At 42.6% G+C, this 71,360-nt stretch overlaps 4 protein-coding genes across 5 annotated transcripts in view; 3 read left to right on the top strand and 1 right to left on the bottom strand.

Annotated features, from left to right (window-relative positions):
• The window catches only part of LOC139402707 (OX-2 membrane glycoprotein-like), a gene marked incomplete at its 5' end in the record, with an annotated part of 25,363 nt that extends 13,209 nt beyond the window's left edge, over positions 1–12,154 (top strand). The window contains 2 exons of the mRNA XM_071146606.1: positions 2,097–2,198; positions 10,848–12,154. Coding sequence (XP_071002707.1) covers positions 2,097–2,198; positions 10,848–10,852 — 107 coding nt within the window. The remainder of the gene's footprint in view (positions 1–2,096; positions 2,199–10,847) is intronic.
• A 10,000-nt stretch (positions 12,155–22,154) lies between these two features.
• Positions 22,155–31,193, bottom strand: LOC139402706 (uncharacterized). The gene is made up of 6 exons (XM_071146605.1): positions 30,865–31,193; positions 27,884–28,204; positions 27,715–27,759; positions 27,200–27,328; positions 26,808–26,857; positions 22,155–24,911 (listed from the first exon to the last, which is right to left on the bottom strand). Exons 1-6 carry the CDS (start codon positions 30,944–30,946, stop codon positions 24,510–24,512), a joined length of 1,029 nt encoding a protein of 342 aa, XP_071002706.1. The 5' UTR covers positions 30,947–31,193; the 3' UTR covers positions 22,155–24,509.
• Positions 31,194–33,745: 2,552 nt separating this feature from the next.
• On the top strand, positions 33,746–44,703 carry LOC139402700 (splicing factor U2AF 35 kDa subunit-like). The gene is made up of 8 exons (XM_071146599.1): positions 33,746–33,799; positions 34,415–34,502; positions 38,718–38,784; positions 40,563–40,612; positions 41,945–42,043; positions 42,239–42,372; positions 43,018–43,110; positions 44,350–44,703. The coding sequence occupies exons 1-8, from the start codon at positions 33,756–33,758 to the stop codon at positions 44,510–44,512; spliced, it is 738 nt and encodes a 245-aa protein (XP_071002700.1). The 5' UTR covers positions 33,746–33,755; the 3' UTR covers positions 44,513–44,703.
• Positions 44,704–46,351: 1,648 nt separating this feature from the next.
• On the top strand, positions 46,352–69,352 carry LOC139402704 (cystathionine beta-synthase-like). Of its 2 annotated transcripts, XM_071146602.1 has the most exons (15): positions 46,352–46,492; positions 58,072–58,374; positions 59,097–59,203; positions 59,934–60,068; positions 60,313–60,392; positions 60,518–60,722; positions 61,218–61,309; positions 61,941–62,066; positions 62,184–62,268; positions 62,539–62,644; positions 63,897–63,974; positions 65,499–65,633; positions 66,015–66,179; positions 66,759–66,787; positions 68,993–69,352. In XM_071146602.1, exons 2-15 carry the CDS (start codon positions 58,079–58,081, stop codon positions 69,118–69,120), a joined length of 1,767 nt encoding a protein of 588 aa, XP_071002703.1. In that variant the 5' UTR covers positions 46,352–46,492; positions 58,072–58,078; the 3' UTR covers positions 69,121–69,352. The 2 variants fall into 2 exon arrangements, with proteins under 2 accessions (XP_071002703.1, XP_071002702.1); XM_071146601.1 differs by lacking the exons at positions 66,759–66,787; positions 68,993–69,352 and having other exon boundaries at positions 66,015–66,198.
• The last annotated feature ends 2,008 nt before the right edge of the window (positions 69,353–71,360 follow it).

The following is a 71,360-nucleotide window of genomic DNA, read 5'->3' as shown; positions in this document are numbered from 1 at the left end:
CTGTTGTGTCATCAGCAAACGTAATGATGGTGTTGGAGTTGTGCCTGGCTATGCAGTCATGAGTGAACATGGAGTACAGGAGGGGACTGAGCATGCACCCCTGAGGGGCCCCCGTGTTGAGGATCAGCGTGGCGGATGTGTTGTTACTTGCTCTTACCACCTGCGGGTGGCCCGTCAGGAAGTCCGGGATCCAGTTGCAGAGGGAGGTTTTTAGTCCCAGAGTCCTTAGCTTAGTGATGAGCTTTGAGGGCACTATGGTGTTGAATGCTGAGCTGTAGTTAATGAATAGCATTCTCACATAGGTGTTCCTTTTGTCCAGGTATGAAAGGGCAGTGTGGAGTGCAATTGAGATTGCATCATCTGTGGATCTGTTGGTGCGGTATGCAAATTGGTGTGGGTCTAGGGGTTCTGGGATAATGGTGTTGATGTGAGCCATGACCAGCCTTTCAAAGAATTTCATGGCTACAGATGTGAGTGCTATGGTTCGGTAGTCATTTAGGCAGGTTACCTTGGTGTTCTTGGCCAATGGGACTATGGTGGCCTGCTTGAAACATGTTGGTATTACAGACTCGGACAGGGAGAGGTTGAAAATGTCAGTGAAGACACCTGCCAGTTGGTCAGCGCATGCTCGCAGTACACATCCTGGTAGTCCGTCTGGGCCTGCGGCCTTGTGAATGTTGACCTGTTTAAAGGTCTTACTCACATCGGCTGCGGAGAGCGTGATCACACAGTCGTCCGGAACAGCTGATGCTCTCATGCATGTTTCAGTGTTACTTGCCTCGAAGCGAGCATAGAAGTTGTTTAGTTCGTCTGGTAGGCTCGTGTCACTGGGAAGCTCTGTGCTTCCCTTTGTTGTCTGTAATGGTTTGCAAGCCCTGCCACATCCGAAGAGCGCCGAAGCCGGTGTAGTACGATTCGTTCCAAGTTTGTATTGACGCTTTGCCTGTTTAATAGTTTGTCGGAGGGCATAGCGGGATTTCATAGAAGCTTCCGGGTTAGAGTCCCGCTCCTTGAAAGCGGCAGCTCTACCCTTTAGCCCAGTGCGAATGTTGCCTGTAATCCATGGCTTCTGGTTGGGCTATGTACGTACAATCACTGTGGGGACGACGTCCTCGATGCACTTATTGATAAAGCCAGTGACTGTGGTGTACTCCTCAATGCCATCGGAAGAATCGCGGAACATATTTCAGTCTGTGCTAACAAAACAGTCCTGTAGTTTAGCATCTGCTTCATCTGACCACTTCTTTTATAGACGAGTCACTGGTGCTATCTGCTTACATTTTTGCTTGTAAGCAGGAATCAGGAGGATAGAAATATGGTCAGATTTGCCAAATTGAGGGCAAGGGAGAGCTTTGTACGCGTCTCTGTGTGTGGAGTAAAGGTGGTCTAGAATCTCTAGGTAGACAGTGTGGGCTACAGCTTATCATGAGATACCTCAGGTGAGCAAAACCTTGAGACTTCCTTAGATTTCGTGCACCAGCTGTTGTTTGCAAATAAGCATAGGCCCACACCAAGTGTCTTACCAGAGGCTGCTGTTCTATCCCAACGATAGTGTATAACCCGCCAGCTGTATGTTCTTAATGTCGTCGTTCAGCCATGACTCTGTGAAACATAAGATATTACAGTTTTTAATGTCCCGTTGGTAGGATATACGTGCTTTCAGTTCGTCTCATTTATTTTCCAGCGACTGAACGTTAGCTAGCAGGCAAAGGCAGAAGGCGAAGGCAGATTAGCCACTCGTCGCCTGATCCTTTTCCGTGAAATATCAGTTTTCTTCTCCAGCCAATGACGGGGGTCTGGGCCTGTTCGCGTGTCTGTATTATATCCCTCCCGTCCGACTCATTGAAGAAAAACTCTTCTTTTAAACTGAGGTGAGTAATCGCAGTTCTGATGTCCAGAAGCTCTTTTAGGTCATAAGAGACGGTAGCAGCAACATTATGTACAAAACAAGTTACGAACAAACACCAAAAAAGAAAAGAAAAATTGCATGATTGGTTGAGAGCCGATAAGACGGCAGCCATCCCTCCAGCGCCAATCACATCTCATGGGTTGTCATATGTCTGTTGGTAAACATGGTGTGTGTGTGTGTGTTGCAGTTGGTCCGGCCCTCACTACTATCATCTCAGTATCCTGTGTGGCAGCCTTGCTCCTGTGCTGTCTGTGTGTGTGCCTCTGCAAGTGCTTCCTGTGTCGAGACGGTGAGTAGCCAATCAGCTTCTGATCCTCCTTGAGTCCTTTTTCCTGGTCGAAGAGGTGACACTCCATGGGCTCATTTAGTGGGAAGCAACATTGTCATGTAACCTGAACATATAGAGTGGACACGATTCTCTCATTCAGAATAGAGGACCCTGTCCATTCAATATACGTTGTAATTATATCTGCAATGTTTCGAAGGTTGTGTCCTACTCAATACACTCCCTAGGTGTTTTGTAAACAGTCACAGGAAGGACATTACTGCTATTTTTGTGTCGTCTCCAACACCATGGATGTGTTGTTGCCATGGTGAGGCTAATGATACCAGTGTCCTTCTGAATCCTGGGAACAAGCCTCTTCAGAGCTGACACAGCAGACACAGTTTGACCGGGTTATGCTTGCCAAGTTATGAGTGCTTCTCATAACCCGGGTCATCTGTCTCCTACTGTGGTTGTTTCATGTGTTCAAGATATAGAGGAGACTTTTCGTTGGCATCGGAATGTGACGTCACTTTCCCTGAGATCTACGATCTCTAAAAGCCAATTGGTCAATCTCAGAGTGAAAAGTTAACATCTTGCTCCATGAGTTTGCACGGTTGGACCATGGCATATAAACACAATGTAGAAGGCAGCTCAAATGTTTCATTGATTGCGACTCCATCTTGATTGCAACTCCCACTGGTTAGCATGGGAGGGGCGGTTTTGGGTCAATCAAAAAACTAAACCTTAATTTAACAAATTTCCCCTCTGAGATGAATCAAGTATTTATGATATGGGGTCAAGGCCTCGTCATCATATCTCTGTGACTTCAGTGGACTCTCAGGATCTCCAGAGAGCCCTAGAGAGTAGTAATAACAGATGATAAAACAAATTGTTTTATCTCTTTGGTAATAAGTATCTCAAACTTCTGCAACTACCAGTGTTGTTAAAGAACACTCAGTAACAGCTGGCACAAAGCTTGATACAAAAACACAACAGTATAACCTTCAAAATGTTCACTGATGGAAAGTTACCATTCCCCTAAATCACAAAACCAACATCACCAAGGTAAGGAAACATGACTCAAAAGGATAACTCTTTGAGACCGATGACATATTTTAACATGGAGGTGGGAGGTCCACAGGAAAGTGAAAGGGGGATACGCCAGTCCTCTGTCATCGTCGCTCCCTTGACCCTTGACCTCTGACACCTTTTCCCATGACCTCTTCAGGGTAGGGTGAAATGGCGATAATAATAGGACTTCCCAGTTCCCAGGTAGATGCAGGAAACAGAACAGATCACGCTACCGACAACAGTTGCCGTCAAAGTGAGCTTTTTGGTCAGCCAAAGGAGAGAGATTTCAGGAAAGGTCCCTTTTTTTTGGTTCCATTTCCGATTGTGAAATCCTGTGGGCACAGTTTCTGGCAGCACTAGTTTACATTGGTATTTACCTGGCATTAAAAATGAAATTGTATGAGTACTTTCAGGTAGTTCCTTCAAGGAATTCAACACAACAGTATTACTCAGTTTCCTACTGAGAAATCCTCCTGCCGCTTCAACATGTTTACGCCTCAACATGTTCAAACTGAAGAGGCTTATCACGCTAACCATATCATTAGTGATAATGATATGATTTAGCCAATGAGAGGGAAGTGGCTCTGGGGTTAGTGTGGTCTATGATAAGCAGTGGTGGGAGGGGTGAGCGTCAACTTATTCTGAAAGAGGTGTAGTCTGCAGAACACTGCTGCTGAGTCTGGCACTGAGGTGTCAATATAAGCCAGGCAGGGTTGTGGAGGAATTATAATCACTGTTGACTCATGGCTGGCTATATTATATAAGTGGTCTAGCATTTAGCAATAGGGACAATTTGATTTCTCAATTCTTACAGATAGTACTCTTGTAAAGTTTAAGGGTCATTGAACGGACCGTCCATGGTTTGCGTACCTCGTAGGTTTAGTAATTATTTTAGTTTCCATAGCTGATGAAAGTGTCCGACTTGACTCACTGGCCCACTGGTCGGTCAGAGCTTTCATCACGATGTTGCTCTTCCTCATTGCTGTGTTCTTACGTGATAAGAAAGGCTGGAACTGATGAGGAAGACCTCTGCCATGTGGGTAGATGTGTTGAGGAGACAGATTCACTGGTACTCATCTACTCCAAAATACTCCAAACTCTTTCCTGTTGAGTTACTTTTCTCAGACTTTCAGCAAAGGCTCCAAAATCAACATCCTGGAGGGCAGACATAGACATGTCCTTGTTGGTTCACCTCCTGAATCATGATGTGGATTCAAGACCACAGATGCGTCCCAAATGGCACCCAATTCCCTATGGGTCCTGGTCTAAAGTAGTGCCCTATGGGTCCTGGTCTAAAGTAGTGCACTATGGGTCCTGGTCTAAAGTAGTGCCCTATGGGTCCTGGTCTAAAGTAGTGCACTATGGGCCCTGGTCTAAAGTAGTGCCCTATGGGTCCTGGTCTAAAGTAGTGCCCTATTCCCTATGGGTCCTGGTCTAAAGTAGTGCCCTATGGGTCCTGGTCTGAAGTAGTGCCCTATGGGTCCTGGTCTAAAGTAGTGCCCTATGGGTCCTGGTCTAAAGTAGTGCCCTATGGGTCCTGGTCTAAAGTAGTGCCCTATGGGTCCTGGTCTAAAGTAGTGCCCTATGGGTCCTGGTCTAAAGTAGTGCCCTATGGGTCCTGGTCTGAAGTAGTGCCCTATTCCCTATGGGTCCTGGTCTAAAGTAGTGCCCTATGGGTCCTGGTCTAAAGTAGTGCCCTATGGGTCCTGGTCTAAAGTAGTGCCCTATGGGTCCTGGTCTAAAGTAGTGCCCTATGGGTCCTGGTCTAAAGTAGTGCACTATGTCCTATGGGTCCTGGTTTAGTGCACTATGGGTACTGGTTTAAAGTAGTGCACTATGGGTCCTGGTCTAATGTAGTGTCCTATGGGTCCTGGTCTAAAGTAGTGCCCTATGGGTCCTGGTCTAAAGTAGTGCCCTATGGGTCCTGGTCTAAAGTAGTGTCCTATGGGTCCTGGTCTAAAGTAGTGTCCTATGGGTCCTGGTCTAAAGTAGTGTCCTATGGGTCCTGGTCTAAAGTAGTGCACTACCTTCCATTACCTGTGGAGGTAATAATTGACTTTGCATAGCTGTTTCTCATAAAATCATTATGAGAAATATTCCGATTGGTAAATAGAATGTGTGTGAGTAAATGTAACTCACTATGATTTAATGTGTGTATAGAACTTAGAGGTGACACACTGTCACCCCTGCCAAAAAACACCACAGAGGTCATTTAGATATGTTTACTAATTCAGTTTGTTCTAAGTGTTGTCTATGGTTCGTGCTCCTCTCCTCTCCCCCCAGAATAACAAGTGCTGGCTGTCCAGTGCTAGTTTCTCAGTAGAAAGGACTTTCTCTAATCCGCTACTTGGAGCCAGATTCACACAAGGGGCCAGGAGGAGGGAAGAGGGGGCAGAAAGAACCCAAAAATCTGACAAACTGCCCAGTGGCTAACAACGCCTCTCTTTTTCTCAAACTGTTCCTGCCGCATGCTAGCCCGGCCCTCACTCATTGCTGTGCCCTCAATGACATTGTGCAGAGTGCCGTGATTAATCACGTGATGGGGTCAGAAGATGGTTTTGATTATGACGTTGCTGTGAGGTTGTTGTATCAAGAGAGGCACCTGCATCTCTGATTTCAGATTTATCTCCCACTGTGTTGTATTATAGGTCAAACAACTGCATGTCAGCAGCTGAAATTACACCAACACTTGCGATGGAATGAGAGATGGCTTCTCTAATTGATCTAATATAATCTCATGATTGACAATTATCTTTGTCCATTTTGAAAATATGATATTTGTGTGTCTAACTTTCTCACTCCTCATTATTCACGATTCGTTCAGGATGATCTGTATCCATGGTAACATCCACATGAATGTAGAAGTGTTAAGAAACATTCTATTCTTCTTTACAATAAAAGTGACTCAATCCATTATTTACCATTAATTTCTATTGGGCACAACATAATCAGAAACACAACCAAAACAAACAGCAAGTGCATCCAAACAAGTTTGACTACTTTAATACAAATACAAGTGAATTTGTCCCAATACTTTTGGTCCTCTAAAATAGGTGGACTATGTACAACAAAGTGCTGTAATTTCTAACGGTTCAAAAGAAATGAATAAATACCCTCAAATGAAAGCTGACATTCTGCACTTTAACCTCATAGTCATTGTATCATTTCAAATCCCAAACAACAAAACATTTGTCACTGTCCCAAAACATTTGGAGCTCAGAGATGTGGCTAGTCTGGATGGTGGAGTAGATTATTGACGTGTGGGGAGAGACTGGGAGCAGCATGGAACCACAAGTGGGTTTCTGTGGTTCTACTGTGGTTCTACTAAATCAATGGGCCATAGTGGTGACTGTCTGCTTCAATGACAGCTGGGAAATAGAACCCAACCCAGAACTGAAGGTATTCCAGTCAAATTGGGCAGTTCTATTTATGTCTACACAGAGTTAGCGTTTGTATGATAACATAGTCGTGGCACACAGGAGACCCGGTCGTCAGACATACTGTTAAAAAGCTTCATGTGTGTCTTGTAGGATATGAGCTTCAGCCAGTCATGCAGAAAGTCAAGTCCAGATAAGAACTTCTGTTATTTGATGAAAGGGGAAGTTTGCATGGGGCACTTTTAATCTGCAACACAGGAGGAAGTGCGGGGAGTAACCATATCCTGTCCGGCACACAAACATGCTCAACCGACCTTACCTCGCCATGAGTGTGGCACTGTTGGCTAAACTCTGGTTGGTTGTGGGGAAGTAGGGAAGACAGTTTCAGAAACAGTCTAAGAGAAGAAGGGAAATAACAGTTTTAGTTTTATCACCTTTACGTTATCCTGACCGTTAAGCATGGTCATCTATCACCAATCTGGCAACCTGGTTAGAGATCCTCTGATTGGATGGTTAGGAGACACCTGCTGGTGGTTGCCTGTACATGTTCATTTACTTTTCAAGGCAAAGAAAGTTTAAAAAAAAGTTGATGCCTATTTTTACTGATAAACCACCATTGACTATCCCACACTCACAAACGCACACTACTATGGAATATCAGCCATGATTTACTTTTATTTATTGATTTATTTCCCCTTTATTTAACCAGGTAGGCTAGTTGAGAACACCTTTATTTAACCAGGTAGGCTAGTTGGGAACACCTTTATTTAACCAGGTAGGCAAGTTGAGAACACCTTTATTTAACCAGGTAGGCTAGTTGGGAACACCTTTATTTAACCAGGTAGGCTAGTTGAGAACAAGTTCTCATTTACAATTGCGACCTGGCCAAGAATAAAGCAAAGCAGTTCGACACATACAACAACACAGAGTTACACATGGAGTAAAACAAACAGACAGTCAATAATACAGTAGAAAAAAATCTATATACCGCATGTGCAAATGAGGTAGGTTAAGAGAGGTTCGGCAATAAATAGGCCATGGTGGTGAAGTAATTACAATATAGCAAGTAAAACACTGGAATGGTAGAATGTGCAGAAGAGGAATGTGCAAGTAGAGATACTGGGATGCAAAGGAGCAAAATAAATCAAATAAATAACAGTATGGGGGATGAGGTAGTTGGATGGGCTATTTACAGATGGGCAACGTTCAGGTGCAGTGATCTGTGAGCTACTCTGACAGCTCGTGCTTAAAGTTAGTGAGGGAGATATGAGTCTCCAGTTTCAGTGATTTTTGCAGTTCGTTCCTGTCATTGGCAGCAGAGAACTGGAAGGAGAGGCGGCCGAAGGAAGAATTGGCTTTGGGGGTGACCAGTGAGATATACCTGCTGGAGCGCATGCTAAGGGTGGGTGCTGCTATGGTGACCAGTGAGCTGAGATAAGGTGGGGCTTTACCTAGCAGAAACTTGTAGATGACCTGGAGCCAGTGGGTTTGGCGACGTGTATGAAGCGAGGGCCAGCCAACGAGAGCATACAGGTCGCAGTGGTGGGTAGTATATGAGGCTTTGGTGACAAAACGGATGGCACTGTGGTAGACTGCATCCAATTTGTTGAGTAGAGTGTTGGAGACTATTTTGTAAATGACATCGCCGAAGTCGAGGATCAGTAGGCTAGTCAGTTTTACGAGGGTCTGTTTGGCAGCATGAGTGAAAGATGCTTTGTTGCAGAATAGGAAGCCGATTCTAGATTTAATTTTGGATTGGAGATGTTTAATGTGAGCCTGGAAGGAGAGTTTGCAGTCTAACCAGACACCTAGGTATTTGTAGTTGTCCACATATTCTAAGTCACTACTCTGGACGGGCGGGCAGGTGCGGGCAGCGATCGGTTGAAGAGCATGCATTTAGTTTTACTTGCATTTAAGAGCAGTTGGAGGCCACGGAAGGAGAGTTGTATGGCATTGAAGCTCATCTGGAGGTTAGTTAACACAGTGTCCAAAGAAGGGCCAGAGGTATACAGAATGGTGTCATCTGTGTAGAGGTGGATCAAAGAATCACCAGCAGCAAGAGCGACATCATTGATGTATACAGGAAAAGAGTCGGCCCAAGAATTTAACCCTGTGGCACCCCCATAGAGACTGCCAGAGGTCCAGACAACAGGCCCTCCGATTTAACACACTGAACTCTATCAGAGAAGTAGTTGGTGAGTTCTAAGTGTGCATGTGGTCTTTCAGGGCTGGTTGTGTGTTAAGGGGTTTCCTCTGTTCCTGGAAACGGGTGGAATGCGTGTACTGTAGACACCCTCTATAACACAGGAGGTTGGTGGCACCTTAATTGGGGAGGACGGGCTCGGGGTAACGATTGGAGCGAAATGAGTGTAATGGTATCGATACATCAAACACGTGGTTGCCAGGTGTTTGTTGCTATCCCAGCCTCAACTGTTTGTTGCTATCCCAGCCTCCACTGTTTGTTGCTATCCCAGCCTCCACTGTTTGTTGCTATCCCAGCCTCCACTGTTTGATTCCTTTCCAGCCTCCACTGTTTGTTGCTATCCCAGCCTCCACTGTTTGTTGCTATCCCAGCCTCCACTGTTTGTTGCTATCCCAGCCTCCACTGTTTGTTGCTATCCCAGCCTCCACTGTTTGTTGCTATCCCAGCCTCCACTGTTTGTTGCTATCCCAGCCTCCACTGTTTGTTGCTATCCCAGGATCCACTGTTTGTTGCTATCCCAGCCTCCACTGTTTGTTGCTATCCCAGCCTCCACTGTTTGTTGCTATCCCAGCCTCCACTGTTTGTTGCTATCCCAGCCTCCACTGTTTGTTGCTATCCCAGCCTCCACTGTTTGTTGCTATCCCAGCCTCCACTGTTTGTTGCTATCCCAGCCTCCACTGTTTGTTGCTATCCCAGCCTCCACTGTTTGTTGCTATCCCAGCCTCCACTGTTTGTTGTTATCCCAGCCTCCACTGTTTGTTGTTATCCCAGCCTCCACTGTTTGTTGTTATCCCAGCCTCCACTGTTTGTTGCTATCCCAGCCTCCACTGTTTGATTCCATCCCAGCCTCCACTGTTTGTTGTTATCCCAGCCTCCACTGTTTGTTGCTATCCCAGCCTCCACTGTTTGATTCCATTCCAGCCTCCACTGTTTGATTCCATCCCAGCCTCCACTGTTTGATTCCATCCCAGCCTCCACTGTTTGATTCCATTCCAGCCTCCACTGTTTGATTCCATTCCAGCCTCCACTGTTTGATTCCATCCCAGCCTCCACTGTTTGATTCCATTCCAGCCTCCACTGTTTGATTCCATCCCAGCCTCCACTGTTTGATTCCATCCCAGCCTCCACTGTTTGATTCCATTCCAGCCTCCACTGTTTGATTCCATTCCAGCCTCCACTGTTTGATTCCATCCCAGCCTCCACTGTTTGATTCCATTCCAGCCTCCACTGTTTGATTCCATTCCAGCCTCCACTGTTTGATTCCATTCCAGCCTCCACTGCTCTATAATGTGTCTGGATGAGTGTAACGCTTGGCCAGGATGTTATGATGTTTTTGGCAGGGAACATTGCATGATTGAATCACTTTCAGGAAGAGGAATAAGACCAGGTTTGGTCCTGCTCCTTAAGCAAACCAGAGGAAGTCTCTACTCCGATGTAGGCCTTTGTTCTTTCAAAGACAAAGGTGTTGATATCTCGCCCTGCACCAGACTTCTCGCCCTGCGGCAGACTGTGATCTGTCTCCACATGATGCTGGCTGCCTGTTTGTGTAATGAGGACATTAGAGGGTCAGGAAGAGGGAGTGACTGACTGACAGGGGACTGTTGTTTTGAGTTGAAACTGTGGAGTAGATGATGGTACAACTAACACAATAACACCTCGTTTTTGGATATGATGATGAATTAAATATCTCTCTCTGCCCCCCTCCTCCCACCCTCTCTCTCTCTCGCTGTGTCTCTCCCCCTCTCTCTGCCCCCCCCCTCCCACCCTCTCTCTCTGCCCCCCTCCTCCCACCCTCTCTCTCTGCCCCCCTCCTCCCACCCTCTCTCTCTGCCCCCCCCCTCTCCTCCTCCTCCCACCCTCTCTCTCTCCCACCCTCTCTCTCTCTCGCTGTGTCTCTCCCCCCTCTCTCTCTGCCCCCCTCCTCCCACCCTCTCTCTCTGCCCCCCTCCTCCCACCCTCTCTCTCTGCCCCCCCCTCCCACCCTCTCTCCTCCTCCCACCCTCTCTCTCTCCCACCATCCAGATTGAGATTTGACCTGGAATGGTGGAAGAAGGACTGTTTTGATGAGAAGCCAGAGTTCTGGTCATCCAGCTAGACCTATCAGCTCCTCAGCACCATACGCCCCATGTCTGTTAGAAGGAACAACTCACTGCAGTACTACACATCACCAACAGCTGTTTCCCCAGACCCCACTGGGTGAACTGGACATAAACCTTCATCCCACCAGTGACAACAACATCAACACTAAAGCCATGTTTCTATTAACAGTAGATATAAAGACACTTATCAAAATGTGGCTTTGAAGTTTAGTTTGTCTGGTCCCAGATCAGTTTGTAATGACTTGCCTATAGTCATTGTTACGCCAATGGCTCAGCAGATCTGGGATCAGGCTATAACCGGTCCACTCGATGAAGAAAAAAGTATAGGACAAAGGCCCTTAATAGAAAGTGCTTTAAATGAAACGTTCGCAAAAACTTTGTGATGTTTTACAGTTACAGTGTGTTTAAGGACCAGGTTGCTGTTTTGTGTAGGAGTTCTCCTGTTATTTGTTTGTGTGATTTTGCTGCTGTTATAAGGGGGGGGTGTTACACATATCTTTATTTTAGGACTCAAAAACACAAACACACAAGTTGACTTCATGGGAGTTCCAGTATTAAAATGCAATTTGCCATGTATTAGTTAGCTATATGACACTTAGAATACAAACAATATCATATATATTTCTCATGCTCAATATTTAACTTACATATTTACAACAGGGAATGACAAAATGTCTGTGTCGCGTGCATTTTCTATTGAATCGTATTACTACCATCTGCCCATTTGAACTGAAGGTGTAATTACAGCAGGAAAATGGCCTCCAACTTTTCAGCCTGTTTAAACCTCACAACAGATGTATGTATACAAATTAACTACTACTGTTTATTAGCAATAAACTCTTCAGCATCTTCCTATAGTTTAACATCACACCAAATCAGCCTACCCAAAATAGTCTAGACAACGATGGAAGTTGACGTGATTGTGTCAATGAATTATGCTTATGACATTGGATGTCAGATTGTGTATATCAGGATAGCTTTTTAGGCCACTGTCCCTTACGTCACTGTGAATATTCCTGTTGGAATGTCAAACAGCACTAATAGTGAGCTGAGCTGTGTGTTTCTAAGTGCTGCCTGAGGATTACTGGTGAACAGACCTACAGCGGCTTCAGAAACATTCACCCTTTGTCTTTCTCCACATGTTGTGTTACAGTCGGAATTTAAAATGGATTCAAATGAGATTTTGTGTCACTGGCCTATTACAAAGTAATTAAAATTGAAACGCTGAAATGTCTTGAGTCAATTTAGTATTCAACCCCTTTGTTATGTCAAGTCAAAATAAGTTCAGGAGTAAAAATGTGCTTAACAAGTCACGTAATAAGTTGAATGGATTTTTGAATGACTACCTCCTCTCTGTACCCCACACATACAATTATCTGTAAGGTCCCTCAGTTGAGCAGAGAATTTCAAACAGATTCAACAACAAAGACCAGGGAGAATTTCCAATGCCTCGAAAAGAAGAGCACCAATTAGAAGATGGGTAAACAAAGAAAGAGCTGAGGATCAATAGCGGTGGGCAATTTTTCAACCAATATGTAGTGATAATTGCATTGTTTGAGCTATAACCTGTTAGTTCATATGCCTTGTCACTGTGATATATAGGCTTAAAGCCTAGACAATAAGAAGACAGTGACAGAATAAATTCAACCACAACTTTGTTTCACCACCAAACCAGAGAGCAACATCTGTCTGGTGAAGTCCAGAAAGCATATTGCATGTAACAAACAGTTACATGACCTACAGCACGGTAGAACAAGTACATTTTTTCAGACATTCTCGGACTACTAAACCATTGATTTAGAACCACAGAGAGATACTGCAAGTCGCAAAGAAAAGAAGCGCTGCCTCCACTAATCCAGCACCATTTCAACATCTAATCACCTAACGTTTACTGTGATCCTGTGACTACCGTTTCTCAGTGAAGTATTATGTTTATCCTCAACCACTGATTCCTGGTCTGGTCTCTTCTCTGCACCTGGGTCCAACCTCACCACGTCACAAAGACTTCAAAATGGCTGTCTAGCAATGATCAACCACCAACTTGACAAAGCTTGAATAAAGCTCGGGCGGGTAGCAGGGAACCAGGAACTGAGGCTGAGGCAAGGGGAGTAGGGGCAGGGTAAGCAGGACTGATGAGGGACTGGAGACAGGGACCAGAGTCAGAGCGGACGGAACTGTAGCGGAAAGCAGAGTCAGGCTAGGGAAAACCAGGCACAAGAGGATAACACGAGCTATGCAGGAACAAACAGCTTAAACTGCAGACTGACTGAGCAGAGGCTACGAACTAGCAGCGTGGAAGTGGCAGCGTGGAAGTGGCAGCGTGGAAGTGGCAGGGCTGATTATTTGTAAAGGCCTTGATTATGGAACATGTTGCAGCTGGTGGGGATCTGCTCCGTCTCCAGCACACCTGTCTCCACACACACACACACACACACACACACACACACACACACACACACACACACACACACACACACACACACACACACACACACACACACACACACACACACACACACACACACAGAGGGAGAGAGCACTGGGGAAGTGGCAGCAGGTTAGGGAGACACAAGATGAGAAGTAGATGGCAGGAACAGATGTAGCAGAGGGAAATAATCTATTGAATACCTTTTTGAATTCAGGCTGTAACACAACAAAATGTGGATTAAGTCAAGGGGTGTGAATCCTTTCTGAAGGCGCTCTATGTACAGTATGTAATGCACTATTACAGGACCTACATGGACAATTAAACCACCCAGAGATGCTCTTTATTTCACTCTGTTGATCTTCAGTATCAAATGAATTGTTGCAGATGACTCTGTTGCCTTTAGAAACGATGCTTTTTAAAGTATGTTTTATGTGTTTATGATAATTAGTGGACCTCACCATTGGAAGCTCTCCTCCTTGTACCAGGATCTGAAAGTCTTGCTTGACTCCAGAGGTGTTTGTGTGCCCCTTGCATCCTGCAGACCATACAAGCGTGGCACCAGCCAGGCTTATTTCATTAGGTGCCAGATTTATCAGACCTATGCTTTTTGAAGATGCTTCAACTTTGAAGGGCTTTGTGAGCCACAACATACTTTTTGGGTGTGGGTGTGTTTACGGGTGTGTGTACCTGTATGAATCGGTGTGTGTACCTGTATGAATTAGTGTTGTGTTGTTCTTGAAGATTATTCACCAGGGTTTCACCACAAGAGTCCCTTTGGAAACAGATGGTCAGAATAGATTGTGGGAGGTAAGCTAACAGAAAGCCCATTCAGTCTGCCCCTCTTGTGCCCTGTTTGGACTCAATGCTGTTTCTCTTGGACCGTCTGACTGGCACTGCTTTTTAAACATATCTACTCTTAAATGTTCTGTGACTATTGTGGCACAGTGAAAGTTCTGAAATAGCCTCAAAGCAAACACACACCCAGTCTCACTCCAGTTTCAGGTAGTCATATGAGTCAGGGAAACTGGGTCTACACATAAACACACACACACACTCATCCTGCCTACAATTGTGATTCTCTTCAGCATGTCTGTCATGTCTTGACTTGACCTGTCTTGGTCTGTCTTGTCCCATTCTTGTCCTTCCCTGTCCTGTCTTGGTCTATCTTGTCCCTTTCCTGTCTTGGTCTGTCTTGTCCTGTCTTGTCTTTGCCTGTCCGGCCTTGTCTGTCTTGTCTTGTCTTGGTCTGTCTTGGTCTGTTTTGGTCTGTCTTGTCCGGGTCTGTCTTAATAGAACAGTGTTTAAACAGTGTGTTCCTAACAGAACAGTGTTTAAACAGTGTGTTCCTAACAGAACAGTGTTTAAACAGTGTGTTCCTAACAGAACAGTGTTTAAACAGTGTGTTCCTAACAGAACAGTGTTTAAACAGTGTGTTCCTAACAGAACAGTTTTTAAACAATGTGTTCCTAACAGAACAGTGTTTAAACAGTGTGTTCCTAACAGAAGGGTGTTTAAACAGTGTGATCTAGTCACAGCTCTACTGGCCTCAGTTGGAATGTCTGCTTTAGTTGAATAGGATATTTTGTCCATTTATGGTTAAAATGCAAATGCCAATACATCTATGAATGGTTATAATGCAACTAATGCAGTGTTGGGCGGCCAGCTCTTCCTGGATCTGCCCAGCCGAACTGAGCAATCAGAGGAGAAGGGCCTTAGTCAGCGAGGTGACCAAGAACCCGATGGTCGCTCTGACAGAGCTCTAGAGTTCCTCTGTGGAGATGGGAGAACCTTCCAGAAGGACAACCATCTCTACAGCACTCCACCAATCAGGCCTTTATGGTAGAGTGGCCAGACAGAAGCCACTTCTCAGTAAAAGGCACATGATGGTCCGCTTGGAGTTTACCAAAAGGAACCTGAAGAGTCTCAGACCATGAGATTCTCTGGTCTGATGAAACCAAGTTTAAACTCTTTGGCCTGAATGCCAAGTGTTACGTCTGGAGGAAACCTGGCACCATCTCTAAGGTGAAACATGGTGGTGGCAGCATTATGCTGCGGGGATGTTTTTCAACGGCAGGGACTGGGAGACTAGTCAGGATCGAGGCAAAGATGAACGGAGCAAAGTTCAGAGAGATCCTTGATGAAACCTGCTCCAGAGCGCTCAGGACCTCAGACTGGGGCGAAGGTTTACCTTCCAACAGGACAACGACCCTAAGCACACAGCCAAGAGAATGCAGGAGTGGATTCGGGACAAGTCTCTGAATGTCCTTGAGTGGCCCAGCCAGAGCCCGGATTTGAACCTGATCAAACATCTCTGGAGAGTCCTGAAAATAGCTGTGTCGCAACGCTCCCCATCAAACCTGACAGAGCTTGAGAGGATCTGTAGAGAAGAATGGGAGAAACTTCGCAAATACAGGTGTGCCAAGCTTGTAGCGTCAAACCCAAGAAGACTTGATCCTCTAATCGCTGCCAAAAGTTCTTCAACAAAGTACTGAGTAAAGGGTCTGAATACTTATGTTAATGTGATATTTCAGTTTTTAATTTGTTATACATTTGCAAAAAATTCTAAATATCTATTTTTGCTTTGTCATTATGGGTTATTATATGTAGATGGATGAGAAAAAAAACAAATATTTAATCCATTTTAGGATGGATAACGTAATAACGTAATATAAAGTGGAATAATAAAATAATATAAAGTGGAAAAAGTCAAGGGGTCTGAATACTTTCCGAAGGAACCCTAACCCCCCCAGAGTCCACACATGGTAATACTAGATATGTATGTTAGTTCTGTTGACTGCATGGGGAAGCTGGAGCACTTCACAATGACAGGAAAGTGAACACAATCCGTTCCGTACAAACAAACGTTTATTATTGAGAATGTTCTGAATATTATTAAAGTTCTAAAAGCAAATAATTAATCTAGGAGTGTAAATCAAAGGCTTATCTGGAGGAAACCCTCTGTTACCTATGAATGAACCTCTTGACTCTGAATGAACCTCTTGACTCTGGAACTTGGCATCACTGATTTTTCTTTGTCTCCCCTGACTCCACAACTCTGTCAGACCAAAGACATGTATCATTATGTCCAACTCTGTGAGAACAAAGACATTTATCATTATATTGAATGTGTTTTTTCTTCATTTGAGTTGACGTAACATGACATAAATTCGTAAAGTCTTCATAAGCACTACAAAGGGTCATGTGACAGGTCTGACTGTACGTCTGGTTCTTTACAAAATGTGACATAACCTTTTTTCTACCCGTTTATATAGCATCACATTGACTTATGGATGACTTATGAAGCATCTATAGGGCTTCATTATGCCTTAAAGGTTATGCCTGGTTTTATGTGGGACCTACATATTTTAGTGGTCATACCCTGCCTCTTAACCTGAGACCGAGCAGCAGGTCATGGTCTCATGTTGAAACTAGATGATTACATTTGGATTGAACCCGTTCATAACAATATTATCAGTCCGAAACAAGATAACAGCTCAGTGGGAGGTTTAGCTAATTGTGTGCTATATACTATATATCCACTAGAGGGCACTCTAGATCATCTTCTGGTAATTAACCCTTTAAGTACTCCCTACAGCGGTTAACTCTGTATTGGTGGTTCTAATATAAGCTACTTTAACATGGTCCACCTGTATTTATATAGTTTTCAGATCTCTAATCTTGGTCCTCTGATGTCAATTAAGCACATTCTTCAGACACATACTTGTTTACCTGTAGAAGTATGTGAAATATCCAACTTCCTCCTGAGAGCAGAACAGGGAATTGAGACATGAGAATAACAGTAGGAAGTTGTCCCCCCTGACACCACTACCCCTGTCATGGTGCTTGTATAGTACGAACACACACACACAAACACGCACACACACCCCAGCTACACTTTATTGATTGCCTTGTGATGAGGGTGATTAAAAATAAATGTTAATGGCAAGTTTTCTGCTCAAAATCTTTTCAGGTATTGTTTTTCTCACATCTACACATCCTCCTCGGTGTCAGAGGTCAGAGGTCAGACACACAGTCTACTGTCGGTGTAGGTCTACACATCCTCCTCATTGTCAGAGGTCAGGGGTCAGACACACAGTCTACTGTCGGTGTAAGTCTACACATCCTCCTCAGTGTCAGGGGTCAGCCACACAGTCTGCTGTAGGTGTAGCTCTACACATCCTCCCCTCAGTGTCAGGGGTCAGGGGTCAGCCAACAAAGTCTGGATGTTGTTGTAGGTGTAGCACTTGGTGGGTGCTTCTACACCTGCACTGCTTGCTGTTTGGGGTTTTAGGCTGGGTTTCTGTACAGCACTTTGAGATATCAGCTGATGTACGAAGGGCTATATAAATAAATTTGATTTGATTTGCACATATCAATCACATGTATTTATAAAGCCCTTTTTACATCAGCAGATGTCCCAAAGTGCTGTACAGAAACCAGCCTAAAACCCCATCCACGTGTCTGTCTGTGTGTGGGGGGGGGAGCGTGCTATCACAGAGTCAGGCTTCAACAGTTAGTTCCACTCACAGACCACAGAGAGGTGGCGGGAACAACCTACGTCCACCTCACACCACGGGACTGAAGTGGTTTAGACCAGAGACGCACCACGTGGTCTAAGTTTTGGATCACTGTTTTGAACTGAAATGGCTCATTTCCTGGATTCAGTGGGACGTTGAGACGTTGAGCATGGGGGAGCATGGTCTTGTAGGGGAACAGGTGCTTCCCTCTCTGAGTGTCTTAAATGTCACTGATGTTTTGGTTGGGAAAAAACATATATAGGCTTAATAATCAGGTTAACTGTATATGCAGTTCAGACGCAGTTAAACCAAACATAATACATAGCTTCATCCTAATTCATATATAGGCTTAATAATCAGATTAACTGTATATGCAGTTCAGACGCAGTTAAACCAAACATAATACATAGCTTCCTCCTAATTCATATATAGGCTTAATAATCAGGTTAACTGTATATGCAGTTCAGATGCAGTTAAACCAAACATAATACATAGCTTCATCCTAATTCATGTACAGTTCATCATTCGCCGTTCAGAAAATATCATACATTTATTGAATAATGCATGTGAAGCAACAACACATATTTTATTTTAAAAAAGTATCATTTTAAATAGCCAGTCAATGGCAATCATCATTGCTGTTCTGTTCCAGTACATTGAGTGAGAGAACAGTGTCTTATAGAAGCAGCACCCTGGAAGGATTAGCACTTATTTCCCCTTTATTTAACCAGGTTACTCTCGTTGATATGAGACAAATCTATTTTTTCAAGAGAGACCTGGAGACAATGCAGATTGTCAGGTTGCTATAAGAGAAAAAAAGAACAGAAATGAAACAAGTCTTGTCAGAGTATGAGGCCTTGTGGGGTTAACTGTGTTCACAATACAGCCTTTATGGTGCAAGTGACCTCACACAACAGTATCATGTATGTGATCCGTGCAGCTCAGTTGGTAGAGCGTGGCACAAAAAAAGTTTTTAAAATGTTTGCACTCACAACTGTAAGTCGTTCTGGACAAGAGTGTCTACGTAAATGTGCATGTTGGTATTGAGAGATAAAGTCCCATTACTGGCCTAAACATGCTAGTCAGCTAAGCGGTTCCTGTTTTTTAAATCGTGGTGTCAGATGACCAGTGCACCCAGGGTTCACCTCATCTACAATACTGTGTTTTTCCTTTCAATTAAGCCATAGACAAGCAAGTGAGGGGAGTTCCTTACTAATTAGTGACCTTAATTTATCAATCAACACTGTTAAAATGAAGTACTTTGTAATGCCAAAACTTGTGGTAACTGAGCTGCCACCAAATTGAAGGAGACGAAACCTTAACTTTGCTGGAGTGTTGAAACACATCATCCTGAGATATTTTGAAACATGACACAGTGTGTTGTATCACCACTTAATTAAGTGCTGTGCAACACCTTGCCAGAGACTGCGAGCCCTCAGAAAAGGTTGAAAACACTAGGTTGGTGTTTCGAGTCCTGTTTAGTACAGAATTAGATCCCTTCTCTTTTGGTGCCGTTTCCTCTATTTAAAGCTTCTAAACTCCATTCTGATGTTTTGAATCCTGTCTAGTACAGAATTAGATCCCTTTGTCTGAAGTGTCTTAATGTTTAACATTGTTATGTATTTGATCATTTGACATTATTTACCGTTTTGGGCAGGCATTGTCAAGCACAGTGTCCAAATCACCAGCAGTAACTGGAGGTTGAACATTAATCATTTCCATCATTAATAATCTCCACCATTAATAATCTCCACCATTAATAATCTCCACCATTAATCATCTCCACCATTAATCATCTCCACCATTAATCATCTCCACCATTAATAATATGTGGGAATGGGTGCTGTCCTCATTGAACGTCAGTCTGACGGTTCAGATATCATGATCCATTACACTTCATGGCACAAGCTCAATACTAAAACAGAAATATACTTGGATTTCATCAAACATGCATAAATCATTGTGTGAAAAAATCATAAAGTCAAAAAATATATATTACACACAATCCCCTAAAATCAGAGACAAGATAGAACATACAACGTGATTAAAACCAGACTTCTAATGAGTTCAATCACTAATATTCTCTCTCTTTGGTTGTAGTCATAAAATACACTTTTTGAGCAACATGTTAGGTTGGATTTATTCCTACATTGATATGATTGCATACATTTTTTGAAAGATATTTTTGGGGTATTTTGACAGTTATGAAATGACAGAGAGGATACAGATAGATGGGAGAAACAGATTGAAGGGTTGGAGTGGGGATTTGAACCCCGTTCTTCGGGCTCTGCACAACTTGCATTCATTTTTATTAAGTATATGTTTTTTTTTTTTTTTTTTTTGGGGGGGGGGATTCAATTTCAATTCACCCCTAAATCATTTCTTACAGTGTGGCTGTGTGGGTGTGTGGGTGAGTGGGTGAGTGGGTGTGTGGGTGAGTGTCTGTGTGGGTGAGTGTCTGTGTGGGTGAGTGGGTGTGTGGGTGAGTGGCTGTGTGGGTGAGTGGGTGTGTGGGTGAGTGGGTGTGTGGGTGAGTGGACAAAATTCCAACAAAATGTACCATCTGACTGCACCTCCGGATTCTAATCTGTCTAAATAAAGCATTGGAAAAAATAGGTAGAACTCCACAAAAAATATTCTCCATAGGTCCTTTTCATCAATCCATATTTAAGATTATAAACCATTTGCATTTATAAACTATTAATTGTATGAGAAAAACAGTTTTTGTGTTTTGATGCTGCCTTTTACATGCACTGAAACCACAAAAAGTGTTTTTACAACAATCTCTTAAAAAAAACACCAAGTCATGTTGATGAACCACTTTGGGTCTTTCAAAGTACTTCCTTTCTGTTTTAAAACACATTCTGCGTATTAAAACACTTTCATTGGGTTTACATTCAAACACCTTCCAAACACCAGATCTCAGTTTAGCTGCACTATTTTCCATGGTTTCGTTACACAATCATGCACAGTGTTGAGGCTTTCTATTTTTACAGTGAAGTAGAATGGAGGAACCAAAAGCCGCAGACACTCGGCCCTCCGTGGAATGAGTTTGACACCTGAGCTGTACTGTAAAACAACACAGTCTCAATCCCACCATGTCAGGTGTTCTTCACGACACGGTGGTCAGCCCTGTGTTTCCTGTTCAAGGCCCTGTGTCTTTGTGATGGTTAGGAGATCACAATCACATATAGTAAAGCACACACTCATGCAATCATATAAACCCTCACATCTACTAAATGTGGTTACTTGGAAGTCGGGGGAACGTACGTTTTTGGTTTCCCATTTCTTCTGCGAAGGAAGCCATACATTTCCTGACCAGTAAAACACTTTCTGGGAATGTTCATTTTTAGCTTGCAGGGAGGTTCTGAGAACGTTTACTATGGTTCCCTGAATGTTTTGGAATTAATCCACTGCGCCACCAAGCTGGAGCTAGCGTTCACAAAACCGTCCATTTTGATCTATTCAAACAGACCCCATTTTAAAGGAAACAAGCACCCATTGCAGTCAACACACCTGAACACACTTAACAAGATAGAGTACAGAGAGAGTTCTGTTGATGTTGAGAATGGAATGTACATGTTTTTAAATAACATTCTTAGAATGTAACTAATGTTTCCTTGTGCTTTTTATGGAAAGTTTTCTTCGTGTTCTGAGAACATGACTTTAAAGTAAAGATTCACCCATTTTGAATGTTCTATTGTTTTTGTGTATCTCTGAGTGATGCTCTATCGATTCCCTGGGTCATTTCATGTGTATCTGAGTTCTGCCAGTATGATGTAGCATTGTGTTAAAGGGTCTCTGGAAGTAAATAGGAATATGACTTTTAGATTGTTAAAATGTCTGTCATGCATGTCAGATTCTAATACTGGCCGATGTCATAACACGGAAGGTAGTCTTCTCTCAAATGAGCCATTGATCATATTTTCGCGATATTCCTACCTCGAGAAATGTGTAATTGAACAGAGGGCCTAACACATTTCTCCTATTTGTCTGCCTCTTCAGTCCAGGGTGCATTGCATGGTGTCGTTGTGAATGTCAGACTCCACTCTGAGGCATATCAATCTGCAGGTTAAACATGGTGAGATTGTAGACTCCTAAATTGATATTGCATTTTGTTTAGGCAATTATAAAGCTAACTACCTTCTTCACATGCTGATATTGACTTTGGTAGTATTGTGTGTAGCTACGTTTGCTAGCTAGCTACTGGCCAGCAAGCCCATAGAAAGAGCATTGCATTGTGGGTTTTTTAGTCGTCTTGAGCTGCAACAGATTTCCACAATGATTTTCACGTTGCTACCAACCTTATTACAATGACAAAATAAAATAAAATTCACAATATTGTTCTCACATATTAGTGTTATGCAACACTGTAAATTATAGGAATGAGTGGTTTTTTCCTTTAAATAGAAACATGAGGAAACCTGCAGGAAACATTACGCTGAAGTTCTTAGAACATTGTGTGCTAGCTGGGTATCCTGCACCATTCCCAGAACATTGTGGGAAGGTCGTGTGCAAAATAACCATAGGAGAACCACGCTCTCACCAAGGTCTAAGAAATATATGGTTCTCAGAACATTATGTGCTAGCTGGGATAACACATGCACACACACATACAGGAACAGTAGATCAGGCATGAACACACACACACACACACACACTGAAAGCTTCTCACTGCATCACAGGATATGTAACCGTGTGCTGCAACATGTGGGGGTTTTGGTTTGTGTAGCACAGGAAACCTCCTAATCACATCCCAGCACAAGAGGTAAACTGCAAAACACCCTGCACAACGACAGTAACACCTCAACTAAACCCAAGGCCAGGGGATTGTCATCACTCACAGTGATTTCACTGAAACTGGTTGATTACAGTAAGGAATGGAGAAGAGAATATTGCAGTGAAAATTATATTGTAGTAAATCAAATCTGATTATTTGTTTAAATAGGAGACACGCAATCACAGAAAAATGCATTAAACAAAACAATCAATCACAGTTACATTCACAGTCAACTGATTTCCACCTAATTACAGTGCAGTGGGATATTTCATGTAGGCCTCAAGAATCAACCTCTGTAAGAAAGTTGTACCCAAAAGGCCATAGTTAAAACTGACATTATCATTGGTGGAAGTTCAAAGTTCGATGCAGCCAGCTGATCGATTTCTGTAATACCAAGAATGAGTATCTGCAGCCCAATATGGCAACCGAAGTATGGGAGAGTGGGTGTATGGATTATTAGCTAATTGGGCAGATTTGTTGCTACTTCTTGATACATACAGTACATACAGTCTACTACTCAATGGGGAGGACACGCATGGAAAAACAAGAACACCGGGACCCAGTACCGTTCGCTCTCGTATGACAGGCACTACTGTCCAGCAACGGTGTGGGAAGTAGCTATCTAGTAGCCAATATCAGAGTGACAGTCACAGTAATATATCAGGGTGACAGTCACAGTAATATATCAGGGTGACAGTCACAGTAATATATCAGAGTGACAGTCACAGTAATATATCAGAGTGACAGTCACAGTAATATATCAGTGTGACAGTCACAGTAATATATCAGTGTGACAGTCACAGTAATATATCAGGGTGACAGTCACAGTAATATATCAGGGTGACAGTCACAGTAATAAATCAGGGTGACAGTCACAGTAATATATCAGAGTGACAGTCACAGGAATAAATCAGGGTGGCAGTCACAGTAATATATCAGGGTGACAGTCACAGTAATATATCAGGGTGACAGTCACAATAATATATCAGGGTGACAGTCACAGTCACAGTAATATATCAGAGTGACAGTCACAGTAATATATCAGAGTGACAGTCACAGTAATATGTCAGGGTGACAGTCACAGTAGGAACATGCGTACAACCCATAAAGCAACAGTACACCCATCATCAATACTTCAAATTTTGTATTTAATATTTATTTAACTAGGCAAGTCAGTTAAGAACGCATTCTTATTTACAATGATGGCCTAGGAACAGTGGGTTAACTGCCTTGTTCAGGGGCAGAACAACAGATTTTGACCTTGTCAGCTCTGGGATTTGATCTAGCAACCTTTCGGTTACTGACCCAGCGCAAGGCTAGCTGCCGCCCCAATGAACAATCTTCAGTTTTAAACCGGAAAATGTACAATTATTCATGTAATTCTAACACTCAGACTCATCCTCTGGCTTAAAAACAGATGTCCCAACTCTCGCAGTATGGTAGCTCAATGTGAGGTACACTCATAGAAAAAAGGGTTCGAAAAGGGTTTTACGGCTGTCCCCATAGGAGTACCCTTTTTGGTTCTAGGTAGAACTCTTTTGGATTCCATGCAGACCCCTCTGTGGAAAGGGTTCTTCATGGAACCCAGAAGGGTTCTACCTGGAACCAAAGGGGGTTCTTTAAAGGGTTCTCTTATGAGGACAGACAAATAACCCTTTTTGGTTGATGATAGCACCTAGTTGTGTCACAGTCTGGTTGAGTGTCCACACACCCACTACTTCCCTTTTGACACACCCATTCGCCCATACTCCGGTCGACATTTTGGGACGCAGCGACCCCCTTCTCGTAATCAGGGAGAAACAAAGACCAGTAGGACTCTGGCCCTCTGGGAAGCGGAGTTTTACTTCCTGGTTCCAGGGCTCAGGACACTCGTATGGCTGCGTACTCTGAGCCCTCTACCCGAGGCTGTGCAGGGTGCGCAGCGGCTCGAGGCTTTACCTGATGGTTTAGCGCTGCGTACATGATATCACTCTCTTCCTCTTTCTCCTTCCCGTTGCTATAGGTATTGTCCGTGTCCACCGGGACAGCTACCTGATTGGCTGCAGCTTGGCCGGGTGCCGGATGAGTGCGACGTGGGCCCCTGGCAGGTGCGTTGTCATAGATACAGTCCGGCGGTGGGGTGGGCTGGGCTTGTGCCTGGGCTTGGGGCCGGGGCTGGGCTTGGAGCCGGTCCTGGGATTGGTGGGATCGGATGCTTCCTCTGTGGTGGGATTGTGGGTTGGGTCGTGGGAATGCTTGCTGGGTCATTGGTATAGCCATATACTGCAACAACAAGTAAGCTACTTTAATACTCTGTGTATTTGCAACCCCCACCCTTGATTATAGAGGGCCACACCTGTGTCATGAAGTTGCCCTGTTGGGTGAGGTTTATGACCCCCCCATAAATACCTTTCCCCCTTTTCTCTCCCCTCTACAGAATGGACTCTTGGAAAGCCCTTTGTTAACGTAGAGAGAGTATGGTAACATCAAAAGGTTGGGGAATTTAACAATATTTCTGTAATCCAACCAGTTGAAAGTACTTAAAGAACATGATGTCAGATCAGTTGTTGTCTGGGACATTATTACTGATGACAGGACAACATAAATTGTATCTTGAAAGTCTACACATTCTCATCTAGACATCAGATTCACATGGAATTGTTGTGCAATTTAAATGTTTAAATATGAAACTGTGTGTGAGAATATTAAATGTAATTTTAGCCTTCTAAATGAGAGAATTGTTTTCAAGTAATTTTATTCTCACTCAGTGGCCACGCCCAAGTGAACAGACATTGGTTGGAGAGGGATGAAACACGCCCTTCTCTTCCCCAGTATAAAGCCCCCGTGACCTAATTCATGTCAGACTAAGCAAACCCCAGTGTGAGCTGTGGTTGCGAATGGCTGAATATTCCCTCTACATAACGAAATTTACATGACAAGATCATGTGGAGGTGATGATCACCACGCTGGAAGGAGGAATTTCGACTAGACCAGCCAGAATACAGCACGAGCTGATTATGGCAACTTGGTATGAACTTTGAACTCCTATTCACAATAGAATAAGTGAGAAATTCTATACGTCAACTTATCAGCTGCAGCTGTAAACGTACGTGGCCTAGGAAAGGACAGACGATCTCCTGAGAACGACAGGCTACTTCAACGTATCCGCTCTACAACACTACGACCAGAAAGATTCTTCAAAGGACAGACGATCTCCTGAGAACGACAGGCTACTTCAACGTATCCGCTCTACAACACTACGACCAGAAATATTCTTCAAAGGACAGACGATCTCCTGAGAACGAGAGGCTACTTCAACGTATCCGCTCTACAACACTACGACCAGAAAGATTATTCAAAGGACAATGGAGATCTCTGCTGGGCAAACCAGTCTTCCATCTTCAAACCATCTATCGAAGCGCAGCTCAGTGTAAATATATATCTTGCATTTTCAATTTCCGAATGGATGATTATTAGAATGCATAGGATTCTATATTTACGGTAGCATAGCTTCTCAAGGTCCGATAGAGACCCAATCCCCTTTGTCCCTCAGTTATCCCACTCTTTCATTCAAACCCAACCCCCTTTCTTTGGGTAACCAGCCGTCATATCGGTTTCATCCGCTAGGGACTTTTGCTTTTATGACATGATCAGTAATCAATGTATGATCTATCCTGTGTATATGTAATTCTGTGTGATTATTTAGGTATTTAGTAAATAAATAATTAAGCCACATTTTGTATTGCTGATTCAACTTGTTAGCCAGGGTTCGTGCAGATAACCAAGAATTTTACGACATTCAGATGAGACTAAATAAGGTGATGATTAATAATTGACTGCTGTTGATTATAAAAGATCTTCAGATCTTTAAGAGTTTATTCGGAAAAGAGCAACTCTATAAACACTCTTCCGTGGTGCCCCAGGTTATTAACGAGTTAATTGTTGCATGGTTTAATTCAATCACGTAATCAAACGTTAGGTAATCGATTTGATAAAATAGCCTGTCATATAATTGAATCAGTCAGAGACACAACACCTGGGACTGACAGACAAGGAGTGCACCAAAAGACTCCACCATGTTACATACTGTAAACACATTAAAGACCATCCAGAATCTGTACTAATAGTACTAATACAGGACTAAATGAAAGTTAGATGTGTAGTGTATATCTGTTTGACCTGGTTCTCTGTTTGGTCCTCTTTCCTTGACTTCCTGGCCGGACAGGCACCTGCAATTTCAAGGGAATCATGAACAAAACATTGAAATGAAAAGTCATATCCCAGAAATAAATGTCTGTATTAATGTACTATGGTCCTCATTAGTCTGTATTAATGTACTATGGTCATCATTCGTCTGTATTAATGTGCTATGGTCATCATTAGTCTGTATTAATGTGCTATGGTCATCATTAGTCTGTATTAATGTGCTATGGTCATCATTAGTCTGTATTAATGTGCTATGGTCATCATTAGTCTGTATTAATGTGCTATGGTCATCATTAGTCTGTATTAATGTGCTATGGTCATCATTAGTCTGTATTAATGTGCTATGGTAATTGTGAGCATCTTACTTTTACAACCACGCAATGAGAGCATGGATATGGTTATCACCACGATGACAAACACCACAATCCCAGCCGAGGAGTAAACATAAGGCCACACCCACTCCAGGAAGCTGTCACTCTGACTCGCTGTACTGTCTATAAGAGAAAGAGGCCTAATTTCCACTATGAACAGGGAGGAAATGTCCCCCCACCCCACATTTTAATTCATAAAAGCTATAGGCCAAAAAAATATACAAATACAGGAAATTAGTTTTCAACAGCAAAATAATTCTGGCTAATTACACACATGCAGACACACACATGTTTTAAATCAAAATGACGATCCTGAATAGGAGGTTTGACTCAACATGGTTACTAGTTTTAACTGGCTGTTAGGGTGTTACTGGTTACCACAGTGTTTCAGAGCTAGGTGTGACATAGCATTGTGTTGTGGTGTGCCTTGAAGTACATTCATACTGCAGCACCTTTATGTTCAGTGTGCAATGCATGCTAAGCTATGAAGAGTCAAAATCTCCTCTTACTTGTTTCATTGTTCTGATATAAATCTGTGGTGTCTTCAATTCTCTCTGAAATACATAACAATTGACATCCATCACAGGGGGTTTGCTTCTATGAATGGGAAAAATAACTGTTTGTTTGACTGATTAAAAACCATTTCAAACTGAGAAAATGTATTAATAGATTGCTCACCTGAGACGATAACATTGATAGAATGACCCACAGCCGTGTGTAATTCACACCTGTATAGACCAGCATCACCTCTGGATATGCTTTTGAAAGTCAGAAATGAGATCCATGTAGTGTTTGTCAAATTTGTCAACTGTGTTTGAATGAGAGTTGTTGTGTTGACAGTTAGGCATATGTTTGACTCATCAAACTTACACCATGATGGTGTTGGTGAGTTAGAACAGAAATCAACAGAACAGTTCATCTTCAGTTTTTTCCCAGTTGAAGCTCTCCATACTGTGTTCCGTGTCACTCTAATCTCTGGGAAACAATCAGAATCTTGACCTGCAAAGAATTAAACTGAAGTCAGTCGCTGCCTGACCAATAGGTCCCCATAAGATCACCCATCACCTCTATATCAAATCATACCGTCACAGGTGTCGTTGGAAGTAGACCAAAGTGCAGCGTGGTGAGCGTATATTTTATTTTTTAAATGTCTCCAACAAACCAAGCAACAACCGTGAAGCTTATAGGGCTAAGTGTCACAAACAAAGTTAACTACCAACACTGAAGGAGGGAAAAAGGGCTACCTAAGTATGATTCCCAATCAGAGAGAACGATAGACAGCTGTCCCTGATTGAGAACCATACCCGGACAAAACATAGAAATAAAGGAACATAGAAAACAAAACATAGAAGGCCCACATCACACCCTGACCTAACCAAATAGAGAAATAAAACGGCTCTCTAAGGTCAGGGGGTGACACATACACACACACAAAAAATACTAATATTGCAACAATGGCTACAGGGACAGGCCTCAATCTTTCTTTAGCTGGATCCTAGTTGGTTGAAAATAAGATTTTTACTAAGATGAGAGGTGATTAAAGATTGCAGACAGGTGAAGGAGATTTTCCCCTTCATCAGAATTTCCCCTTGGTATCAGTGACAGTGACATGTTCATGACTAATAGAAGGGGGATACACACAGAGAGATAAAAAAAAAAGACAAAACACATTTCACATCCTAAAGAGTTGGAACTCAATTAGCATAAAACAATGGGACTACAGCTTCTAGGGAACTGAGATTCAACCCCACCTGCACTTATTCAGTGCTGCATCCTGTCTCAGACTAAATAGGACCACCTCATCATACCATGGGGGAACTAAAAGACTTTCAGACTTCATAATCGTCACTAAGGAACTGAGTATATCCAAAATGGTCTCAGTTTAACTCAGTATAACTGACCATCAATGACATTCTGAATGTCAATTAGTGGCATGGAGTGTCAGACTTCCCAGTATCAATGAGAGGACAGTAGAGGTGACAACACGATAGCATCATGTACAACTTTACTGTAGGCCTACCACACAATGGCACACAACTCGATTATACCTTCCAACCACACAGGAAAACCACAGTAGGGCTATAATAAAGATGCACTATGCAGAAATCGTTCCGCTCTTTCCTGGTTGCTAAAATTCTAATAGTTTGTCTAATTTCAGTTTATGTGACAAAAAAAGCAAGTATAGTGTAGAGAATTATTGTACCATCTAAACCGCTATGAAATATATTTTCCATAACCAAAAAGATTGTATTTTCAGCTGTTTGAAACTGGCGTACAAAACCGAAAGTACAAAAAATGAAACTTAAAAATGGGGAGTATAGAAATACCCCCCAAAGAACAAATCTATCGCTTATTAGACTTGCTTTCAATGAGAGTGACAGATCTATAACTCACATTTCTATGTGAATTTTGTTGGGTCGCCCAAAAAGTGACATATCACAGCTTTAAAAGAGACCACAGGTATGTTCACACAGAGAGATCTGACAGATATAGTATGACTCATTGTGATTAATAAAAAGCTACTGAGGAAAAATAGGGCCTGTATTTTCATAATTATCAAGTTATAATAAGTTAATATAACAGTGGACAGCAGGTAGTCTATGTCTTGTTTTGCACGCTTTGTACAAAATAATACAATGCAGTACTACAGGATATTTCTTAACGTAGCTCTTTATTAGCTAGCTACAACTGGCATGTTCACGTATCGCCAACCAGGATCAACTGACCATCACCTAACCAACTAGGTGGTCTTAACCAATCATAGCACAGTATGATACGACGGTAAAATGCATTCAATTGTAATTCAGTATGTCTACACATATGAATATTACAGTCTAGCAGCTAAGAGCGTTGGGCCAGTAACTGAAAGGTTGCTAGTTCAAATCCCAGAGCCGACTAGGTAAAATAATTTGTCGATGTGTCCTTGAGCAAGGCACCTTTCCCTAATTGCTCCTGTTAGTAGCTCTGGATAAGAGCATCTGCTAAATCACAAAAAAAAGTATAATATAAATTAACTCATGAATGTTGTTGTTGAAATCATATAAATTAAAATACATGACACTAGTATTGGTATAACTGAGATGTGCCAAAAAAACTATTCCAGCTGGGTATCAGTAAGCAACAAAATCTCTGTAATGTGTAATTATAAAATATTGATGTTGTTGATGGATTCAAAATGCCATTTTGTGAAATGTGGAGTATTTGCCATTCAGCGGAAACAAAATGGAAGCCAGAAGAGCGATTTGTTTCAACAACAACAACTGGAAAACAGGGAGAAGAACATGAACAACATAAATTATTCATCTTTAGGGAAGAAGATCGGGAAGAAATTAAGATGACTTTGAACAAATGTTCCTACCCCGCTAATCTATTATTTTAAGTCCCTTTATCTTTTTCTACAACAGGATATATTTTTTTCTGTCATCGAGCTCTCACACACAAATAAAAAAAAAAGTGTTTTTTTTTGCCAGGATGACAAAAACTGGAAGTCTTGAATGTGAGGATGACATTTCAGATATTTACAAAAATGTTCACTCAAAGAGAGTTGTTCTTTTATTTACCAGCAACACTTCTCTTACTGTGTGTTGAAACTGAACCAACCACAATACGCTGTAGTTTAATCACATACAAAACGTTTTTTTCCCCTGGGTCTAACTTACCATTGGCATCCCGGTGGAAGAGAAGCACAGCCAGGATGGTGAGAGGTAGGCTGGTCCAGGACCAGCAGTCACGGGGCCCCATGGTGACTTGTAGCCCACCGGCCTTCTACAATCAACTGGTTACACCAGAGGTGGTTTAGGAAGACAGCCACAGCATTGGTAGATGATCATCTCTCTGTGTGTTTGTGTGTGTGTAAGAGTGAGTGAAATACACTGTCTGTTCTCTCTCTCTCTCTCTCTCTCTCTTCCTCAATTTTAAATGTCTCTCACATCAGTCTTAACACACCCCAGCATCATAGTGTCGCCGTCACTGCACAAGTGTTTGTGGTAACATTTCTTCCGTTTTACTTCCTTTACCTACTCTCTCTTTCACTCTTTCTCTCCCTCCCCATGTGCTTCATCCTCTCTCATCTACATAAAGTTGGCTGTGGTGATCACTATAGATGAGATTAGGTTTATTAGTCACATGCACAAGGTTGCAGATGTAATAGCAGGGTACAGTGACATTCTTCAGCTCTGAGCTCCAACAGTGCTGGTCAAAGAGAAGTGGATGAAACAATAATAATAATAATAATATACATATTTACAACTGTAACAATTATAAATGTCCATTGGGGGGTGGGGGCAGGGTAAACGTCCGTTGGGGGGGACACAGGGGTAGCAGGTAGCTGACTAGTGGTGGCTATTCATCAGCCTGATGGTCTGGTGGTAGAAGTCTGACAGTTTTTGACATGATGTACCTATACTGCCCACGTCTGAGTGATGGAAGCAGGGAGAACAGGCCATGGCTCGGGTGGGTAAGGTCTTCTTATCACATACGACACCTGGTGTTGTAGGTGTCCTGGAGGGCAGGCAGCGTACACCAAATGGTGTGTTCGGCTGAGCGTACCACCTTCTGTAGAGCCTTGCAGGCTGTGATCTAGCCGACAGTATGCTCTCGATGGTGCTCCTGTAGAACACTGTGAGGGCCCTCGGGAACAGGCAGGATTTCTTCAGCCTCCTGTCAGTGTGGTTTGAAGAGTCGCTGTCGTGATTTCACCATGGTGTCAGTGTGGGTTGAAGAGTCACTGTCGTACTTTCATCACCAGGGTGACAGTGTGGGTTGAAGAGTCTCTGTCATGCCTTCATCACCAGGGTGTCAGTGTGGGTTGAAGAGTCTCTGTTGTGCCTTCTTTACCAAGGTGTCTGTGTGGGTTGAAGAGTCTCTGTCGTGCCTTCTTCACCAGGGTGTCCATGTGGGTTGAAGAGTCTCTGTTGTGCCTTCTTCACCAGGGTGTCAGTGTGGGTTGAAGAGTCTCTGTTGTGCCTTCTTCACCACGGTGTCCGTGTGGGTTGAAGAGTCTCTGTCGTGCCTTCTTCACCAGGGTGTCAGTGTGGGTTGAAGAGTCTCTGTTGTGTCTTCTTCACCACGGTGTCCGTGTGGGTTGAAGAGTCTCTGTCGTGCCTTCTTCACCAGGGTGTCAGTGTGGGTTGAAGAGTCTCTGTTGTGTCTTCTTCACCACGGTGTCCGTGTGGGTTGAAGAGTCTCTGTCGTGCCTTCTTCACCAGGGTGTCAGTGTGGGTTGAAGAGTCTCTGTTGTGTCTTCTTCACCACGGTGTCCGTGTGGGTTGAAGAGTCTCTGTCGTGCCTTCTTCACCAAGGTGTCAGTGTGGTTAGACCATTTCAGTTCCTCTGAGATGTGTACACAGAGGAACTTAAATCTTTTTGACCCCCTTCACGGTGGCCCTGTTACTATAAATCCGCTATGATCATGAACAGATAGATGCAGGATGTGTGACTGGTTATACAGTGAATGAAACAAATGTACATTACAGTAGGCTAAAGTTAAGCACATTATAGTAGGCTAAAGTTATACACATCACAGTAGGCTAAAGTTATACACATTAGAGTAGGCTAAAGTTATACACATTACAGTAGGCTAAAGTTATACACATTATAGTAGGCTAAAGTTATACAAATTACAGTAGGCTAAAATTATAAACATTGGAGTAGGCTAAAGTTATACACATTACAGTAGGCTAAAGTGATACACATTAGAGTAGGCTAAAGTTATACACATTACAGTAGGCTAAAGTTAAGCACATTATAGTAGGCTAAAGTTATATACATTACAGTAGGCTAAAATTATACACATTACAGTAGGCTAAAGTGATACACATTACAGTAGGCTAAAGTTAAGCACATTATGGTAGGCTAAAGTTATATACATTACAGTAGGCTAAAGTTATACACATTACAGTAGGCTAAAGTGATACACATTACAGTAGACTAAAGTGATACACATTACAGTAGGCTAAAGTGATACACATTACAGTAGGCTAAAGTGATACACATTACAGTAGGCTTAATATCTCATACAATATCTGTCAGATCTCTCTGTGTGAACATTCACATAGTCTCTAATATAACCCTGCTGTGGCTTTTCTGTGTGGTTGGAGGGTAATATTGAGTCATGTGCCAACATTGTGTGGTGGCTTTAGGATCTATGCTGTCGTTGTTTTGTCAGCTCTACTATCCTCTCATTGAATGATACTAGGAAGTCTGAAACACCTTACTACTAATTTACATTATGAATGGACGTTATACAATAAAGTAATCTTCTTAAAGTAAAACTTCTTTCCTTCTTCTTCATTCAGCGTAGCATACAGGCAGAGATTTTCTACAGGGCCCTAAAACAGATGAAAGGGCTTTAGTTATCATAATCTTTGGCCCTATTCATGAAATCAAAATGGATGCAATTGCGCCCCCATGAGAGTATTAAGGGGAAAAAACAGACAAGATAAGAGCGTATGCAAACGACAATGACGAAGAGCACAGCTTTTGCCTCTGTCAAAAAAGCGGCAAGTGTCGAATACATGACGTAGAGCACCATTTAGTTGACAAACCGAAGATGGCGGAGTACCTGGCCTCCATTTTCGGAACAGAGAAAGACAAGTAGGTTATTTCGTCTTTTTGTGAAACTGCTGAAATAATAATGCTAATAAAATGGCTATTCTGTAGAACGTGCACGTTTTAACCCAAAAAGCTACCAGGTTACTTACAAATACGACTGCTACTGCACCCGTTGCTTTTCATTCAGACCTGTGTGGCTAGCTAGCGTAGCTTCCTGACTATACTGTAGAAGGCTAGTTAACTTGCTTGAATGGAGGAGGCGGCGGCTTGGTTTGAAAATGCGGCATGTGCTGCGTCGCGTCAGTATCCCTCCAAATCGGCCAGACTAAGCTAAATCAGTCTTTATTTTCTAGATCAATTTAGTATCAAATGTTTTACGAGTCAGTAGCTAAATGGTTTGCTATTTAGTATAACCTCAAAGTTTGGTTTGCTAAGCTAATCTGCAGCTAACTAGCGTGCTACTGTAGCTAGCTAACTCTTTAGCATTGTCTCGAGACGACTCCAGTGGCTAGGTTGGCTACTGCACAAGTATACACCGAATCATGTTTTTGTTTTCCATTGTAGCTAGCTAGATGCAACAACAAACCTATACAAAGCGAACACTAACCTAGCCATTTATCAACATCTAATTTGTTTACTTTCTTGTCCATGTTCAAGGGTCAATTGTTCATTCTACTTTAAAATTGGAGCGTGCAGACATGGGGACCGCTGCTCTAGGTTGCACAACAAGCCAACTTTCAGCCAGGTAAGCGTACTTCTGTGTCTTGAATATGATTAGCTAGCTAGGGGTTTATGGCAAGCAATTGCCCGATGCTTGTGATATTGCCCACTAGAATGTATCAGGACTTCCTTAGGTTTCTTTGTTAGCTAGCTCGCGTTACTGATTATACTCACATTTGATTGTTTACTTGTTTGTGTGGAGATTGGACTTAACCTTGTGTAGGATCAAATAATCATTCATGAAGTACTGAAACATGCAGTGTTGTCAATTAGCCCTAATTCCATTCACGTGTGCAATGTTGCTTCCATGTTCCAATGGGCCTAGGTACATACTGCAATAGCATCATGTGGAAGAACAGGTTGCTGAGCAGATGTAAAGTAGACCTAAATGTTTGCCGATCTGTTTCCACTAACCCTGTGCACGTTTGCATTTCAGATTCCACGATTGGCTTACCTACAGAAGTGTGTGTGTATATAACATTGTGTTCTGTTGCCTTTCAGAGAACCTGCATTATGATTGATGAGGATAGGCTTGGCAGCATGTCAATGCTTCTCAGTCAATATTTATCATCAGAAGAGAAGCAACTGCTGTTGGTAGGGTGACCACATGTTTAAAATACCCACATGCGGGACAACAGGATGATTTTGCGAGACGTAGGCTATACTGTCCCACGAACGTGAATACATTTTTTTTTGCAGCTGCACCAGGGTAATCGAAGCGCATGAAGCCTACTCTTTTTCCGGGCTCGCACAAAATTTGGTGACGCAAAAGAGACCACATGTGTGGCTGTTATGAAAATCAGGGAATATTTGGCCAAGGAACCATTTCTGGTTTGTCAGAGAATTTAATACAGTTAGGAAGGAAGACTTAAAACGGGATTGAGTGAAGTAGCAGCAATTACGTTGAATGAGCAACATGAGTATGGAGTGCCTTACAAGTGTGACAAAATTACCTTCTGTCAGTCTAATATTTACTCTTGTATTCATCAGAAGCAACATTTTTGTAAGTAGTTTACTCACTGTCAGCAGCAAATCCCGAAAGGATTTGACATGTGATTTTGGTTGACAATATGACATTGGCCTTAGTCTCGTCTTGCGCTGTGCAGAATATCAGAGATCCTCAACGATTGGAGAAGTGTTCAACGTTACCAGTACCACTGCCGTATAATATATCTTGTCAAAAGTGCAACATGACTACAAAAGAGACGGTTAAGAATGTAAATTCTCATCAAATGAATAGGAAATCTGACTTAAATACAGACATCTAACTTTTTTGTAAATTAGTGGTGTTTTAATTGAATTTAAATGTGGGAGTGTCCTGCACAATCCGGGATATGTGGTCACCCTAGCCACTGGTAGGCTACTGCTGATTATGGTATGCATGATGCAATGGCAGATGGCACAACCTTGATGAAAGGAAGTAGTGTTATCTTGAATGGTATATATTTTCCTCCAGCCTGGGTCTTTTGACTATGCTCACATGGACATGAGGCCAACCTGCTCCCCTCCTATAGACGGCTCTTTGGTAGACACGGTGGCAGCTCAGTTCCCCTGTCCTTGTGCTTCATTAAACAGCTCAGCCACTTCATATCAAAAGACTCAATCTGACCCAACCCTAGGTCTCCCAACTCAGGATAGTTGTGCTTGGCCCTATGCGAACCATGAGAAACAAAACAAAGCTTTCTATCAGTAGACTGATTGGATGATTCTCCTCTACCAGAGCATGTGGGCGGAGTTGAGCCAGTCAGAAATCCCACTCATGGAGTGGTGCTTGCGCGGCGATCCAGGTCCTTTCCAATTGCTCTGCTAAAAAACCGCTCCGCAGACACAGAAGAAAAAAAAACAGCCGCTCCATTCGTTTAAATCACAATTTAACAAATAATCCTATAATAATTGAAAGCTTGAAAGAGGTAATATGCCAGACCTATTGAGCCAAAATCAATTATGGCATATTGTATAGATAATAGAACCAAAATTTACAAAACTTAGTTTATAAATACTTTGCTACAATAACACTCTTAGCTAGCTGCCCACCTCGTTCCTTTCTGTTAGCATGTACACGTAGTAAGTTCCCCATCATGCTTTCGGGATTTCTTTCAGATTCCAAAATGATTCTTTTTTGGTGTCATTTTTTTACCCCCTTTTTGTCCCTGATTTCGTGTTCACTATTTTGTCTCGTCACTCGTCCCCAACGAGCTCAGGAGAGGTGAAGGTCGTGTCGTGCGTCCTCCGAAACATGACCCGCCAAGCCGTGCTTTTTCACACCCGCTCGCTTAATACGGAAGCCAGACGCACCAATTTGTTGGAGGAAACCCCGTTCTACTGATGCCCGAAGTCGGCCTGCAGGCGCCTGGCCTGCCACAAGTCACGAGCACGATGAGCCAAGTAAAGCCCCCCCCGGCCAAACCCTCCCCTAACCCAGATGACGCTGGGCCAATTGTTACGCCACCATATGGGACTCCCAGATACGGCCGATTGTGACACAGCCTGAGATCGAACCCCAGGCTGTAGTGACTCCACATCACTGCGATGCAGTGCCTTAGACCTGGGAAGCCGCCAAAATGATTCTTTAGTTGTGGACACTACATCACCGCAGTCTCTCTTGGTCTTTGTAAGTCACCTTGATTATTATTTAAAAACCTTTTTTTTAATGGAAATAAGTAGCATACTTGATGGCAGTAGCTAAAGCAAGGGGCTATAGCAGCACACAGGTAGACTACAAATGCATGCTGGGCTGGGCATGCTCGGGAAGTGAGCGCTATTGGAATCGGGCAAGAAGGCTGACAGCCTTTGGAAACTCGCTGCATTCTCCAGTCAAATTGAGCTCGCTCCGTTCACATTCTGTCCTCTACCCCAACTTCTCTGAAATACAGCCCATAGATTCTAAGGAGAGATTCGACTCCTAAGTCAGTAAACACAATAGCGTATCTACGTCAGTAATCAGGGACCTAGACTCATTTGGAATTTACACAAATTTAATGATTTATCTCTTGTATTCTTGTCATCCCGGCAGACCATCTTGATTCAAAACATCTACCGTAACCCCCAAAACAGTGCACAGACGGCCGACGCCTCTCGCTGTAAGTCCAAAGATCTGTTAGCCTCAGGGGTTCAGAAATCCCTCCTTTCCCCGCTCCTGCTCCCCATATGTAGGTCACGTAGCAGCCGAGCTGTGAGGGACTGCCGAGCTGTGAGGGACTGCCGAGCTGTGAGGGACTGCCGAGCTGTGAGGGACTGCCTCACCTCTGTTAGCAGGGAACCCAACATTACAGTACCTCTCTCACACTTCGGCTACTGTAACTGCTCCTCCCAGTCCCCACCCCGAATGGCAAACCATTACTATCAGATAAATAAACAGGATGCTCCTCAATCTCTTTTGTATCGTCAAATATTTCTGTTTCCTCTGCCTCAGTCTTTGCCCTCTTATACACAATCTCTCAGCCACTCAAAACAAAAACATATTCCGTTCTGCTATAGGCTATATTGACCAATTTATATCCCAAACTACCTTGAGCACTATAAATGGGTAGACCTAGTTGCAACCCTCCACTGTGTGAGCAGTACCCAGTGTTGAGCCCTGTCTTACTAGAGCTGACGCCTTTCCTCTCACACAGGTAGGAATGGCTGTGGACTCTCACAGGAGACTCTGTCTGGGCCACGGTTCTGTTCTCTTCTGATGACTGACTTTCCAAACAAGGACCTCAGAACTAGCCAAACACCTCCCTCCCTCCATAGCCCAGAGATGGCTTCACATGTGCTTACTTAGATGACTTTTGTACTGTGGCCTATTCACAAACAGCTATTTCCTTTGGGAAAATGTGTTGGATTGAATGATCAACACATGAATATACCAGAGTCCTTGCTACTTCTCCAGTAACACTTGTCAGTAATGTCTCTTTTTAACTGGCATTACTTTGATTCGTTCTGAGTTCCTTGTGATTGCAGCCTCCTGTGAAGCCCTGGCAGAGACGTCTGTGGTCAGGAGACACGCCGTTACCTTCTCTTTCAGCATTTCAGATCACACCATGCACTCTATGGTTCAGAGCAGAGTTCCATAGAGGGGACTAATGAGGCTAGTTATGGCTTCAAATGTGTCCATTGAGGAAGTATTAGCTGACCCAGTGTGTTCTCTTCAGGGCCTGTTGTAAGGAGCATGATACTTTATCTAATTTAACTTTCTTCCCCCAAAACCCCATTTCTGCTTGACATGTATCACAAAAATGTACGTTTTGTATTTCAGACCATTGCCCTGTTGAACATTTACCGTAACCCTCAAAACACTGCCCAGTCTGCCGATGGTATACGCTGTAAGTTCCCCCTACATTTGCAAGGCCCTGCGGCATGGACTGCTCATTATATTATAGTTATCTGGTGTACACCTACCCACACTACAACAACACCCCCATTATATTATACTGTTATCTGGTGCACACCTACCTACACTACAACAACACCTCTATATTATACTGTTATCTGGTCTACACCTACCTACACTACAACAACACCCCCATTATATTATACTGTTATCTGGTGTACACCTACCCACACTACAACAACACCCCCATTATATTATACTGTTATCTGGTGCACACCTACCTACACTACAACAACACCTCTATATTATACTGTTATCTGGTCTACACCTACCTACACTACAACAACACCTCCATTATATTATACTGTTATCTGGTGTACACCTACCTACACTACAACAACACCTCCATTATATTATACTGTTATCTGGTGTACACCTACCTACACTACAACAACACCTCCATTATATTATACTGTTATCTGGTGTACACCTACCTACACTACAACAACACCTCTATATTATACTGTTATCTGGTGTACACCTACCTACACTACAACAACCCCTCTATATTATACTGTTATCTGGTGTACACCTACCTACACTACAACAACACCTCCATTATATTATACTGTTATCTGATGTACACCTACCTACACTACAACAACACCTCCATTATATTATACTGTTATCTGATGTACACCTACCTACCTACACTGAAACAACACCCCCATTTGCCAGGAAACAGTAACAATACCTTTTTTTCCTGGGAAACATTTAGTTTGTTTTTAGTAGCCTGGACCTGAATTCAATGTGCCCAGACAACACCCAGATGCTATTATATTCCTATTAGCTGAATCCAAACATGTACACTGTCATCCCTGGAGGCATCACTGATGTGAGCCTGGTGTGATGGGCTCAGTGTGGTTAGCTTTCCCCATGGCACACAATAATGCTGTTGCTCATGCGAAATATAAATGAAGTAGTGTTTGTGTCATGGAGAAGGCCAGACATGTCACTTGATCAATAGCTCTGAAAAGCATACCATTCCCACAGACCCCCTCTGACTGGCAAGATATCAGCTATATATTTGCCTAGGTTCTTATGTCGATTTAGTATGAGTAAATGTATCATGCTTGCATTATATTGCTTCTTGCATGAGGGTCATTCAGTTAAATACCAAGACCACGGGCAAGGGAGAAATGGGGAGCCGTCTGTCCTGTCCTTCAGGTTGAACGTTATGGGTAAAATACTCCTGAAATGCAGTGAATGTTTCTGTATATTTCTAGACTTTCAACTTCTAAAATTTACTAGTTTGCATGCATTTCTTGCTCATACTAGCTTCATCGGCACTCATTTTCAGCTCCACTGCCAGTGTTCTCAAACGCCGTCATTGGAGCTGGCTGGTGCTGAGACACTGTCATTAAGGTTGTTGTTCCAAAGTGGTGTCATCTTAATGTATACACGAACTTGGCTTAATTGATACAAATCTAATAGCTCACTGGCCTGATTTACTAAGCTGTTGCACCATTGTAATGTTTATCTGGGGATTTCCAAGGGGTATGAATTAACAGGGAGTTAAAATGGTGGCTATAGGACATGTGTGAAACGTACACAAAGTTAACTTGTATGTTAGTTTCATGGTTCAGCTTGGTATGTTGTCTATATATTCTCATAAGTCGTTGGATGTGAAATTGCACTGATGCAGATGCTTAGTGACTCTGCCTCCTCCGCCTAGCTGCTTTCTGACTGGTTATTTGTTCATGGTTTTAGGTGCCGTCAGCGATGTGGAAATGCAAGAGCACTATGACGAGTTCTTTGAGGTGAGTGACCTCGGCACGAGATACTTGTGATGTTTCGCCTCATCTCTTCCAAACCTGCCTGTTGCGCACCGGTCTCTAGATAGTCTAATGATATTGGATCTCTAAATAAAGTGTTGGTTCCATGAGCTGAAATAAAAAAATCCCAGGAATGTTCCACACGTACACATTTGTGTACAATTTCGTTTACATCCCCGTTAGTGAACATTTCTCCTTTGCCAAGATAATCCATCCACCTGACTGGTGTGGCATATCAACAAGCTGATTAAACAGCATGATCATTACACAGATGCACCTTGTGCTGGTGACAAAAGGCCACTCTAAAATGTGCAGTTTTGTCACTCAACACAATGCCACAGATGTCTCAAGTTGAGGGAGTGTGCAGTTGGCATGCTGACTGCAGAAGATGTCCACCAGAGCTGTTGCCATAGAATTGAATGTTAATATCTCTCATTAGCCACCACTAATATCGTTTTAGAGAATTTGGCAGTACTTCCAATCGCAGACCACGTGTATGAGGTCGTGTGGGCGAGCGGTTTGCTGATGTCAGCGTTGTGAAAAGAGTTCCCTATGGTATGGGCAGACATAAGCTACAGACTACTAACACAATTGCATTTTATCCATGGCAATTTGAATACACAGCGATACGTGATAAGATCCTGAGGCCCATTGTCGTGCCATTCATCCACCGCCATCACCTCGTGTTTCAGCATAATGCACTACCCAATGTCACAAGAAGCTGGACACAATTCCTGGAAGCCGACAGTGTCCCAGTTCTTCCATGGTTTGCATACTCACCAGACATGTCACCCGTTCAGCATGTTTGGGATGCTCTGGATTTACGTGTACGACAGCGTATTCCAGTTCCTGCCAATATCCAGAAACTAAACTTTGCACAGCCATTGACGAGGAGTGGATCAACATTCTTCAGGCCATAATCAACAGCGTGATGAACTCTATGCGAAGGAGATGTGTTGCGCTGCATGAGGCGAATGGTGTTCACACCAGATACTGACTGGTTTTCTGATCCACACCCCTACCTTTTTTTTTTTTTTTTAAAGGTATTTGTGACCAACAGATGCATATCTGTATTCCCAGTCATGTGAAATCCATAGATTAGGGCCTAATGAATTTATTTCAATGACTGATTTCCTCATGTGAACTGTAACTCAGTAAAATCTTTGAAATTGTTTGCATGTTGCATTTCTATATTTTTGTTCAGTGTAGTTCTTAGTGGATCTTTTAAAGTGGGTCTCCATGGTGCTGCTTTACTTATCAATCAGTGATTGTTTTGTCAATGACCCTAACCCCATCTTCTGACCCTAACCCCTACAGGAAGTCTTCACAGAGATGGAGGAGAAGTACGGAGAGGTGGAGGAGATGAATGTGTGTGACAACCTTGGCGACCACCTGGTCGGCAACGTCTATGTGAAGGTGAGGGTCAGAGATCCCATGTCAGCCATGTTAAATTCTCCCTGCATCCATCTTCGGTGTGATTGCGTTAATCTGTCTGGAGAAACAGGAAAAAGTCATGTTTTTTATAGTAGCTTGTCTTTGGGTTCATCGACCTTCATCGGAGCATAAATCTGTCTAAAACATGGCCTCTTCTCTCTCTCTCTGTGTGTATAGTTCCGTCGGGAAGAGGATGCGGAGAAAGCGGTGATGGACCTGAACAACCGCTGGTTCAACGGTCAGCCTGTCCACTCAGAGCTCTCCCCCGTCACTGACTTCAGGGAAGCCTGCTGTCGGCAGTATGAGATGGGGTCAGTGTCGATCTCTCTTTCTGATGAATGTCTCTATACACTGCTGTGTGTGACAGTCGGTGTACCTGCAACAATAACCAGGCGCCTTGTTTCACCACTGCATTCCACCATATTTTTACAGTTCCACCATGTAATCAGTAGTCCTAAAACTATTTTCAACGTAAACCATTTACACCAAACGGAAAACGTTTTACACCCGAAAACTATAGTTTCTATTGGACAAATTCAGAATCCTCCCTGTTTTGTTCCATTTTCTTCCAAATGAATACACCCTTGGCTTAAGTTGCCACCTCTTATCTGACAGGAAGAATGTAGTCTTGTTTCCCTGCAGCATATATTAACTCAGGCTGTGTTGGGAAATGGCATCCTATTCCCTATGGGCCCTGGTCAAAGTAGTGCACTATATAGGGTGTCATTTGGGATGGTGCCTCAAGTGTTTTTCCATTGCAACACCCATCGTTTGCTTAAAGGCTACAGTTGAACTGTTTGGCTAACTCCAGCAGGAGAGATACATGTAGCTAGCTAGGCCTCTGCTTTGGAGTGTAGGGTGGTAAACGTGATAGTCAGTGGATACAGGTGGAGATTGGAAAAGCTTTTCTCACACGCGGTAACAGTATTAACCCCCTGCTTGCCTACCATCCACAGAGAGTGCACCAGAGGAGGCTTCTGCAACTTCATGCACCTGAAACCCATCTCCAGGGAACTCCGCCGGGACCTGTATGGACGCCGCAGAAAAGGGTAGGACGCATTCTAGGGAATGTTTGTATTCCAGGAAGACCTTGTTCTGTGTCACGGTCAACTGTTTCATGGGATTGAATGGTGAAGCATCCAATATTGTACTTGGCAGTGGTGTAAAGTACTTCAGTAAAAAATACTTTAAAGTACTACTTAAGTAGTTTTTTTGGGGGTATCTGTACTTTACTATGTGTGTATTTGATTGCTTTAACTTTTACTCTACCACATTCATAAAGAAAATGATGTACTATTTCCTCGTGATATTTTCCTTGACACCGAAAGGTACTCGTTCCGTTTTTAATGCTTAACGGGACGGGGAAATTGTCTAAATCACGCAAAGAGAACATCCCTGGTCATTCCTACTGCGTCTGATCTGGCGGACTCACTAAACACAAATGCTTTGTTTGTAAATGATGCCCGAGTGTTGGAATGTGCCCCTTTCTATTTGTAAATGTAAAAAAAAAAAAAAGATTGGTGTCGTCTGGTTTGCTGAATATTAATATAAGGAATTTGAAATGATTTATACTTTTACTTTTGATACTTATGTATATTTTAGCAATTTACTTTTGATAATTATATTTAAAACCAAATACTTTTAGACTATTACTCAAGTAGGATTTTGCTGTGTGGCTTTCACTTTTACTTGAGTCATTTTCTATTAAGGTATATTGTACTTTAACTCAAGTATGACAATTGGGTACTTTTTCCCACCACTGGTACTTTTTCCCACCACTGGTACTTTTTCCCACCACTGGTACTTTTCCCACCACTGGTACTTTTCCCACCACTGGTACTTTTCCCACCACTGGTACTTTTCCCACCACTGGTACTTTTTCCCACCACTGGTACTTTTTCCCACCACTGGTACTTTTTCCCACCACTGGTACTTTTTCCCACCACTGGTACTTTTTCCCACCACTGGTACTTTTTCCCACCACTGGTACTTTTCCCACCACTGGTACTTTTTCCCACCACTGGTACTTTTTCCCACCACTGGTACTTTTTCCCACCACTGGTACTTTTTCCCACCACTGGTACTTTTTCCCACCACTGGTACTTTTTCCCACCACTGGTACTTTTTCCCACCACTGGTACTTTTTCCCACCACTGGTACTTTTTCCCACCACTGGTACTTGTGTAGTTGACTAAAGTAAGAGCCTCATTTTTAGTTGAGGTTTTTGAGTATTCTCTAGGCTGGTTAAGTTGTGCTGTGGTTCAAGCATTTTATTTCTCCCTTTCTAGCAAAGGAGGAGGAGGAGGAGGAGGACACCGCTCTCGCTCGCGATCCCGGGAAAGGCGTTCTCGCTCCCGAGACCGTGGCCGTGGTGGCGATGGTGGAAGAGGTGGCGGACGAGACCGCGAGAAACGGAGGTCCAGGGACCGGGAACGTTCTGGAAGGTTTTAAGATGAGCCAAGACCTAATTATCCCCCTCTTCCAACCCCTTGTCCCCCCTCCTCCTACCTCTCTCTCCCGTGATGAAAAATGTGTGTAACATGTTGGAATCCTCGTTAATTTCATTTCTTTTATCCCTTTTTTTAAAGACACAAATACAAGCTTCCGTTGCTTTCTCAATAAAACAGACTTTGTAGTGATTCTCTGCTGTGTCCTCTTTCATTGGTTGGTGTTGGAGTTACAATCTAGCAGGGATAAGACTGGGTGAAAGGGTTTACTGCACGGGCCAGGGCTCTCCAACCATGTTCCTGGAGCGATACCCTCCTGTAGGTTTTCGCTCCAACCCCAGTTGTAACTAACAGCTTATCAACCCAGAGGATGGTAGCGCTCCAGGAGCAGTGTTAGAGAGCCCTGGTATAGGCAATGAGCTTAAGAAATCCTTCTGCATTTATCACACGTTTGAATGTAATGTATGCAAGTGTGGCCGATGTGAAATGGCTGGCTAGTTAGCGGTGGTGCGCGCTAATAGTGTTTCAGTCGGTGATGTCACTCGCTCTGAGACCTAGATGTATAGCTTCTGTCCCTCTCCTCGCCCCAACCTGGGATCGAACCAGGGACCCTCTGCACACATCAACCACAGTCACTCACAAACTTGTTGTTCCCCTTGCTCTGCCAGGGCCGCGGCTTTTGTGGCGAGATGGGTAACGATGCTTCGTGAGTGACTGTGGTTGATGTGTGCAGAGGGTCCCTGGCTCGAGCCCAGGTTGGGGCGAGGAGAGGGACGGAAGCTATACTGTTACACAGGGTTTCCCCAAACTCTGTCCTGGGGCCCCATCTGGGTGCATGTTTTGGTTTTTATCCTAACACTACACAGCTGGACAGAGTTTGTCTGTTGGTTTTGGGGTTTTCCTTTCAATTAAGACCTAGACAACCAGGTGAGGGGTGTTCCTAATTAGTGACTTAATTGATCAAGTACAAGAGAGGAGGGAAAACCCGCAGACACTTGGCCCTCTGGAATGAGTTTGACAGGTAGAGTAAAGCTACTGTCACTGGGCATTTAAGAGCTGACCTTAAGCTTACTGACGTCATGATTTGACTTATTTTTCAGAGTTCCCAATTTTGAATGGAGCATTTGAACTTGGAAAAATACGAGGTCAAATCATGACGTCATTTGGAGCTCTAGAAAACGGCCTGAGATCCGGGGTTGGCTCGCCCCCCCTCCAAGTTCCCAGTTATTTGAAGTTATTTAAGTGTGTCGTGAGTTGTACAGTTGCCCGGTTCAAAACAACTGGGAACTCGGTGGGGGGGGAAACGAACTCCGACTGGGAAAAATCTTGTGAACGGTCACCCAACTCGAACTTCAGCCTCTTTCTAGACTCCGACCTGAAGGTCACTGACGTCATGATTGAACCTATTTTTCCGAGTACCCAGTTGTTTTGAACTCAGCAAATGTAATGACCGTGTACCCAAATGTATCCATCCGTATTATGTCTAATGGTTACGCATGGAAATGACCTTGGACAACCAAGATCAACAGTTGGAAAAATACAGTCCTCACAAAGAATAGTGACCTAAAAAAAAACAAACATTTACGACCATAAACCATGCGTGAAAGGCACGTTAACGCATTGAATGGCACACTGGGATGCGCGAGTTGCGTATAGGCTCCGATGTTTCTGAAACTAATATTTGAAAAGGTTCTTTACTTTTTGGAAATTAATATAAATAGATCCCTGGTAAACTTCCATACGTTTTCGCCATGTACTATTTGTTTCACCAAATCTGCATCTCTTATTGGAGGAGGGGCAGAAATAGACTCCCTTGCTGCAGCCAATCAAAGTGCGCCCTAAACATGCATTCTTCCCCAACGATTGGCTAACCTCCTCGCGCTGATGGTCATCTTTATTATCCAACTGTTGTTACCTAAGTCTCTTTCTATCACCGGAGGAAGATTCTTTACCTCTCCAGATTCCCAGACCATCAGATACATAGGTAAGTTGAAACTGATCGACCACTTGCATGATGATGTTAGTGCAACTTTTTTTTAATGCACATGTATTTTATGATGCCATGTTCCATTCATCGAAATAAGGTTCTGTGTCCTTGTAAAGTTGTGTAATTATGCTGTACCTACCTACTGAGTCATGGCAATCAAAATAATAGTAAGAGGTGGGTACTACAATGACCGTTCGTGTTTTAAACAAGCACATGGGTTTATTTCCGGGGTCCATAAACCCCCGACCATATGGGGTCATGGCTAGAAAGGATCCAACGTTTGTCAAATTAACGTCAGATTTGACTTTTCGTAGTACAGTAGGTTAGGAGTTATTGTGTTTTTGACTACGCTTGTTTATTCCATGTGTAACTCTGTGTTGTTTGTGTCGCACGGCTTTGCTTTATCTTGGTCAGGTCGCAGTTGTAAATGAGAACTTGTTCTCAACTAGCCTACCTGGTTAAATAAAGGTGAAATAAAAAGGAACATGATGGTACATTTAGGAAACGGGTTTGGGTTAGCAAAAAGGCACACACAAACATCTGCCTTTGACCCACCATATGGGACTATTTCTGGGTCCTACTGTCTATCATCAGTTACCTGAATACAAGATCGCTTTGTGTTGAGAAATGAAGTTATAATTTATACCTGTGAATCCTCCATCACACTTGTCTCTTTCTGTTCTGGTGACTGAGGGCTGCAGGTAATGAATTTGAGCTGCACCATTAGTTCATTTTGCCCACCACAATTTGCCATAGTTGAGTGCACTCTTGTGCCATGACTAAACAAAATAAATGTTTCTAGTATGGCCCTAAAAAGACATTGCCTGTCATAACTATTCAGAGGCAGAGCCCATCTAGTCAGAGCTCGATTCCAGAGAGTCGTCAGAAACTTCCTTCACCATGGTGTTTAATCCGCTATTTTATTTTACCTTTATTTAACGAAGCAAATCAGTTAATAAGAACGAATTCTTATTTTCAATTGCGGCCTAGGAACAGTGGGTTAACTGCCTTGTTCAGGGGCAGAACGACAGATTTTCACCAGCTCGGGGATTCGATTTTTACAACCTTTACGTTTACTAGGCCAACGCTCTAACCACTAGGCTACCTGCCGCTATGGCCTTCATGGCTCTGAATATAACTATTCAGGCGTTATTGGACACTGTCTTGGTAGGGCAGTTATATGTATTATTATATGGTTGTAAATCCTGTCCTTTTTGTTATTTACCCTTGTTTTTAGCCAGGCTATATATCATCGCACACTATCGTTTAATTCCACTTTTGGGAATTCTGAAAGAGATTTTAAAAATAACATACTTTGTGGTAGAAGGTATTGAGAATATCTGTTGAGAGAAGCTCCAAAGGCAGTTTATCTCATGTAGTAACTGTTACAACCGGTGGGTTGCATCTGGAGGGTGTCAGCTCAACTGATTTGGTTACACAAGCAAGGCCAGCTGTGACGTAACACAACCCTCTGAACATTTCAGCCTCATTGCCACTCAGTGAACCTCTCCAAGGGGGATCAGATTGCAAATGAACCTACCCAAGGAACACTCAAACCTCTGCTCCCATATTTGCCATAGCAGTAGTTAGACAGACGCTGTAACAGCAGTAGCATGACCAGCAGTAGTAGTTCCATTAAGAAATGCGCTGGCTCAGGAGGGAACGTTTCCTTTGGTCTCTCTCTGTCTCCAACCCTACGTTGTTTTCCTAAGGACACAATGCTCTCCGGTGGGTTTATTGTGTGCTGGTCATTTGGTGTCAAGCCACTCAGGCGAGGTTTGTGTCTTCAGTGCAGTTCAGAAAGAGGTCCATTTGAACAGCTGCTTGGAAGTGTACACTGCCTGTTAGTATTAGACAGGAGCAACACAACAGACTGAACTCTCTGTCTGGGAATCCAAAGAATTAGTACCATTTTAATACGTTAGGGACAGTATGTTGTCTTGTTAATATGTTAGGGACAGTATGTTGTCTTGTTAATATGTTAGGGACAGTATGTTGTCTTGTTAATATGTTAGGGACAGTATGTTGTCTTGTTAATATGTTAGGGACAGTATGTTGTCTTGTTAATATGTTAGGGACAGTATGTTGTCTTGTTAATATGTTAGGGACAGTATGTTGTCTTGTTAATATGTTAGGGACAGTATGTTGTCTTGTTAATATGTTAGGGACAGTATGTTGTCTTGTTAATATGTTAGGGACAGTATGTTGTCTTGTTAATATGTTAGGGACAGTATGTTGTCTTGTTAATACGTTAGGGACAGTATGTTGTCTTGTTAATACGTTAGGGACAGTATGTTGTCTTGTTAATATGTTAGGGACAGTATGTTGTCTTGTTAATACGTTAGGGACAGTATGTTGTCTTGTTAATACGTTAGGGACAGTATGTTGTCTTGTTAATACGTTAGGGACAGTATGTTGTCTTGTTAATACGTTAGGGACAGTATGTTGTCTTGTTAATATGTTAGGGACAGTATGTTGTCTTGTTAATATGCTAGGGACAGTATGTTGTCTTGTTAATACGTTAGGGACAGTATGTTGTCTTGTTAATACGTTAGGGACAGTATGTTGTCTTGTTAATACGTTGTCTTGTTAATACGTTAGGGACAGTATGTTGTCTTGTTAATATGTTGTCTTGTTAATACGTTAGGGACAGTATGTTGTCTTGTTAATATGCTAGGGACAGTATGTTGTCTTGTTGATACGTTAGGGACAGTATGTTGTCTTGTTAATACGTTAGGGACAGTATGTTGTCTTGTTAATACGTTGTCTTGTTAATACGTTAGGGACAGTATGTTGTCTTGTTGATACGTTAGGGACAGTATGTTGTCTTGTTAATACGTTGTCTTGTTAATATGTTAGGGACAGTATGTTGTCTTGTTAATACGTTAGGGACAGTATGTTGTCTTGTTAATATGTTAGGGACAGTATGTTGTCTTGTTAATACGTTAGGGACAGTATGTTGTCTTGTTAATACGTTAGGGACAGTATGTTGTCTTGTTAATATGTTAGGGACAGTATGTTGTCTTGTTAATACGTTAGGGACAGTATGTTGTCTTGTTAATACGTTAGGGACAGTATGTTGTCTTGTTAATACGTTAGGGACAGTATGTTGTCTTGTTAATATGTTAGGGACAGTATGTTGTCTTGTTAATACGTTAGGGACAGTATGTTGTCTTGTTAATACGTTAGGGACAGTATGTTGTCTTGTTAATATGTTAGGGACAGTATGTTGTCTTGTTGATACGTTAGGGACAGTATGTTGTCTTGTTGATACGTTAGGGACAGTATGTTGTCTTGTTAATACGTTAGGGACAGTATGTTGTCTTGTTAATACGTTAGGGACAGTATGTTGTCTTGTTAATACGTTGTCTTGTTAATATGTTAGGGACAGTATGTTGTCTTGTTGATACGTTAGGGACAGTATGTTGTCTTGTTGATACGTTAGGGACAGTATGTTGTCTTGTTAATATGTTAGGGACAGTATGTTGTCTTGTTAATACGTTAGGGACAGTATGTTGTCTTGTTGATACGTTAGGGACAGTATGTTGTCTTGTTAATACGTTGTCTTGTTAATACGTTAGGGACAGTATGTTGTCTTGTTGATACGTTAGGGACAGTATGTTGTCTTGTTAATATGTTAGGGACAGTATGTTGTCTTGTTAATACGTTAGGGACAGTATGTTGTCTTGTTGATACGTTAGGGACAGTATGTTGTCTTGTTAATATGTTAGGGACAGTATGTTGTCTTGTTAATATGCTAGGGACAGTATGTTGTCTTGTTAATACGTTGTCTTGTTGATACGTTAGGGACAGTATGTTGTCTTGTTGATACGTTAGGGACAGTATGTTGTCTTGTTGATACGTTAGGGACAGTATGTTGTCTTGTTAATATGTTAGGGACAGTATGTTGTCTTGTTAATACGTTAGGGACAGTATGTTGTCTTGTTAATACGTTAGGGACAGTATGTTGTCTTGTTAATACGTTGTCTTGTTGATACGTTAGGGACAGTATGTTGTCTTGTTAATATGTTAGGGACAGTATGTTGTCTTGTTAATACGTTAGGGACAGTATGTTGTCTTGTTAATACGTTAGGGACAGTATGTTGTCTTGTTAATACGTTGTCTTGTTAATACGTTAGGGACAGTATGTTGTCTTGTTAATATGTTAGGGACAGTATGTTGTCTTGTTAATACGTTAGGGACAGTATGTTGTCTTGTTAATATGTTAGGGACAGTATGTTGTCTTGTTGATACGTTAGGGACAGTACGTTGTCTTGTTAATACGTTAGGGACAGTATGTTGTCTTGTTAATACGTTGTCTTGTTAATACGTTGTCTTGTTAATATGTTAGGGACAGTATGTTGTCTTGTTAATATGTTAGGGACAGTATGTTGTCTTGTTGATACGTTAGGGACAGTATGTTGTCTTGTTGATACGTTAGGGACAGTACGTTGTCTTGTTAATATGTTAGGGACAGTATGTTGTCTTGTTAATATGTTAGGGACAGTATGTTGTCTTGTTAATATGTTAGGGACAGTATGTTGTCTTGTTAATATGTTAGGGACAGTATGTTGTCTTGTTAATACGTTAGGGACAGTATGTTGTCTTGTTAATACGTTAGGGACAGTATGTTGTCTTGTTGATACGTTAGGGACAGTATGTTGTCTTGTTAATATGTTAGGGACAGTATGTTGTCTTGTTAATATGTTAGGGACAGTATGTTGTCTTGTTAATACGTTAGGGACAGGATGTTGTCTTGTTGATACGTTAGGGACAGTATGTTGTCTTGTTAATACGTTAGGGACAGTATGTTGTCTTGTTAATACGTTGTCTTGTTAATACGTTAGGGACAGTATGTTGTCTTGTTAATATGTTAGGGACAGTATGTTGTCTTGTTGATACGTTAGGGACAGTATGTTGTCTTGTTAATACGTTGTCTTGTTGATACGTTAGGGACAGTATGTTGTCTTGTTAATATGTTAGGGACAGTATGTTGTCTTGTTAATATGTTAGGGACAGTATGTTGTCTTGTTAATACGTTAGGGACAGTATGTTGTCTTGTTAATATGTTAGGGACAGTATGTTGTCTTGTTAATATGTTAGGGACAGTATGTTGTCTTGTTAATACGTTAGGGACAGTATGTTGTCTTGTTGATACGTTGTCTTGTTAATACGTTAGGGACAGTATGTTGTCTTGTTAATATGTTAGGGACAGTATGTTGTCTTGTTAATACGTTGTCTTGTTGATACGTTAGGGACAGTATGCTGTCTTGTTAATATGTTAGGGACAGTATGTTGTCTTGTTAATATGTTAGGGACAGTATGTTGTCTTGTTAATACGTTAGGGACAGTATGTTGTCTTGTTGATACGTTAGGGACAGTATGTTGTCTTGTTAATACGTTGTCTTGTTAATATGTTAGGGACAGTATGTTGTCTTGTTAATACGTTAGGGACAGTATGTTGTCTTGTTAATATGTTAGGGACAGTATGTTGTCTTGTTAATACGTTAGGGACAGTATGTTGTCTTGTTAATACGTTAGGGACAGTATGTTGTCTTGTTAATATGTTAGGGACAGTATGTTGTCTTGTTAATACGTTAGGGACAGTATGTTGTCTTGTTAATACGTTAGGGACAGTATGTTGTCTTGTTAATACGTTAGGGACAGTATGTTGTCTTGTTAATATGTTAGGGACAGTATGTTGTCTTGTTAATACGTTAGGGACAGTATGTTGTCTTGTTAATACGTTAGGGACAGTATGTTGTCTTGTTAATATGTTAGGGACAGTATGTTGTCTTGTTGATACGTTAGGGACAGTATGTTGTCTTGTTGATACGTTAGGGACAGTATGTTGTCTTGTTAATACGTTAGGGACAGTATGTTGTCTTGTTAATACGTTAGGGACAGTATGTTGTCTTGTTAATACGTTGTCTTGTTAATATGTTAGGGACAGTATGTTGTCTTGTTGATACGTTAGGGACAGTATGTTGTCTTGTTGATACGTTAGGGACAGTATGTTGTCTTGTTAATATGTTAGGGACAGTATGTTGTCTTGTTAATACGTTAGGGACAGTATGTTGTCTTGTTGATACGTTAGGGACAGTATGTTGTCTTGTTAATACGTTGTCTTGTTAATACGTTAGGGACAGTATGTTGTCTTGTTGATACGTTAGGGACAGTATGTTGTCTTGTTAATATGTTAGGGACAGTATGTTGTCTTGTTAATACGTTAGGGACAGTATGTTGTCTTGTTGATACGTTAGGGACAGTATGTTGTCTTGTTAATATGTTAGGGACAGTATGTTGTCTTGTTAATATGCTAGGGACAGTATGTTGTCTTGTTAATACGTTGTCTTGTTGATACGTTAGGGACAGTATGTTGTCTTGTTGATACGTTAGGGACAGTATGTTGTCTTGTTGATACGTTAGGGACAGTATGTTGTCTTGTTAATATGTTAGGGACAGTATGTTGTCTTGTTAATACGTTAGGGACAGTATGTTGTCTTGTTAATACGTTAGGGACAGTATGTTGTCTTGTTAATACGTTGTCTTGTTGATACGTTAGGGACAGTATGTTGTCTTGTTAATATGTTAGGGACAGTATGTTGTCTTGTTAATACGTTAGGGACAGTATGTTGTCTTGTTAATACGTTAGGGACAGTATGTTGTCTTGTTAATACGTTGTCTTGTTAATACGTTAGGGACAGTATGTTGTCTTGTTAATATGTTAGGGACAGTATGTTGTCTTGTTAATACGTTAGGGACAGTATGTTGTCTTGTTAATATGTTAGGGACAGTATGTTGTCTTGTTGATACGTTAGGGACAGTACGTTGTCTTGTTAATACGTTAGGGACAGTATGTTGTCTTGTTAATACGTTGTCTTGTTAATACGTTGTCTTGTTAATATGTTAGGGACAGTATGTTGTCTTGTTAATATGTTAGGGACAGTATGTTGTCTTGTTGATACGTTAGGGACAGTATGTTGTCTTGTTGATACGTTAGGGACAGTACGTTGTCTTGTTAATATGTTAGGGACAGTATGTTGTCTTGTTAATATGTTAGGGACAGTATGTTGTCTTGTTAATATGTTAGGGACAGTATGTTGTCTTGTTAATATGTTAGGGACAGTATGTTGTCTTGTTAATACGTTAGGGACAGTATGTTGTCTTGTTAATACGTTAGGGACAGTATGTTGTCTTGTTGATACGTTAGGGACAGTATGTTGTCTTGTTAATATGTTAGGGACAGTATGTTGTCTTGTTAATATGTTAGGGACAGTATGTTGTCTTGTTAATACGTTAGGGACAGGATGTTGTCTTGTTGATACGTTAGGGACAGTATGTTGTCTTGTTAATACGTTAGGGACAGTATGTTGTCTTGTTAATACGTTGTCTTGTTAATACGTTAGGGACAGTATGTTGTCTTGTTAATATGTTAGGGACAGTATGTTGTCTTGTTGATACGTTAGGGACAGTATGTTGTCTTGTTAATACGTTGTCTTGTTGATACGTTAGGGACAGTATGTTGTCTTGTTAATATGTTAGGGACAGTATGTTGTCTTGTTAATATGTTAGGGACAGTATGTTGTCTTGTTAATACGTTAGGGACAGTATGTTGTCTTGTTAATATGTTAGGGACAGTATGTTGTCTTGTTAATATGTTAGGGACAGTATGTTGTCTTGTTAATACGTTAGGGACAGTATGTTGTCTTGTTGATACGTTGTCTTGTTAATACGTTAGGGACAGTATGTTGTCTTGTTAATATGTTAGGGACAGTATGTTGTCTTGTTAATACGTTGTCTTGTTGATACGTTAGGGACAGTATGCTGTCTTGTTAATATGTTAGGGACAGTATGTTGTCTTGTTAATATGTTAGGGACAGTATGTTGTCTTGTTAATACGTTAGGGACAGTATGTTGTCTTGTTGATACGTTGTCTTGTTAATACGTTAGGGACAGTATGTTGTCTTGTTAATATGTTAGGGACAGTATGTTGTCTTGTTAATATGTTAGGGACAGTATGTTGTCTTGTTAATATGTTAGGGACAGTATGTTGTCTTGTTAATATGTTAGGGACAGTATGTTGTCTTGTTAATACGTTAGGGACAGTATGTTGTCTTGTTGATACGTTAGGGACAGTATGTTGTCTTGTTAATACGTTGTCTTGTTGATACGTTAGGGACAGTATGTTGTCTTGTTAATATGTTAGGGACAGTATGTTGTCTTGTTAATATGTTAGGGACAGTATGTTGTCTTGTTAATACGTTAGGGACAGTATGTTGTCTTGTTAATACGTTAGGGACAGTATGTTGTCTTGTTAATACGTTAGGGACAGGATGTTGTCTTGTTGATACGTTGTCTTGTTAATACGTTAGGGACAGGATGTTGTCTTGTTAATACGTTGTCTTGTTAATACGTTAGGGACAGTATGTTGTCTTGTTAATACGTTGTCTTGTTGATACGTTAGGGACAGTATGCTGTCTTGTTAATATGTTAGGGACAGTATGTTGTCTTGTTAATATGTTAGGGACAGTATGTTGTCTTGTTAATACGTTAGGGACAGTATGTTGTCTTGTTAATACGTTAGGGACAGGATGTTGTCTTGTTGATACGTTAGGGACAGTATGTTGTCTTGTTAATATGTTAGGGACAGTATGTTGTCTTGTTAATACGTTAGGGACAGTATGTTGTCTTGTTAATATGTTAGGGACAGTATGTTGTCTTGTTAATATGTTAGGGACAGTGTTGTCTTGTTGATACGTTAGGGACAGTATGTTGTCTTGTTAATACGTTAGGGACAGTATGTTGTCTTGTTGATACGTTGTCTTGTTAATACGTTAGGGACAGTATGTTGTCTTGTTAATATGTTAGGGACAGTATGTTGTCTTGTTAATATGTTAGGGACAGTATGTTGTCTTGTTAATACGTTAGGGACAGTATGTTGTCTTGTTAATATGTTAGGGACAGTATGTTGTCTTGTTGATACGTTAGGGACAGTATGTTGTCTTGTTAATACGTTGTCTTGTTGATACGTTAGGGACAGTATGTTGTCTTGTTAATACGTTAGGGACAGTATGTTGTCTTGTTGATACGTTAGGGACAGTATGTTGTCTTGTTGATACGTTGTCTTGTTAATACGTTAGGGACAGTATGTTGTCTTGTTAATATGTTAGGGACAGTATGTTGTCTTGTTGATACGTTAGGGACAGTATGTTGTCTTGTTAATATGTTAGGGACAGTATGTTGTCTTGTTAATATGTTAGGGACAGTATGTTGTCTTGTTAATATGTTAGGGACAGTATGTTGTCTTGTTAATACGTTAGGGACAGTATGTTGTCTTGTTGATACGTTAGGGACAGTATGTTGTCTTGTTAATATGTTAGGGACAGTATGTTGTCTTGTTAATACGTTAGGGACAGTATGTTGTCTTGTTAATACGTTAGGGACAGTATGTTGTCTTTTTAATATGTTAGGGACAGTATGTTGTCTTGTTGATACGTTAGGGACAGTATGTTGTCTTGTTAATATGTTAGGGACAGTATGTTGTCTTGTTAATATGCTAGGGACAGTATGTTGTCTTGTTAATACGTTGTCTTGTTGATACGTTAGGGACAGTATGTTGTCTTGTTGATACGTTAGGGACAGTATGTTGTCTTGTTGATACGTTAGGGACAGTATGTTGTCTTGTTAATATGTTAGGGACAGTATGTTGTCTTTTTAATATGTTAGGGACAGTATGTTGTCTTGTTGATACGTTAGGGACAGTATGTTGTCTTGTTAATACGTTAGGGACAGTATGTTGTCTTGTTAATACGTTGTCTTGTTAATATGTTAGGGACAGTATGTTGTCTTATTAATACGTTAGGGACAGTATGTTGTCTTGTTAATATGTTAGGGACAGTATGTTGTCTTGTTGATACGTTAGGGACAGTATGTTGTCTTGTTGATACGTTAGGGACAGTATGTTGTCTTGTTAATATGTTAGGGACAGTATGTTGTCTTGTTAATATGTTAGGGACAGTATGTTGTCTTTTTAATATGTTAGGGACAGTATGTTGTCTTGTTAATATGTTGTCTTGTTAATATGTTAGGGACAGTATGTTGTCTTGTTAATACGTTGTCTTGTTAATATGTTAGGGACAGTATGTTGTCTTGTTAATATGTTAGGGACAGTATGTTGTCTTATTAATACGTTAGGGACAGTATGTTGTCTTGTTGATACGTTAGGGACAGTATGTTGTCTTGTTGATACGTTAGGGACAGTATGTTGTCTTGTTAATATGTTAGGGACAGTATGTTGTCTTGTTAATATGTTAGGGACAGTATGTTGTCTTGTTAATATGTTAGGGACAGTATGTTGTCTTGTTAATATGTTAGGGACAGTATGTTGTCTTGTTAATATGTTAGGGACAGTATGTTGTCTTGTTAATATGTTAGGGACAGTATGTTGTCTTGTTAATACGTTAGGGACAGTATGTTGTCTTGTTAATACGTTACGGACAGTATGTTGTCTTGTTAATATGTTAGGGACAGTATGTTGTCTTGTTAATATGTTAGGGACAGTATGTTGTCTTGTTAATATGTTAGGGACAGTATGTTGTCTTGTTAATATGTTAGGGACAGTATGTTGTCTTGTTAATACGTTAGGGACAGTATGTTGTCTTGTTAATACGTTAGGGACAGTATGTTGTCTTGTTAATACGTTAGGGACAGTATGTTGTCTTGTTAATATGTTAGGGACAGTATGTTGTCGTGTTAATATGTTAGGGACAGGACGTTGTCTTGTTAATACGTTGTCTTGTTAATTTGTTAGGGACAGGACATTGTCTTCTATAACCCTGGGTCTTTAGGCAATACAAATTAGCTGGACACACACAATTACCTCCATTAATGATTAGCCTTTCTGAACAGGGGTCATTTCTTTAAATTGTAGCGCCTCACGTCTAGCAACTCGGGTATAGGAGCCAATCTCACATTTGACCTTTCACATATTTTAAGTGATTGTTTTGTTCATTGACCTGAGGATGTTCACTGACTTTAACATCAAACGTGTTGAGGTAGTGCGTCTGCCTGAGTAAGTTGTAACTGAACTGTGGGGCTCCCAGTACCACTCTTCAGAGGGACGTACAGCATGGCATGGTGGTGTCAGGTGCGCAGGTTAATATGCACCTCACTGGGCCTCTTGGGGTCAAACGTTTTAGATTTTTTTTTGTGTCATTTTTGTCAGGAATGTTCTTAATGGTTTCCTGACTGTAATTAGTTTGAAGTCGTCAGTCTGTCCAGCAGTGTGTATAGTATGAGACAGACAACAGCAGCAGCTCCTCGATTCCCTCAGATATTCTGAAGAGGCCTTCTGCTGCTCCTGTCCCTCAGACCGCTGGGTGGTGTTGAAACGTTGTCTGGACGTTGGACTCTTAAGTAGCCCCAAACCACTGATACAGGGTCAGATCACTTATTGTCCAGCTAACGGTTACAATTAGGACTGGGGTAAGGGGAATATGATCCTAGATCTGTGCTTACGAGCAGGACAGAGCCTATGTGCCATTTACTAGCCCATGTGCCATTTAACTTCCTAGGTGAGACATGCCTGCGGTCCCCTCCCTTAAAGACAGCAGAGTCCTGGGCCCTGTGTGCCCGCACGCTGCCAGGCTACGCGTCACCAACGGCAATGGGGACGCCAACGGATCCTCCAAGGTCCAGGAAGGGCTGTTACAACTCCCAACCAAGGGGGGCGTCAGAGACAAGCTAGAGGTGGAGGACGTGACTGGAACCATCCAGGCGGTGGGGGAGAGGAAGTGGATCCGTCCCGACCTTCCCAGCCGGTGCACCTGGAGACTGGGGGGCAACCACGCTGACTCCCCCCACACCCATCCTCAACAGTAAGACTGGTCACCCTAACCGTAACCCTCAACAGTAACAATGGTAACCCTCAGCAGTAAGACTGGTAACCCTCAACAGTAAGACTGGTAACCCTCAACAGTAAGACTGGTAACCCTCAGCAGTAAGACTGGTAACCCTCAATAGTAAGACTGGTAACCCTCAACGGTAAGACTGGTAACCCTCAACGGTAAGACTGGTAACCCTCAACGGTAAGACTGGTAACCCTCAACAGTAAGACTGGTAACCCTCAACAGTAAGACTGGTAACCCTCAACAGTAAGACTGGTAACCCTCAACAGTAAGACAGGTAACCCTCAACGGTAAGACTGGTAACCCTCAACAGTAAGACTGGTAACCCTCAACAGTAAGACTGGTAACCCTCAACGGTAACACTGGTAACCCTCAACGGTAACACTGGTAACCCTCAACGGTAACACTGGTAACCCTCAACGGTAACACTGGTAACCCTCAACGGTAAGACTGGTAACCCTCAACGGTAAGACTGGTAACCCTCAACAGTAAGACTGGTGACCCTCAACAGTAAGACAGGTAACCCTCAACAGTAACCTTTTATGTTATTCCTTCCATCTGTCTCCTCCTCTACTCATTTCCACTTTATTCCATTATCCATCTTTTAGTCAGATTCATGTCAATGTGGTATGAGCGTTGATCATTCATCAATGTCGAGTTAGTCAGTGACATCATAAACTCCCCTCTTCCAGGACCAAAGCTCCTAAAATCCTCACCAACATCCTCCGGAGGATCGGTGACACCCCGCTGGTGCGCATGAACAAGATCCCCAAGACCTTCGGCCTCAAGTGTGAAGTCTGTGAGTTTATCAGGGAGTCTTTTCTCAGAACCCTTTTGAGATGAATGGTTGAACCTTAACTTGCTACATGGGTGCAAATGTTTCCCACTCAATGTTTCAGCCTTGTTTGTGCACTTTTCTCACGGAGAGTTACCAATTTATTTGTGCCTCCATGATAAAACCTATCCCTGAATCTTGCATTATCTGCCAGTCAGACATAGTCCTGAGAATACTGTTCAGACAGTATTCAAGGCTGTCTTCCCCCTCCACGTCTCTTTCTGTTGAGGCAGACATAGTCCTGAGAATACTGTTCAGGCAGTATTCAAGGCTGTCTTCCCTCCATGTCTCAGTCAAAAACCTTTTTCATTGGTTGGCTTAAGAAGTCGTGTGAATTTGGATTTACTTTGGGGCGTCTGTGTTCAGCTGACTTCTTTGTAGATTTCTTTATGCTTGACTCCATAATCCCATTTGGGATTTATTGACAGTTATATTGTATCGAATATAACAGTTTAATTATATTGTTGGCTTAGGACTTTTGCACAGAAAATGACCCCACTTGTGATCCATACATTTTATGGTACAATGGAACCAATGGAATAGCTACAAAAGTGCAAACTCTAAACTAAATGAGATGAACATGTTTGACCCAGGTCTGGTTACATTATCAGATGTTTTCAGACATTCAGAATTAAAAACATTTGAATCTGTGTGTGTGATCCAGTGTGTACCGTTCTGTTTTGTCTCTGTGCAGTGGCCAAGTGTGAGTACTTCAACGCGGGCGGCAGTGTGAAGGATAGGATCAGTCTGCGTATGGTGGAGGATGCAGAGAGGGCAGGACATCTGAAACCAGGAGACACCATCATAGAGCCCACCTCAGGCAATACAGGTAACTGTGTGTGTCTCAGTAAATGAATAGGAATGTGTCTCACTAGTGGTAGATTCACTGAATTGTGTGTGTGTGTGTGTCCGTGTGTATCCCATGTGTCCGTGTGTGTGTGTGTGTCCGTGTGTATCCCTGTGTGTCCGTGTGTGTCCCTGTGTGTGTGTGTGTGTGTGTGTATGTGTCCGTGTGTATCCCTGTGTGTGTGTGTGTCCGTGTGTGTGTGTCCCTGTGTGTGTGTGTGTGACAGGTATCGGTCTGGCTCTGGCTGCAGCTGTGAAGGGTTACCGCTGTATCATTGTCATGCCTGAGAAGATGAGCATGGAGAAGGTAGGACTGCTGTACGCCTGCCTCTTCAATCTCCCCTCTGGGAATTTGACAGGACCTCTTTGATTGTGAAGTCTGCACAAATGATCATGAAAACGCTGCCTGTCTGTGTGTCTGCATGCACCCAGGTGGATGTTTTGAGAGCCCTGGGCGCAGAGATCGTCCGTACTCCCACCAGCGCTCGTTTCGATTCACCAGAGTCTCACGTGGGCGTGGCTTGGCGCCTGAAGAACGAGATCCCCAACTCTCACATCCTGGACCAGTACCGTAACCCTAGTAACCCCCTGGCCCACTATGACACCACAGCAGAGGAGATACTGGAGCAGTGTGATGGTGAGACAGACTTCCTCTCGGCTCCCTCCCTCTATTCCTCCCTCTCTTGTTCTCTCTTTCCTTCTCTCTTGTCTTGCTGGTATTCTCTCTCTCTCTCTCTCTCTCTCTCTCAAAATACTGTGATTGAAGAACATTTGTTCAGAGATTAAGTTATTTAGAAATGTAAATTCATAATTTCTATACACTTTCTACCTGGTTTAGTTTCAGACTGGAGTATTTTTTTCATAGAATAAGTAATAATAAAATATATATAACAAAAACACTTATTTTTGTATTATTACTCAGACACCCGCTACCCATTCAAAACCTCGTCGTCATCCACTAGCTGAGAATCACTGTTATACAAGCGTGTGTGTTTGAATAAGGTTTAACTCGTGGTTTTGGTCAACAGCAAAGCATTGTCTGAGCAGTTGTGTGGGCTTGTAGCCCTCATAGAGACACTGTTCATGATCTGTATGAGCTAACCTGACACCCTCCACGTCTGTGACCTGGCAGGGAAAGTGGACATGCTGGTGGCAGGCGCTGGCACAGGCGGCACCATCACTGGCATTGCCCGCAAACTGAAGGAGAGGTGCCCAAACATCCAGGTGAGTGAACTCTGGGTGTCCACCTGGAATCAATTCCCATCCCCAGGTGGCTTCTGACTAGGGTTGTGGACAGTTCAATTGAAATTGCTATTCAAGTATGGAAAGATCCATACAAATAGAATCAGTCTCAACTTGGATCTTCACATCCACTACTTCAACATGACGGAATAGAAACGGTTCTGGTTCTGATCACAGGCTATGGCCGTCCTTACTGGGTGTTAACTTGTGTCTGACGTGGTGTGGTTCAGTCTGTTGTGGTTCTGTGTGGTGTGGTTCTGTCTGGTCTTGTCTGGTGTGGTTCTGTCTGGTCTGGTGTGGTTCTGTCTGGTGTGGTTCTGTCTGGTCTGGTGTGTTTCTGTCTGCGCCGGTTGTGGTTCTGTGTGGGTGGTGTGGTTCTGTCTGGTCTTGTCTGGTGTGGTTCTGTCTGGTCTGGTGTGGTTCTGTCTGGTGTGGTTCTGTCTGGTCTGGTGTGTTTCTGTCTGCGCCGGTTGTGGTTCTGTGTGATCTTGTGTGATTCGGTGTGGTTCTGTCTGGTCTGGTGTGGTTCTGTCTGATCTTGTGTGATTCGGTGTGGTTCTGTCTGGTGTGGTGCTGTCTGGTCTGATGTGGTTCTGTCTGTGTGTGTGGTCAGATCATCGGTGTGGACCCTGAAGGCTCCATCCTGGCTGAACCAGAGGAGCTGAACAAGACAGACAAGACCCAGTACGAGGTGGAGGGCATCGGATACGACTTCATCCCCACTGTACTGGACCGATCAGTGAGTCAGATGGACACACACACACACACTTAAACACACACACACACACACACAAACACACACACACATAAACACACACACACACACACTACCTCACCAGGGTGTATCTACCTGTAGGTGGTGGATAGCTGGTACAAGTCCAACGATGAGGAGTCCTTCAACATGTCCCGTATGCTGGTCAGAGATGAGGGCTTGCTGTGTGGTACGTTTGTCACCGTTCTGTTTCTCTGTCATTCATCTCACTGTCACCAGTGGTGACTCTGTGGCCGTGTTGCAGGTCATCCGTATTGCACATCAAATGAAGGTGGTTCCTGAGACATTCAGTACTTCTCCAGGGACTGGGATATCTGCACATTCCCACTTCAATAAAGACCACCTGGGACGCCACCTATGTCATGTTCTGATTTGTGGGTTGACCTGGCCACGGGTCGTCATGCCAACCAGTGTGCCCGTCTCTTGTCCCCTGTGCCAGGTGGCAGCTCGGGCACGGCCATGGCAGCGGCGGTGAGGGTGGCCAAGGACCTGAAGGAGGGCCAGCGGTGTGTGGTCATCCTGCCAGACTCCATCCGCAACTACATGTGAGGAACCAGGGACTAGAATATACTGTTATATTATGACTATAATATACTGTAGTCCTATAGTAAATCTAATGATCTGTCAGCGTTTAGCTTAGCCTGACCCCTTGTGGCCATGTCTGAATATTGCCTCTTGGGAATCACTGATTCATGATCCCCTCTTTAATCTGAACCTTTTAACAGCTGTTCCTAGTGGATGAAGTAACTAACAACCCTTCTCTTTAATCTGAACCATTAACAGCTGTTCCTAGTGGATGAAGTAACTAACGACCCTTCTCTTTAATCTGAACCTTTAACAGCTGTTCCTAGTGGATGAAGTAACTAACAACCCTTCTCTTTAATCTGAACCTTTAACAGCTGTTCCTAGTGGATGAAGTAACTAACAACCCTTCTCTTTAATCTGAACCATTAACAGCTGTTCCTAATGAAGTAACTAACGCCCTGAACCATTAACAGCTGTTCCTAGTGGATGAAGTAACTAACTACCCTTCTCTTTAATCTGAACCTTTAACAGCTGTTCCTAGTGGATGAAGTAACTAACAACCCTTCTCTTTAATCTGAACCATTAACAGCTGTTCCTAGTGGATGAAGTAACTAACGACCCTTTAACAGCTGTTCCTAGTGGATGAAGTAACTAACAACCCTTCTCTTTAATCTGAACCTTTAACAGCTGTTCCTAGTGGATGAAGTAACTAACAACCCTTCTCTTTAATCTGAACCTTTAACAGCTGTTCCTAGTGGATGAAGTAACTAACAACCCTTCTCTTTAATCTGAACCATTAACAGCTGTTCCTAGTGGATGAAGTAACTAACAACCCTTCTCTTTAATCTGAACCTTTAACAGCTGTTCCTAGTGGATGAAGTAACTAACAACCCTTCTCTTTAATCTGAACCATTAACAGCTGTTCCTAGTGGATGAAGTAACTAACAACCCTTCTCTTTAATCTGAACCTTTAACAGCTGTTCCTAGTGGATGAAGTAACTAACAACCCTTCTCTTTAATCTGAACCATTAACAGCTGTTCCTAACAGCTGTTCCTAGTGGATGAAGTAACTCACAACCCTTCTCTTTAATCTGAACCTTTAACAGCTGTTCCTAGTGGATGAAGTAACTAACAACCCTTCTCTTTAATCTGAACCTTTAACAGCTGTTCCTAGTGGATGAAGTAACTAACAACCCTTCTCTTTAATCTGAACCATTAACAGCTGTTCCTAGTGGATGAAGTAACCAACAACGACTCTTCTCTTTTTTTCAGGACCAAGTTCCTGAGTGACAAGTGGATGTTCCAGAAAGGCTTCCTGAAGGAGTCAGACATCATGGTAAACAAACCCTGGTAGGTCTGAACAAACCCTGCTTGGTCTGTGTCTCTGAATAAACCCTGGTGGGTCTGTGTCTCTGAACAAACCCCGCTGGGTCTGTGTCTCTGAATAAACCCTGGTGGGTCTGTGCCTCTGAATAAACCCTGGTGGGTCTGTGTCTCTGAACAAACCCTGGTGGGTCTGAACAAACCCCCCCCCCCTGGGTCTGTGTCTCTGAACAAACCCTGGTAGGTCTGAACAAACCCCCCTGGGTCTGTGTCTCTGAACAAACCCTGGTAGGTCTGAACAAACCCCCCCTGGGTCTGTGTCTCTGAATAAACCCTGGTGGGTCTGTGGGTCTGTGTCTCAAACAAACCCTGGTGGGTCTGTGTCTCTGAATAAACCCTGGTGGGTCTGTGTCTCTGAATAAACCCTGGTGGGTCTGTGTCTCTGAGCAAACCCTGGTGGGTCTGTGTCTCTGAGCAAACCCTGGTGGGTCTGTGTCTCTGAACAAACCCTGGTGGGTCTGTGTCTCTGAACAAACCCTGGTGGGTCTGTGTCTCTGAATAAACCCGGGTGGGTCTGTGTCTCTGAATAAACCCGGGTGGGTCTGTGTCTCTGAATAAACCCGGGTCGGTCTGTGTCTCTGAATAAACCCGGGTGGGTCTGTGTCTCTGAATAAATCCTGGTGGGTCTGTGTCTCTGAATAAACCCGGGTGGGTCTGTGTCTCTGAATAAGCCCGGGTGGGTCTGTGTCTCTGAATAAGCCCGGGTGGGTCTGTGTCTCTGAATAAACCCTGGTGGGTCTGTGTGTCTGAATAAACCCTGGTGGGTCTGTGTCTCTGAATAAGCCCGGGTGGGTCTGTGTCTCTGAATAAGCCCGGGTGGGTCTGTGTCTCTGAATAAGCCCGGGTGGGTCTGTGTCTCTGATTTAAACCCTGGTGGGTCTGTGTCTCTGAATAAACCCGAGTGGGTCTGTGTCTGAGCATGTCTTCATCTAGTGCTTCATTGTCTATTTGTTTGTAGTTTTCTCTTAAAGGTGCAATATGAAGCTCTATGGGCGACCTGACCAAACTCACATAGAAATGTGAGTTATAGATCTGTCATTCTAATTGGAAGCAAGTCTAAGAAGTAGTAGATCTGTTCTATGTGCTATTTCTGTGCTTCCTGTCCTTAAGTGTAGTTTTGCGTCTTTTGACTTTCGGTTTGGTACACCAGGTTTAAACAGTTAAATTCTATATATTTAGTTAATTGAAAATATGTTTCACAGCGGTTTAGATGGTACAATGATTTTTACACATTGCTTGTTTTGTCACAAACTGATATCAGGTGTAAATTGTAGAGTTTTAGCAACCAGGCAATTGTGGGGTGATTTCTGTGTATTATGCCTTTTAAAGGTTGTCTTTTGTTTTTATTTATTTAATTGGTTGTCTCTTCTCTGTCTCTCTCTGTCTCTCTCTCTCTCTGTCTCTCTCTGTCTCTCTCTCCTCTGTCTCTCTCTGTCTCTCTGTCTCTCTCTCTCTGTCTCTCTCTCTCTCGCTCTCTCCCTCCCTCCCCAGGTGGTGGAACCTGAAGCTGCAGGGGTTGAACCTCTCTGCCCCTCTGACCGTCCTGCCCACGGTCAGCTGTCAGAAGACCATCAAGATCCTGAAGGAGAACGGCTTTGACCAGGCCCCTGTAGTGGACGAGGCTGGGTGGGTGTCCTCCTCCACTGTCTCATCTCCTGCCTCTTTCATTAACCAGAGGACGTTTCCCAAATGGCACCCTATTCCCTTCAGAGGGCACTAATGTTGACCATGTAGGGAATAGGGTGCCATTTTGGACATGTCCATTATCTTTGTGTCGCTTACTAGTTCACGGTGAAGAAATTAAATGGTTGTAGAGAATCTGAAGATATCTTCCATTGAAATAACCCTGGAATTAAATTCATTAGTATTGTTGATTTGTAAATGTTGTAGACCCATGTTCCACCTGTGGACACTGACCATCTGATTCAAGTCATTCAACTGTTCTGGTGACATTATCCATGGGTTAGTGTTGTTCTGCTGCTAAAATAACTGTGTGTGTGAGTGTAGGCTGGTCCTAGGAATGGTTACTTTGGGGAACATGCTGGCCTCTGTGCTGGCTGGGAAGATCAAACCCTCAGACCCAGTCAACAAGGTGATCTACACCCAGTTCAAACAGGTCAGTCTCACACACACACACACACACACGTGTTTGCAGGCACACTTTTTCTGTAAGTAGTGCAAATAGGTCTCACACACACTGAAATCACCCATGTTTGTTTATATAATGAAACGGTCCTCTCTATCTTACGTCTGACTGATAACCTCACGTCTCATCCTATTCTCAGATCCGTCTGACTGATAACCTCACGTCTCATCCTATTCTCAGATCCGTTTGACTGATAACCTCACGTCTCATCCTATTCTCAGATCCGTCTGACTGATAACCTCACGTCTCATCCTATTCTCAGATCCGTCTGACTGATAACCTCACGTCTCATCCTATTCTCAGATCCGTCTGACTGATAACCTCACGTCTCATCCTATTCTCAGATCTGTCTGACTGATAACCTCACGTCTCATCCTATTCTCAGATCCGTCTGACTGATAACCTCACGTCTCATCCTATTCTCAGATCCGTCTGACTGATAACCTCACGTCTCATCCTATTCTCAGATCCGTCTGACTGATAACCTCACGTCTCATCCTATTCTCAGATCCGTCTGAAGACGTCTCATCCTATTCTCAGATCCGTCTGATCCTCACGTCTCATCCTATTCTCAGATCCGTCTGACCCTGGGGAAGCTTTTGGAGACCCATGGTGGTACACGAACAGATCCAATGTAAGACTTTCTGCCTGCTATAATGGTGAACATGTTGCGATAAGAGGAGTGAAGGTTCGTTGACCTTTTTCTGAGGGCAGTAACAAGGTGGTAAGGTGGCTGGTCTGAACCCATTTAAACCAGTCTGGTTTAATGTCTGCTGTGTGCATGTGACTGGTATACAGCGCATTTGGAAAGTATTCAGACCTCTTGACTTTTTCCACATTTTGTTACGTTACAACCTTATTCTAAAATGGATTAAATAAATAAACAAAGTCTCATCAATCTACACACTATCTCATAATGACAAACTGAAAACTGGTTTCAAGAAATTTTACCACATTTATAACAAACAAAAACATACCTTATTTACGTAAGTATTCCACATTTATAACAAACAAAAACATACCTTATTTACGTAAGTATTCCACATTTATAACAAACAAAAACATACCTTATTTACGTAAGTATTCCACATTTATAACAAACAAAAACATACCTTATGTACGTAAGTATTCCACATTTATAACAAACAAAAACATACCTTATTTACGTAAGTATTCCACATTTATAACAAACAAAAACATACCTTATTTACGTAAGTATTCCACATTTATAACAAACAAAAACATACCTTATTTACGTAAGTATTCCACATTTATAACAAACAAAAACATACCTTATTTACGTAAGTATTCCACATTTATAACAAACAAAAACATACCTTATTTACGTAAGTATTACGAATTTATAACAAACAAAAACATACCTTATTTACGTAAGTATTACGAATTTTTGCTATGAGACTCGAAATTGAGCTCAGGTCCTTGCTGTTTCCATTGATCATCCTTGAGATGTTCTACAACTTGATTGGAGTCCACATGATTTGGAAATGACACACACCTGTCTCTACGTAAGGTGCCAGAATTGACAGTGCACGTCAGAGCAAAAACCAAGCCATGAGGTCGAAGGAATTGTCCGTAGAACTCAGACAGGATTGTGTCAAGGCACAGGTCTGGGTAAGGCGACCAAAAAATGTCTGCATCATTCTTAAATGGAAGACGTTTGGAACCACCAAGACTCTAACTAGAGCTGGCCGCACGGCTAAACTGAGTCTTGCCAGGGAGATAACCAAGAACCCAATGGTCACTCTGACAGAGCTCCATAGTTCCTCTGTGGAAATGGGAGAACCTTCCAGGACAACCATCTCTGCAGCCCTCCATCAATCAGGCCTTTATGGTAGAGTGGCCAGACGGAAGCCACTCTTCAGTAAAAGGCACGTGACAGCCCGCTTGGAGTTTGCCAAAAGGCATCTAAACAAAATTCTCTGGTCTGATGAAACCAAGGTTGAACTCTTTGGCCTGAATGCCAAGTGTCACGTCTGGAGGAAACCTGGCAGCATCCCTAAGGTGAAGCATGGTGGTGGCAGCATCATGCTGTGGGGATGTTTTTGAGGACTGGGATCGAGGGAAAGGTACAGAGATCCTTGATGAAAACCTGCTCCAGAGCATTCAGGACCTCGGACTGGGGCGAAGGTTCACCTTCCAACAGGACAACGACCCTAAGCACACAGCCAAGACAACGCAGGAGTGGCTTCGGGACAAGTTTCTGAATGTCCTCAAGTGGCCCAGCCAGAGCCCGGACTTGAACCTGATTGAACATCTCTGGAGAAACCTGAAAATAGCTGTGCAGTGATGCTCCCCATCCAACCTGACAGAGCTTGAGATGATCTGTAGAGAAGAATGGGAGAAACACCCCAAATACAGGTGTGCCAAGCTTGTAGCGTCATACCCAAGAAGACTCAAGGCTGTAATCGCTGCCAAAGGTGCTTCAACAAAGTACTGAGTAAAGGCTCTGAATATTTATGCAAATGTGATTTCAAAGAATAAATTTTCTTAGCAAACATTTTTTGCACTCTTTTTGCTTTGTCATTATGGGGCATTGTGATGTCATTAGGGGGCATTGTGTGTAGATTGATGAGGCGGGATAAAACTATTTAATACATTTTAGAGTAAGGCTGTATCGTAACAAAATGTGGGACAAGTCAAGGGGTCTGAGTACTTTACAAATGCACTGTATGTGCCAGTCTCAAAGTCCTCAGTTGTTTGGTCCCAACATTGATTTGGGCCTGCAACCAACCATAACCCCACCCTCCCCTCGTCCAATGATGGCTGTAAGAGGGAGCTAATGCCACCCTCTCTATCCTTCCCTCTCTCCTACTTTCAGACTTGACGGATGGCTCCCCCAGCCTGAAGCAGATGGTGTTTGGTGTGGTGACGGCCATCGACCTGCTCAACTTTGTCACGGCCAGGGAGAAGAGGGAGAGGTCCTTCTCTGAGTGCAGTGACCTGTGACCGTGTCCCCGTGACGGCTGGGTCATGTGTGCACAAACACCTTGTGTACACACACACACGTGGAACACGTTAATTACACCCACAGCCATACACAAACACACTGTGATATTAACGACAATATAAAGAATATGAGGTCGTATGAACTTGATTGGTGGACAAACTGTTGTTGCTGCTTTCTCATATGACATGTGAGTCATTTAGCAGATGCTCTTATCCAGAGCGACCTACAGATAGTGAGGACATACATTTTCATACTGTTCCCCCCCAACTGGTCCCCCGTGGGAATCCACATTTTCATACTGTATCCCCCCAACTGGTCCCCCGTGGGAATCCAACCCACAACCCATTTTCATACTGTATCCCCCCAACTGGTCCCCCGTGGGAATCCAACCCACAACCCTAGCGTTGCAAGCGCAATGCATTCATATGAAAGTCTTAAATCTTTGCTATATTTTGCGATCTTGATCATAGAATGTAGACACTGCCTACAGAGGGAATTCCCATGTTGCTTTGTAATGGGTATTTAAATGATCAGACTGTACCCCTTCCCATGTACTGAACCAATAATTGTGAAACCAATCTTTTACTGAAAAAAAATATGGTTTTAATTGTGAAAACATCAATCAACGCATTTCAACGCTATGCATAATGACACAACCCTGCACAATTACAACAGGTTTGGGAAACAGACCTGTATGTTGATGTGTTTTTTAAAGGTTCAATGCAGCTGTTTTTATCTGGATATCAAATCATTTCTGGGTAACAAATAAGTATTTTACTGTGATTGTATTCAATTAAAACAAGTCGTTTCTTAACAAAGAGAAATTTCTCAAGCAAGACTTTAGCTAGGACAGTTTGGGTGTGGTCTGAGTGGGGAGGGGAAAACTCAAAACTAGCTGTTATTGGGAAGAGAGGTATGGAACATTTTGCTGTTGGTCTATTAAAAAAAATGTATTGCATGATGTCACAATGGAAAGTCTAACCTCCCGCCCATACAAACCTGCTGATTAGAAGGCCCTGTGTAGATTGCATTTTCAACCAGCAACTATCAGGAAATAACACTGTCAGTTTCATCAGCTGTATGATATTAAACACAGGAAAAACAGAATTTTCAGAGTGTTTTTTTCTGTGTTTATATGCTGTCGCACCAAAACAGGCTGTGATTTCAAGGGCATCAGAATGTTCGCGATTTACATTCAAGTTATTTAGCAGACGCTCCTATCCAGAGTGATTTACAGTAATGAGTTATTTAGCAGACGCTCCTATCCAGAGTGATTTACAGTAATGAGTTATTTAGCAGACGCTCCTATCCAGAGTGATTTACAGTAATGAGTTATTTAGCAGACGCTCCTATCCAGAGTGATTTACAGTAATGAGTTATTTAGCAGACGCTCCTATCCAGAGTGTATTACAGTAATGAGTTATTTAGCAGACGCTCCTATCCAGAGTGATTTACAGTAATGAGTTATTTAGCAGACGCTCCTATCCAGAGTGATTTACAGTAATGAGGGCAGACTTTTTCAGTCAATCTAATGTATTTATAAAGCTCTTTTTATATCTGCAGACGTCACAAAGGACTTATACAGAAAACTCAAAGAGCAAGCAATGCAGATGTAGAACATATTAAATGTACCGTACTCTTCAACGATGAAAAATCTGAGGTTTTGTTCTGGAATGGTCAAATATGTCTAGCTAGTAACTACCAAAATATATTTTTTTACAAATATGTCTAGCTAGTAACTACCAAAATAGCCTTTTTGACAAGATCATATGAAATAGAATGATTGATATGCCAGTATAATACAAAGTCAGAGTTAATTTGGTATGCCAACAATGTATTTGTACGGTTGTTTATGCTTTTCACTTAGGACTTTTTACTCTGATACATCCAATCTGGATTTGTGTGCTATAAAATCACTTTATAATCTTATGAAAAATAAAGTTGTTAAAACATCTCAATTTATATTTGCTATCAGTTTGTTTGTGTGTAGAATGTGTAAAGTGCAGCGCCAGCTGTGCCATCAGAGACTCTGGGTTCGCGCCCAGGCTCTGTCGTAACCGGCCGCGACCGGGAGGTCCTTGGGGCGACGCAAAATTGGCCTAGAGTCGTCCGGGTTAGGGAGGGCTTGACCGGTAGTGATGTCCTTGTCTCATCGCGCACCAGCGACTCCTGTGGAGGGCCGGGCGCAGTGCGCGCTAACCAAGGTTGCCAGGTGCACGGTGTTTCCTCCGACACATTG

The sequence above is a fragment of the Oncorhynchus clarkii genome, unplaced genomic scaffold (assembly GCF_045791955.1).
Source record: "Oncorhynchus clarkii lewisi isolate Uvic-CL-2024 unplaced genomic scaffold, UVic_Ocla_1.0 unplaced_contig_8867_pilon_pilon, whole genome shotgun sequence".
Taxonomy (NCBI): Eukaryota; Metazoa; Chordata; class Actinopteri; order Salmoniformes; family Salmonidae; genus Oncorhynchus; species Oncorhynchus clarkii.
This window is presented reverse-complemented; position numbering and strand designations above follow the sequence as displayed.

What these genes read in the sequence shown, in the direction of transcription:
- LOC139402706 (XM_071146605.1), bottom strand. Translation starts at nt 30,946, where the DNA reads ATGGGGCCCCGTGACTGCTGGTCCTGGACCAGCCTACCTCTCACCATC. An exon ending in ATATCAGAACAATGAAACAA is followed by an intron (nt 27,329 to 27,714) that starts GTAAGAGGAGAT and finishes TTTCTCTTATAG; the next exon opens with ACAGTACAGCGAGTCAGAGT. An exon ending in AGGACCAAACAGAGAACCAG is followed by an intron (nt 24,912 to 26,807) that starts GTCAAACAGATA and finishes TTGTTGTTGCAG; the next exon opens with TATATGGCTATACCAATGAC.
- LOC139402700 (XM_071146599.1), top strand. Translation starts at nt 33,756, where the DNA reads ATGGCGGAGTACCTGGCCTCCATTTTCGGAACAGAGAAAGACAA. An exon ending in ACAAGCCAACTTTCAGCCAG is followed by an intron (nt 34,503 to 38,717) that starts GTAAGCGTACTT and finishes TTTGTATTTCAG; the next exon opens with ACCATTGCCCTGTTGAACAT. An exon ending in ACTATGACGAGTTCTTTGAG is followed by an intron (nt 40,613 to 41,944) that starts GTGAGTGACCTC and finishes TAACCCCTACAG; the next exon opens with GAAGTCTTCACAGAGATGGA.
- LOC139402704 (XM_071146602.1), top strand. Translation starts at nt 58,079, where the DNA reads ATGCCTGCGGTCCCCTCCCTTAAAGACAGCAGAGTCCTGGGCCCTGTG. An exon ending in CGGCCTCAAGTGTGAAGTCT is followed by an intron (nt 59,204 to 59,933) that starts GTGAGTTTATCA and finishes GTCTCTGTGCAG; the next exon opens with TGGCCAAGTGTGAGTACTTC. An exon ending in AGAGGTGCCCAAACATCCAG is followed by an intron (nt 61,310 to 61,940) that starts GTGAGTGAACTC and finishes GTGTGTGGTCAG; the next exon opens with ATCATCGGTGTGGACCCTGA.